Below are 67,188 nucleotides of genomic sequence, written 5' to 3'. Positions count from 1 at the left end.
TTGGTCACATCTATAGTTGTTAGATCTATGTTGGTCACATCTGTATTTGTTAGATCTATGTTGGTCACATCTGTATTTGTTAGATCTATGTTGGTCACATCTATAGTTGTTAGATCTATGTCGGTCACATCTATAGTTGTTAGATCTATGTTGGTCACATCTGTAGTTGTTAGATCTATGTTGGTCACATCTATAGTTGTTAGATCTATATTGGTCACATCTGTATTTGTTAGATCTATGTTGGTCACATCTATAGTTGTTAGATCTATATTGGTCACATCTGTAGTTGTTAGATCTATGTCGGTCACATCTGTAGTTGTTAGATCTATGTTGGTCACATCTGTAGTTGTTAGATCTATGTCGGTCACATCTATAGTTGTTAGATCTATGTCGGTCACATCTGTAGTTGTTAGATCTATGTTGGTCACATCTGTAGTTTGTTAGATCTATGTTGGTCACATCTATAGTTGTTAGATCTATATTGGTCACATCTGTATTTGTTAGATCTATGTTTGGTCACATCTATAGTTGTTAGATCTATATTGGTCACATCTGTAGTTGTTAGATCTATGTCGGTCACATCTGTAGTTGTTAGATCTATGTTGGTCACATCTGTAGTTGTTAGATCTATGTCGGTCACATCTATAGTTGTTAGATCTATGTCGGTCACATCTATAGTTGTTAGATCTATGTTGGTCACATCTATAGTTGTTAGATCTATGTTGGTCACATCTGTAGTTGTTAGATCTATGTTGGTCACATCTGTAGTTGTTAGATCTATGTGTCTGTCTGCATCAGTCTGAGAAAATGATCCGTTCAACGTTGATCTGCTGGCTCCTCCTGGTGTCCCGGAGCGATGGGAAGCCCACAGAGAGGCGTCCTCGGGTCCATCAGGAAGAGTCTCTCAGCGCGCTGCGGCACGACGACAAGCAGAACTTCGACTACGACCACGAGGCGTTCCTCGGACAAGACGAGGCCAAGGCCTTCGACCACCTGTCACCTGACGAGAGCAAACGCAGACTCAGGTCAGTCTGGAGGTTTTCCTTCCCACTAACTTTCCCGGGCTCAGTGTCATGGAGGTGTCCTGAGGTTGGCTGCAGCTGGGTGTGGGTTCCCCTTCCTCACCTCAGGTCACCATCAAAGTGTCTCTGGATGTTTGCTGTCCTGGTTTCTAAGAACTGAAGCTGAGAGACAAAAACATGGCTGACAAAATGTTTTGAAAAACTGGAATTCATTTGTGTCTTTTTAAAAGGAGTCACATAAATGCAAATTTTACCCCAGTTGGAAAATCAAATGTGTGCCTTTCTGTATTGTGATCAGGGCCGCACAAAATCACTTTGAGGCCCACATATGGTCCCCAAGCCGCACTTTGAACATGCCTGGTTTCAACGATTCAAGCCCAGACCATGATACTACCCCCACCTGTGAGCGGGGCCGGTCCTCCAGGTTCCCTGAGGAAATCTGGGAACTCTTCCCAGTCCTCCTAGGCTTTGCTTCCAGAGCCTCTAATGGAGGCTGAAACCGACCAAACCGCTCAATTCAAAGGAGACTTGTTTGATTTCCTTTGAAACCAAAACAGGAGGTGAAATGAAACCAGTTCAGCCACATGTTTCCTGAAGATTTCCTAGTAGATAAACTGGAATTGTACTGGATAGTACTTAGTGTTGTATGCCAGAAGATGGCGGCATTGAGCTCTGCTTCCTGTTTGTCTTGCAGCATCATCGTGGATCGGATTGACAGTAACAAGGACGACTTTGTCTCAGAGGACGAGCTGCGGCTCTGGATCGAAGCCGTCCAGAGCCGCCACATGTTTGAGGACGTTGAGCGCCAGTGGAACGAATTTGACCTGAACCGGGACGGCCTGATCAGCTGGGACGAGTACAGGAACGTCACGTACGGCAGCTACATTGGTAAGCAACCTCAAAGTCCATGAAGCACGTTGGGACCGACTGCTCTGACCTTGACCAACCTCTTCCAGACGGCCCTGCGACAGAGACAGAGTACAACTACACCCATATGATGGCAAGGGATGAGAGGCGCTTCAAGGTGGCCAACAGGGACGGAGACCTGAGTGCAGACCGGCAGGAGTTCATGGCCTTCCTCCACCCAGAGAACCATGAGTACATGAAGCATGTGGTGGTGCAGGTAGGGGCAGCATCAGGACAAGATGCAGTGCTCAGGTGACTATCCTCAGCATAACCTGTCTCTGCTGCTACAGGAAACCATGGAGGACATTGACAAGAACGGAGACGGCTTCATCGACCTCAAGGAGTACATCGGTAAAGAACCTGCAGACATGCTCAAGGCTGACATTTGTACTGACCTTTTCCAGCCGGTCAGACTACTGGAGCGATAACCCATCCTGGTCCACTGATCTGAGGAGAAACATCAGATCAGCGGTTCTGGGTCCACCTGGAGGTCTAATAGCAAATCCAGAACCATCAGAACTCTCAGTGTGGAGCACCTTCTCCAAACAGGTCCTGATTCCCTCCATCAATATGATCCACTGGTCCCCTGGTCCACTGATCTACTGGTCCTCTGGCCTATTGGTCCACTGGTCTTCTGGTCTACTGGTACTCTGGCCTATTGGTCCACTGGTCTTCTGGTCTACTGGTCCTCTGGCCTATTGGTCCACTGGTCTTCTGGTCTACTGGTCCTCTGATCCACTGGTCCCCTGGTCTACTGGTCCCCTGGTCTATTGGTCCACTGGTCTTCTGGTCTACTGGTCCACTGATCTACTGGTCCTCTGATCCACTGATCTACTGGTCTACTGGTCCACTGATCTACTGGTCTACTGGTCCACTGGTCCACTGATCTACTGGTCTACTGGTCCACTGGTCCTCTGATCTACTGGTCTACTGGATACTGTATTCATATTCCTGCTTTGCTTCTTGTGTGTTTCTGTGGTTCCTTGTTCTGGACTCTCCTTGCAGTAGATCCAAACATCCGTTGCTGTTGTTTCGTCTTTGATCCTCCTGTGTTAACTTTTGTGTTGCCAGGTGACATGTTCACTGCAGAGAACAGATTGGAGGAACCGGAGTGGGTCGCCTCGGAGCGTCAACAGTTCTCAGAGCTCAGAGACAAGAACCAGGACGGGAAGATGGACCGAGAGGAAACTCTGGATTGGATCCTCCCGGCAGACTACAATCATGCCGTTGCCGAGGCCAAGCACCTGCTGTACGAATCCGACTCCAACAAGGTGGGTGCGAGTCCATCTGGTGCCGGCATCCGACCCAGTTCTGTTTGACTGTGGTCTGTCTGTGTACAGGACAGGAGACTGACCAAGGAGGAAATCCTCAACAAGTTCGACCTGTTTGTGGGAAGCCAGGTGACCAACTACGGCGAGGCGTTGCTGCGACATGATGAGTTCTAGAAACGCCCCGAGTCCATCGCTAATTTATTACTGACCTGTAGAGGAAAGAAGTTCTGCTCCTGGTTTTGATCCTGGTTCTGATCTGGACTGCTTGGCAGATGTTTGTCTGAGGAAGACTTACAGGATTAATGCACTCTAAGTCTGGTTCTGCTCCTCGCAGAAAAACAAACCAAAACAACGTACAGCCTCCCTCAGTTCAACGGTACCGCTCCATGGTCCTCTCAAAGACCAGCCCACATCATCAGCCCTCCACCATCATGCCTTACAGTTGGACTGAAAACCTCTGTCCAAACAACCAGCTAGGCATCATGGGATTACCTGAGATGGAACTTTTTAGGTTCTGACCTCTGACCTAGGTCTGTCGCGATAAACGATAACTCAATTAATCGCACGATAAATTAAAACTATCAATCTCATTTCAATTATCGTCTATATCGTTTCTTCCTGCCTTTTTCTCTTACTGTTGATGACACTGAATGAAAAAAGGCTCAACTCCATTGACCCTCCCTTCCTTATTTCTTATCGTAATGCCCAGCGCGCTGCACCATCTGATGTCGACTCAATATCAAAACACATTAGCTGACAGCAAGCCTCGCTATAACGGTTCGATCGAACCGTGTTGTGTCCAACAATGGACACAAAATTATAAGTCCAGTTCACTAATATTGAAACCAGGCATTAATCTATTCCTTACTACAATCTACCTACAATGCATGCGGCGAGTGTCAGTCTGACTGAATGAAAATCATTATAAACTATTTATGTCACGTTAACGAAGAACAGCTGAAAAGTTTTTTCTGGTAGAAATTTCGCTCCAACTCCTCCCCTAGTTATTTATATTTTCTTTGCATGAAATGTTGAATAAACATTCATGTTGTTTCCGATGTCTGCTGGACTTCGGGTTGCATCGTGTCAGCTGTTCGGGATTCCCTCCGTGTTTCCCCTCAGAAAGCAGGAGGAATCTGCGCTTTCTGATTGGCTACCGGTCACATTCAACAGGCTGCGTCACTCTCCCAGTCTGGATAAATCCTTGATCGGAGCAACGATCTACCGTAACACACAAGGGACAATCTCAGAACGAAGAACGTTCTCAGATTGTCGTTCTGGGTAGAAATCCTGTAGTTTGAACTATTGCATCATTCAGTCGGATTCTTCTCTATTTAAATCTAATTATTACTGAAGGGCAATAAACTATACAGACTTCATAATCTGCACTCTTTTGGTTGAATGCAGTATTTATTTCCACTTTGGCTTCATGTTGTTTAGTTTTTATTCAAGTACATTTATTGTTAATGGAGACTGAGAATCTATTTTAGTTTTGGTTGTTTTATTTATTTTGTGTATCAGTGCCAGTGTTAAGTCTTTTGAAAGTAAAAGTGTATCTATCTTTGGCAGGAAATCGCCTAATTTATTTAATGATTTTAATTTCCATTAAATCAGTGTAAAAAGATCTTCAAACAATATTATTGTTTATTGCAATAATTTTTTCAGACAATTAATCGCCCAGCAAAATCTGTTATCGTGACCGGCCTACTCTGACCCCATTAATTAATTAATTAACTAACATTAATTAGCATTAATTAGCAGTTATTTTCCCTCCTGTCCTCCATGTGTCATCACTCACAGTCTGACTTTTAACCTTTGAACTGAAGGAGAGTGTCAACGTTCAGATGTTGGATCTGGATGGAAGCGGTCAGGTTCATGCAAAGCTGCCACACCTCAAACGGCCACCAGAGGGCAGCAGAAGATAGCAGCGCCATACCAGCCAGTCTGGGTTGGACCCCTGCCCTGGTACCGCCAGGTCCTCGGTGCTCTGCCCCCTACTGCTCTTCCTGGTTTCACATCAACCCGGTTCAGTTGGTGAGCGTGTTTAACTCTCAGCTGTTCTCCAGAACTGTTCCTCTGGTTGGACCTGCCTCCATCTGTTCCTACCTCGCCTACTGTTCCTGACTGTTTGGTGGTTTGAAGCCACAACTTGTGTTTTTGCAGAATACAGGACAAGCAGACAATAAATTGAATAGATTTTTATTTTTATTTTTGTTGCTTTTATCTAAACAAATGGATTCTACAATAAAATATCATCTGGTGTCTTTTATATAAACTGTATTTACATGTTGGTTGTTCCTGTGGATCCTCTGAACTCAGAACTTTAAAAGTCCTTTGGGGAAGTCAAATGTCCTTCTGAGTTTTGCTCCAAACATTATGAAGCTGTGGACACCTCAGTCTTTGAAGACACTTCAGACGCTTCCTCCATTTTCTTCCCAAACACCATTTCCATGATGCAGGCATTGAACTGGAAGACAGGGAGCAGGAAGTTATCCTGATGCTTTAGGAGCAGGAAGGAAGGGAATGTCTGGAGGGACCAGGCTGTCCTCCTCACCTGTTTGTTCATGAAGGCGTAGATGAGCGGGTTGTAGACGCAGGAGCTCTTGGAGAAGAACGCCGGGATGGTGACGAGCCGGTAGTCTTTGTTGGCTTCCTCTGAATTGGCGTACCAGAGGCCCGTCAGGGCGTAGGGGCCGTAGCAGGTGACGAAGGAGCCCACCATCACGATGATCATCCTGGACACCTCCTTCTCAGCCTTCTGGGTGGAGGCGGACTCCGCCTGCTGCGCCGCAACCTACAGGAAGTTAGGAGAAGCTGCATCAGAACCAGAACCAGCTCTGGTCTCCATTCAGCTCCACTGCCTCATCCTCCCTGAACCGCTGAGCAGAACTTCCTGGCCTGAGCCCTGATGTACTCACGGCTCTCAGCGCGCCCAGCAGCTGTGAGTAGGAGAAGATGATGATGGACAGAGGCATGCAGAAGCAGGTGATCAGCAGGAAGTACATGTAGCTGGTGCAGCCGTACTCCTCGTTGTGGGTGTACCAGTCGGGTCCGCAGGAGCAGCCTAGGCCTTCTGGGATGTACCTGCACACAGCGGCTTCCCGTCAGCCAGAGGAAGCACCAGAAGCTGCTCTGTCAGTGGCGGCACACCTACCTGCTCCAGCCAAAGAAAGGCGGCGAGGCGCAGCCCACCCCCATGCACCAGGTGAAGACCACGGCGGCGGCAGCGTGGGAGCTGCCGAACTTGAAGGCTCCGAACGGCTTACAGATCACCAGGTACCTCTCGAAGGATAGCACGGCGAGCGACCAGGACGTCACCAGACCTGCAGGAAGAACGTCATCATCCTCATCAGCCAGCTTCACCCACCAGCCCGGACCTCTCACCTGTCGGCCATACCTGCCACGGCGCCCATGGCCGCTTCCAATGCACACAAGGTGTAGCCCAGGAAGTAGTAGCCCCTCAGACTGGCCACGAACACCTGGCTGACGGAGAAGGTGACGAAGATGAAGCCAGCGAAGGAAATGTTGACCAGGATGTAGTTGAGAGGAGCTCGGAGCTTCTTGTACTTGGCTGTGGCCAAGAGGACCAGCAGGTTCAGCGGCGTTCCCGCAAAGAAGACGAAGCCCATGAAGAGCGCCTGAAGGTGAAAGGCCCACGCCGGAGCCAGGTAGTGTTGGGACCCCTCGAAGGGGTCCACCTTGGAGATGTTCTCGTACAGGTGAAAATGTTTCCCCATCTTTACCCTGAGTTCCTCTGACCTCAGCGAGCGTCTTCAGCCTCTTTATATTCACCCATAAACCACTTAGAGCAAAGATAATCCGGCCAGCTTTTCCCAAACTTTACGGATTAAATCCTTCTGACGCTTTAATCTTCTTACGGAGAAAAAACAATGAAAACACAACAGGAAGTTTGTTTTCAGACACAGTTTGGTTTTAGAGGTTGAATCTGAGATTCTCCTCATGAAAACTTCAGCCAGTGGGTTAGACTTCTGGATCAGGTTAACCCTGTTCAACAAGCACACTGACCTCCAGATTAACACGTCATGGCGGTTTTCTCCAGGGTCCACGCTAGTCACTCACTTTTCACCAACACGTCCTTTATGTAACTGGATAGTTACTGAAATGATCTGAATTATTTTGAACAGTTTTACTTAAATCGCCTCCAATTAAAAATGACTTTCTTGTTGAGGGCAAACCACTGGATGAACCTTGTTTATATGTGAGAGTTATTAAAGAAGTATTTTGTGCTGCTGGTAAAATGCTGCGCATCAACTGATGAAGAGGATCAGTGATGAAGAGCAGCTGGCCTGCCGGTAAAACCCAGTAAGAACCTTTACTTTTCCGTGACTTCAGGTCTAATCCGGATGTTAAGACGTACCTGAGCGGGTCATCCACCTTAATCCGGCCCAATCCCGCAAACAAAGAGCTTAGACTCTAATGACTCTACAGCTCCTGCTCCTCCTGGTTCTCCTGCTGCGGCTCCACTCTGAGCAGGAGGTCAGTAGGATGCGGAGCAGCTCCCGCTCTGCCTCTTCATCACTTCATCTTCCTCTGCTGCTGGTTCTGCTCCCGGTTCTCCTCCGTAGCCGAGGCTGTATCGTAACCAGGCTGTGAAGGCTCGAGCATGGGTATGATACGACCTCAGTTCGCTGGAGCCTCTCTGCGTGTTTCAGCTCTCGGGTTCAGGTATGATCAGGAGTTTCGCGGTTTGTTTCTCTGCAGCTGATTGATGTTGAAGTGCGGTAATAAAGTGTGAATAAAGCCTCTCTGTGTGATTCTGGAGAATTTTTGTCGTCAGTGTTTGCAGTTAGGATGAATGTTGAATGATGAAGCTGCGCTGCTTTAAGGGACTCTGTCCCTCCGCAGCATCAGGGACCTTCTGCCTCTCAGGTCATGACCTGCAGGAACGAGTCTCTGTGGGGTTCGGGTTCCCACAGACGCCGCAAAAACCCAGAGATCCTGGCAGGAGCCTGAGTGGAACCTGAACCTGAACTTCTAGAACCTGCAGAGAAAACAGGAGATTAAACAATCAGAGCTTTCAGTTTGTGGGTGACAAACCGGATCTGGATCTGGATCTGGATCAGGATCAGGCACTGGATTTGGATCTGGATCAGGATCAGGATCAGGATCTGGATCTGGATCAGGATCAGGATCAGGATCTGGATCAGGATCTGGATCAGGATCAGGATCTGGATCTGGATCAGGATCTGGATCTGGATCTGGATGAGGATCTGGATCTGGATCAGGATCAGGATCAGGATCTGGATCTGGATCAGGCACTGGATCAGGATCAGGATCTGGATCAGGATCTGGATCTGGATCTGGATCAGGATCTGGATCTGGATCTGGATCAGGCACTGGATCTGGATCAGGATCTGGATCAGGATCAGGATCAGGATCTGGATCAGGATCTGGATCAGGATCAGGATCTGGATCAGGATCTGGATCAGGCACTGGATCTGGATCAAGATCTGGATCTGGATCAGGGTCTGGATCAGGATCTGGATCTGGATCAGGGTCTGGATCAGGATCTGGATCAGGATCAGGGTCTGGATCAGGATCTGGATCAGGTAGGTTATCACCCTGGACGCTGCAGAGACCAGAACCGATGTGAACCTGAGAGGTTTGAGTTGCTGCTCGTATATTGGTGGATAAATATTATTACAAATAAGGAATTCATGGCACTACTAGTCCCATGAATTAATTATTATTATTATTATTATTAATAATAATAGTTAATAATAATGATAATTAAAAATAATTAAAATAATTAATAGTAATAATAATAATTCTTGTTATTATTATTATTGATATTTCATCCTTTGTATGAGGGACTGCTGTAAAGCAGAGGTGGGCAACTCCAGGCCTCGAGAACTCCTGCAACTTTTAGACTCGTGTGTTTTTCTACTTCAACACATTTGAGTCAAGTAATGACGTCATTAGCAGAACTCTGGAGAACCGGACTGGACTTAGGAGGTGATTCAGTTGTTGGATTCAAGTGTGTTGGACCAGAGAGACGTCTAAGAGTTGCAGGAACCGCCCTGCTGTAAAGACACAACGCCAGTGACTGTCGCCCCCTGCTGTTCAGGAGGAGTGATGCTGCGGGTTAATTGGATGCTCAGGTCCAGTGGTCCAGAGTCCAGAGACAGACAGACAGACAGACAGACAGACAGACAGACAGAGACAAACAGGATGAACTGCTGCTCTGTTCTCTGGTTTCCTTTCTGAGTCTGGAGGAAGAGTGGTGCAGCAGAATCCATGTTGCTTGAGGTCTGCTCAAAGTTTCCACAATCAGTGTTGGTTTGGTGCCATGTCATCTGCTGGTGTTGGTCCACCGTATTTTGTGAGATCAAAGGTCAATGCACCTACCAGCACTTCCTGCTGACCAACTTTATAGAGATGCAGATTTAATTCTCCAGGAGGACTTTGAAAATCCTGAACCCAGAACCAGAACCTGGTTTGAGGTCCCTGGTGCAAACGAGTTATGCAACAGACCCGATGTTTCATTAGGGCTGAAGGCCACAATCAGAAAAACCTGATGACACCTGAGCAGAGCCGCAGGCTGACAGACGCCACGCCAACCCACGCCGTGCCACACCACGCTGCATGGCTGCAGTGAACCAGGCAGAAGGAAAAACTCAACACTGCGAGCTGAAATGTTGTCTATTGGACAACATTTCTAAAAATCCATCCATCCATTTTCTGATCACCCTTCTTCCCAACAGGGTCTGGTGCCTCACCAGCTGTGTTCCAGGTGAGAGGTGGGGGTCACCTGGACAGGTCGCCAGTCTGTCGCAGGGCAACACAGAAACAAACAACCATGCACACACACACACACACACACACACACACACACACACACACACACACACACACACACACACACACACACACACACACACACACACACACACACACACACCTAAGGAGAATTTGGAAAGACCAATTAACTTGAAGGTCATGTTTTTGGAGAGAACCCAGCATGCACTCCGTGCAGAAAGACCCCGGGCCGGGAATCAAACCCAGGACCTTCTTACTGCAAGGCAACAATGCTACCAACTGCGCCAGTGTGCAGCCCACTTCTAAAAATATATATTTTTAAATTGGTCATAAATAACATCCTGATTTTCTGACATACTGAATTCTGGGTTTTTTGGATTTCACTCGGACCGTTTCTTCAAATGTTTATTTCTTTTAAAAAAATAAACATTTGACAAATATCAGTCTGTGTGAATTTATGGTATTAATATGATATGATATATGATATTGAATGGATTTACTAACATAAATGATTCATGATGTTCTAATTTTATGACTAGCAACTGTACATGTGTTTGAGTTGAAATATTTTTTGTGAAATGCTTTAAAATGACATTTGTGAATTGGTACAATAGAAATAAACTCAGTTCAAAACAGAGTAGAATTATTTATGAACAACAACAACAATAATAATAATAGTAATAATAATAATATTGGGCTTCCAGCACCTCCTGTCTTAGTCCTTCTGAATTCCAGTTGGGGCCTCTGAGTGGGATTTTCTCCTCTTCCTTTTCCCTGTACTTGGAATATGGTGATGATGCTGGGTAGACTTAATCTCTCATTAAAATGACTTAATAATTATGTTTATGTAAGAACTAAAAACCACTTCAACCGCTGATCATGCTGAGGAATAATTAAACACACACAAATATGTGTTTATAGAAAAAAAATTATATATATATATATATATATATATATATATATATATATATATATATATATATATATATATATATATATATATATATATATATAATTTTCTCTTCATATAGAAAATAAAAACACAGGTTTTTTTCTGTGCTTCTAATTTAAATCCCTTCATTCTGATTAAAACAGTACCGAAGTCAGATTGCCTGTTTGCGCACAAATTTGGCGAATGAAACTGATTCTGGTTCCGATTCTGGTCTTCAATAAACTCGTCTCTTGTCTCGCAGAGAGGAACAAATACTTTGCTCGTGTTTCCAGTCGGAACAGGATTCAGGCTGTCCCCGGAAGAGCCCGTGTGAGATGGCGGTCGGTACTCGGACCGTTTGGTAGTTTTTGGGTTTTTTAGCTCCTCAGACGAACCGAACAATCTGCCTTACGGGAGCCTGAGTCCAGGGCGCTATGGAGGGGGGTAAACCGAGCCTGACGCTGGTCTACCAGGCGGTCCAGGCCCTGTACCACGACCCGGATCCGTCCGGGAAGGAACGAGCCTCGCTGTGGCTCGGAGAGTTGCAAAGATCGGTGAGAGCCCTGGGGATTGGTTCCGTTTGGGTCTGGCGAGGGTTCGGTTTGGGTTGAATGAGTTACCTGAGGGGGAAGCGGACAGGTGTGGCAAGCTGCGCAGTCTCAGAGGAGCTCCTGTTCCTGTTAGCATGGTGGCTAAGCTAACGGAATGAATGGATCAAAACAGAAACGGAACCGGTCATTTTTTTAACTTTATCCGGCATTTAAAGGACGAAATTTAAATCAGATCAGTTCAATTAATCACTAATAATTAGATTTATGATTAAAATGTTTGATTCTATGCGGAAGCAGCAGATTAATTCCCAGCAGGCCTGGTGCTGCTGTGACTGACAGCTCAGCAAGACTCAAGCCAGACTCCAGCCAGAATCGGCAGGATTTACCTGAAAGTACTCCCGGATCACCCGAGAAGGTCTGAGACCAGATCCAGAGATTCGGGGGAGAAAGTGGGCCAGGGTGCTTGAACTCGGCTCGGCATTCAGAACGGTTTCCTTAGAGATAGTGTCTGTAGTTGAAGGTGAAGCCTGCTGTCATGGTTCCCCTGTAGACCCGGTCTAGGAGGAAACGTCCTGCTGATCATGAAGGTGTTCATGAAAACTCCAGAAGTTAAAAGTCTTTCGCTCCATGTCTGCTGCTCTCTCACATCCTGGAGAACAGCTCCAGATCCTCCTCTGCATTTAAAATGTGACCTCCTGACCTGGGGATGCGCCAGGGTCACTGAGGACTTCTGTAGCAGATCAGCCCCGACCCGGTTCTGGTGGACCATCTGGCCCTGTTCTGTTCTGCAAAACCGGTCCATGCTTAAGCCCCGCACCCTGCGGCTCAGTGATGTAACTTCCTGTCCTGTGCAGATGTTTGCCTGGGAGATCTCGGACCAGCTGCTGCAGCTGAAGCAGGACGTGGAGTCGTGTTACTTTGCCGCGCAGACCATGAAGATGAAGATCCAGACTTCCTTCTATGAGCTTCCTCCAGAGACCCACAATGCACTGCGGGACTCCCTGCTGACCCACATCCAGAACCTCAAAGACCTGTCGCCCATCATCGTCACTCAGGTAAGCCCCACCCCAAGAGGGCGGAGCCGCTGAGGCGGAGAGTAGTAGGAGAAAGCAGCAGTTTGGTTATTAAGGCTTTCGATGTGACAATCTGAGATTTTAATCTGGATTATCATACTGTAAATCTGATCTGGTTCTGGTTGGCATCAGAACTCTGCAGCATTTTGGATCAGCTGAAGGATTTTAACTAAAGAGTTTAGCCTGAGGCAACAGATCAACGGATAAGGTTATAGATTATCAGGAGGTTTATCATTTATGCAATATTCAGGACATTAAAGGAGGAAACAAACTTGTTTCCTGTGGGATTAAATTACATCCTGGTTAAAAGTTTCATCACTGGAGGATCGTTTAATCCTGATCAATAATCTACTGATCAGGTTCTGTTCAGAGGTTCTGGTACAATAACAAAAACTTGTGTCATCCAGGATTTAATGTCCTGTAATCTACTGCAATAATGTGGATTGCAGATGAATCTGAGCATCATCAGTTTGTGAGGGGGTTTCCTGTAGCAGTCTGATCCGGTTACAGCGCCTCTGACTGAAGCATGATGGGAGAGCGGCACCATTTCAGGATTTGATGCAAAATCGATTCTCTGTAACATTATTTCGAATGTTTAGCTTCATCAGTGGTTCTGGCCTGACCCGGTTTTGACTCAGTCCGGGCCCAGGTCTGACCCGGTCCTGTCTTGCAGCTGGCCCTTGCCATCGCTGACCTCGCCCTGCAGATGGCGTCCTGGAAGGGCTGCGTTCACACGCTCATAGAGAAGTAGGAACACTCGCCGTCTCGCCACTCTGTGTTTGTGCCGCCCGGCCGACCTTTGACCCCACTCTGTGGCTCCGCCCCCTCAGGTACAACGAGGACGTGGGCTCCATGCCGTTCCTCATCGAGATCCTGACGGTCCTTCCGGAGGAAGTCCACAGCCGGTCGCTGCGGATCGGCGCCAACCGCCGCAGCGAGATCATCGAAGACCTGGCCTTCTACTCCAACACGGTGGTCGCCCTGCTGGTAGGGACACACGGGACCACTAGGGGCCGCCCGATCCGTACATCTGTCCGCCACGTATCTCTCTAACGTCCCTGTCCCCCCGGCACACCCCGTCCCCAGACGTCCTGCGTGGAGAAGGCGGGCGGAGATGAGAAGATGCTCATCAAGGTGTTCCGTTGCCTGGGCAGTTGGTTCAACCTGGGCGTCCTGGACAGCAACTTCATGGCCAGCAGCCAGCTGCTGATGGTCCTGTTCCAGATCCTGGTGAGTTCCGGTTCTGGCCCCGGTCTCGGTCCAGGTCCCCAGACTCTGACGGTTCCGCTCCGTGTCCCAGCAGAGGGACGAGACGTCCACCAACCTGCACGAGGCGGCGTCGGACTGCGTGTGCTCGGCGCTGTACGCCATCGAGAGCGTGGACACCAACGTGGCTCTGGCGCTGCAGCTGTTCCAGGGCGTGCTGACGCTGGAGACGGCCTACCACATGGCCGTGGCCCGCGAGGACCTGGACAAGTAAGGATCCGGCCGGCTGGGCGGCGGCCCGGACTGGTCGCCACGGTAACGGCCGCTCTGTGTCCACAGGGTGCTGAACTACTGCCGGATCTTCACGGAGCTCTGCGAGACGTTCCTGGAGACGACGGTCCGGACGCCGGGTCAGGGCATGGGCGACCTGAGGACGCTGGAGCTGCTGCTGATCTGCGCCGGACACCCGCAGTACGAGGTACCGGAACCGGACCGGGCCGGGCCTGGTTAGCGTTACCGGCTAATCCTGATCTGATTCAGGCAGTAGACTCATCAGGGGTCATAGGTCGCCTTCAATTGGCTGGCAGGAAGGCAGACAGTGGGTCAGCAGAGGTCAGCAGGTCGACATGGCGCTCTGTCTATAGACTTTAGTATCACTGATTATAAATCACTCAATACATTAAAGATCAGCTGCTGTTGGATCAACATACCAGACGACTCAGGTCTGCTGGTTCTGGTTCCGGTTCATAGAAACAGCATCCAGCTTCTGTGCACTGCAGATCTGGAACTTCCAGAAAACTGCAAAGCTGCTGAAACCCTGAGCTCCTTTAAGTCAGCGGCTCTGAAGGCTATTCATCACTTCATCTCTTCGACGTTCTGAGAAACTGCACTGGGTCAGGTTCTGGTTCTAGCTGGGCTCTGCAGCCTGAACTAATCCAGGGCAGAACCTGTTGGGGTCTGAAAACACACAACCGGTCCTGTTGGCGTGGTTCTGACCCGGTTCTGTCTGCAGGTCGTGGAGATCTCCTTTAACTTCTGGTACCGGCTGGGCGAGCATCTCTACAAGATCAACGACGCCAACCTGCACGGCGTTTTCCGACCGTACATCCAGCGGCTGCTGCACTGCCTGGCCCGCCACTGCCAGCTCGACCCGGACCACGTAAGGCTCCGAAACGGCTTGTTCCGACTCGGTTCTGGCCCGGTTCTGACTCAGTTCTGCTTCGCTCCACAGGAGGGAATCCCGGAGGAAACGGACGACTTTGGGGAGTTCAGGATGAGAGTGTCGGACCTGGTGAAGGACGTGATCTTCCTGGTCGGCTCCATGGAGTGCTTCTCTCAGGTACCGCAGGAACCTCAGCCCGGTTCTGGCCCGGTTTGGCCTCCTGCTGATGCCGCGCTCTGTCTTCCAGCTGTACTCCACCCTGAAGGAGGGGAACCCGCCCTGGGAGGTGACGGAGGCCGTCCTCTTCATCATGGCTTCCATCGCCAAGAGCGTCGACCCGTGAGTACCGCTGCCGAGCAGAACCGGGTCGGCACCAGGCCCAGAGCGCTGACGGCGCCTGTTTGCAGGGAGAACAACCCGACGGTGGCCGAGGTGCTGCAGCAGGTGGTGCTGCTGCCGGAGAGCGTGCACGTGGCCGTGCGCTACACCAGCATCGAGCTGGTGGGGGAGATGAGCGAGGTGGTGGACCGGAACCCGCGCTTCCTGGGTAGGTGGACCGGACCGGTCCGGGTGGGTCGGGGCCCGACGGATCCGACCGGCCGACGGTTCTGATCCGGCTCTGCGTTCTGCAGACCCTGTTCTGAACTACCTGATGAAGGGCCTGAGGGAGAAGCCGCTGGCGTCGGCGGCGGCCAAGGCCATCCACAACATCTGCTCGGTGTGCCGCGACCACATGGCCCAGCACTTCCAGGGGCTGCTGGACATCGCCCGCTCCCTCGACTCCTTCGCCCTGTCCACAGAGGCCGCCGTGGGCCTCCTCAAAGGTACCGGGTCAGAACCGGGTCAGAAGGTTTGGTTCTGATCCGGCTGTAGAAAGAATCTCAACTGTGGCTAAAACCATTAGTGGATTATTGAACAATTCATTTAGTCATTGATTAATCGTTAACTGGCTGCGGTGTGATGTCACATGTTAAGCCCCGCCCCCGTCTCTCTGCTGGAGGACACAAAGCTGCTAGCTGGCGCTTGTTGGCTTTCGCTAACCAGAACTAACTGGGTAACAAGAACAGCCAGGGAAGCTAGTGCAGATATGCTAGCTTGACTTTGACAACCATAACATGTAGATGTGCTGCTGGACTCACTGATTCGTTTCAAGTTGAGGAGAAAAAGGAAACCACATCCCAAATGTGACAGATCAGGAGTTTAAATGAGCCAATGAGCTGATGGCTACCATTAATAACCCCAGAATAAACCTCAAGCCTAAAAACAGGAACATGTAAATGACTGAATATGTTCATCTCTGTGTATGAAATATTTGCGTGTTTTTGGAGTTGGTATTATTGGTGTTGTTGTAAATTGCTATGGCAACGAGTCTGTTTGTAGCGCAGCTGACAGAACAAGAAACAAGAAGATATTTAGTTCTTCTTCACCGGTTATTTTTCTCTTTGCTGCGGCGCTGAATTACTAACAGCTACATCTGCAGGTTTGGCTAACGGCGGCGCGGCTACGGACGGAGAGCGTTGTGCATTCGCCTGACTGAACAACAACACATGAAAACTGAACAATCAATATCAATATTTTGTTCACATCCATCTTTGATCAGAAATAATCAAACATTCACTGAACCATCTGATTTTTAGCCAATTTGTTTTTATATTTCAAAGTTTCAATCAGCAGAATGGGACATTTCTTCAGAATAATAAAACAGAATGGTCCTTTAATGTCCCAAAGCTTCCTGGGCGGGTCCAATAGAACTTTTATTTTAAGCAGCAGAAGCTCATGAGTCAGGACTCTGGGTCTCCTCCAGGACTCAGGCCCAGTTCTGGTTAGGGAACCAGTTGGGTGTGGACCCGGAACCCCCTGCAGCTCTGCTTTAGGGACCGTTTGGACTTGCCGGTTCTGACCGGTCCGGCTGTGACTCTGTGCAGGTACGGCGCTGGTTCTGGCCCGGCTGCCCCTGGAGAAAATCGCAGAGTGCCTCAGCGATCTGTGCGCCGTTCAGGTTCTGGCTTTGAAGAAGGTGAGTGCGCTCCAGGTCGGACCGGTGCCGCCGAGCCGGAACCGGTCCAACTGGGTTCTGTCCCCGCAGCTGCTGGCGGAGCGGTCCAGGAACGGGAAGTCGGCCGACCCGACGGTGTGGCTGGACCGACTGGCCGTCATCTTCAGGTGAGTGGAGCCGCAGGAAGATTTCCGCCGCCGCCGCAGACAGTGAACGCATCGTCTCGTCCTCAGACACACGAACCCCATCGTGGAGAAACGGCCAGACGCACCCGTGCCAGAAGGTGATCCAGGAGGTGAGGCGCCGCACACCTGGACTTTACCTGTCCAAACCTGTCCCAGACTGATCCCTGACCCCCCAGATCTGGCCCGTCCTGTCGGAGACGCTCAACGCCCACCAGGCCGACAATCGCATCGTGGAGCGCTGCTGCCGCTGCCTGCGCTTCGCCGTGCGCTGCGTCGGAAAGGCTCCGCTCCCTGCTGCAGCCGCTCGTCACTCAGGTGAGTCGCCTTCGGCACGGGGTCTGCGGGTGGTTGTTGCCGTGGTGACGCTAACGGGGGGCTCCTGTCCTCCAGATGGTGAGCGTCTACCAGGTGTACCCGCACTCCTGCTTCCTGTACCTGGGCAGCATCCTGGTGGACGAGTACGGCATGGAGGAGGGCTGCAGGCAGGGGCTGCTGGACATGCTGCAGGTAAGCCGTCGTCACCTGATCTAGGCCACGCCCCCTGCTGGGCCCATGACCAGGAGCTGCCGTGTGTCCTACGGCGCTATGCATGCCCACCTTCCAGCTGCTGGAGCAGCCCAACAGCCTGAGGAACCACCCGGACACCGTGGACGACCTTTCAGACTGGCCACCAGGTGAGCTCACCCGGCTTCCTATTGGCACATGTTCACCGTAAACTGCTAAAACTTCACAGGCCAAAACTAGCAACAGGTTGAAACACCAAGCAGCAGAACCAGAGCAGCGTCTCAGCGGGTCGGTGACGGTTCTGAAGCGTCTCGGAGCTTCTCAATGAACTTTGGGCGTATCATCGCATGATGATCATTGAGACACGAGGACAGACATCAGAGCGCCGTCCACCGTCCCTTTATGTCCCCTCCGTCCCTTTATGTCCCCTCCGTCCCCAGGTTCGTCCAGAGGAGTCCTGTCACATTGCTAGGCAGCAGCATCGTGGTCCACATCATCCAGTGCGCCATCGCCGCCACGTCGCTCGACCATCGGGACGCCAACTGCAGCGTCATGAAGTTCATCCGAGACCTGATCCACACTGGAGTCGGCAACGACGTGAGTCGGAACCAGAACCGGGCCGGAGGCTCCAGGAGGAGCAGGTGGTGCCGTTCACTGGGTTTATATCTCTCTCTCTCTCTTCTCGCTCGCCCTCAGCATGAGGAGGACTTTGCGCTGCGGAAGCGTCTGATTGGTCAGGCCATGGAGCAGAACGGCCAGCAGCTCATCAACCAGCTGCTGCACTCCTGCTGCTTCTGCCTGCCGCCGTACACGCTGCCCGACGTGGCCGAGGTCCTCTGGGAGGTCATGCTGTTCGACCGACCCGTGAGTCCTGCCGGCTCTGGTCCCGGTCCGGCTCCGGAGCCGCGGTTCACTCCGCTCCTCTGTTCCAGATGTTCTGCCGCTGGCTGGAGAACGCGCTGAAGGGGTTACCGAAGCAGACGGCGGGCGGCGCCGTGACCGTCACCCACAAGCAGCTGACCGAGTTCCACAAGCAGGTGACCAGGTGAGTCCAGCGGGTCAGAACCGGGCCGCACCGACACTGGGTGATTGATTTCATTTTTTGGAAATCGGATGGTTTTCCACCAATCGCCTTCTTGGGTTTCAGTGATGTCATGGCACCCAAGGCGGCCATCTTGCTTGACTTTACGACGGAGTTTTAGGTCCAGGTTAAGATTTATATTTTTATTGAAGAGGATAAAGTAGGACTATTACAGATTAAAAGGAGGAATGTTCATGAGTTTATTTAGAAGGAACTCACATCAGATGCTTATTTTACACTTTTATTCATAAATTAAAATGATCATTCAGTTTGACTGACATAAAATCCCCTTGAAAATATTTTCTGTCAGTTGTAATTTCTTTTTTTAAATCAATATAAAAAATCTGATTTTATTTTCATTCGCGTCGCCCGGTCTCTGTTCCTGTTCTGACCCGATCAGCCTCCGGCGAAGGCGTCGGGATGACTCATCGTGAGGCGTTGTGTCGGGACGGGCCCAAAGGCGGGCGGGGCGCTGCTGGATCAGAACTGGATCAGAACCGGCGGGAGCGGGTCCAGACTCGCCCTGCCCTGAAACCAGACGGGCTTCATGTGTGTGTTTCTCTTTCAGTGCTGAGGAGTGCAAGCAGGTGTGCTGGGCCATCAGAGAGTTTACCAGGCTGTACCGGTAGCTGCAGCTTCTCATGACACCAGGTAGGCACTGGGAATACTGGGAATACTGGGAGTCCTTCACCACACATCAGCCGGTTAGCTTCCTGCTACCTTCCGTAGAACCGACCCAGTACATAACGTGACTCCCTCAGCCAGGGGTCTCAAACTCCAGTCCTGGGGGGCTGCTGGGCCCCTGCAACCTTTAGATGAGCCTCTGCTGCACCACCTGAGTAGAATAATGAGTCATTAAGGCTCTGGAGATCAGATCTACACCAGGAGGAGGAAACGAAGCCGTTTCATTCCAGCGTTTTGTACCTGTGGCTCATCTAAACCTGCAGGACTGGAGTTTGACTCCTGTGCCCTCGACCCACGTTAGCGCTAGGCAGCAGTTAGCGTTAGCCTCAGGTGTTTCCAGGTGAGTTATAGAAAGTGTCCTGATATCTTTGGTGCTATTTATCAACAATAAGTTACTGAATTAAACTGAATCTCTTTATTGTTTGCAGAACAAAATTTAATTTCAGGCAAACACAAACAAGGGAGACGTTACCTGCTGAAACGTTTTTTTATCTCAAGATATTTGCTGTAGAAACAAGAAAAAAATACCTTGTGTTTTTACAGTGTGGTTTCATAGAAAGTGTCCTGAGATGAGTGAAGAGCTGAAAGCGCGCCTCTTCCTCCTCCTCTTCCTCAGGTTAAATCTTTAGTTGACCAACATTCAGAGGTGACGACAAAAAGCTGCGACTGCAGACGAGGAAGACGGAGGGACTTTGAATGTGAAACGGGACTCTGTGACCCGACGGAGGAGAGACGGACGGAGCCCACCCCCCAGCTCACCTGCAGCAGGTGGTTGTGGGTGGGCGGGGTCAGGACCGGTTCCTGCTGGACCCTCGGAGGCGATTAATCAGGACGTGCCTGCTCAACTGTTTTTAAGAGATTTATTTTTGGGACTTTGGTCAAGATGTTTCTGTCCGTGCCAAAAAACAGAGCCAAAAAATTTCCCATGATGCTGTGGGCCGCATGGCGGAACGCTGGAGGATTTGGCGTCACCTTTGACCTTTTATCTTTGGTTTATTTTAGTTGTTTTTCCATGAATGGAAACAGAGAGGACTGTGGGTAATGAGGCGGACTGACACCATGACATCAGTGGTGATGTAGCCTTGCTGTAAACAATAAAACAGCTGAAAACACTCTGCTTCTTCTTCTGTGGTTTTAGAAAGGGAGACACACTGGGACCAGTCTAACCAGTAACTGGGGGGCATTAACGCCTGAGCTCAGGTGTTTCTGTAATCTGACCCCACCTGATGAAGGGTCAGTCATCCTCACCTGAGACTGGGAGTTCTGGTTAGACTAGTTCCTGCTGCAGGGCCCGGTCTGTCCTCCGGGCGGCGCCAGAGAGCAAACAGAATCACTGATGAAATGGTTCTGATGGACCAGCAGCAGAATACTGCAGTGGTTCCGACCCGGACACATGGTGGTACCGGACTTGCCAGACGGAAATTGTTTAATCAGGTCCAACTGATTAGGTTCCAGAAGAGCTCCTGAACCACTAAAGAATTCCCCACAGATCAGAACCAGAACCATGTTTCTGTCTGGTTTGGGTCCCCCTGACCAACCAGCTACCAGTACCAAACTACCTGGAACTGTGATGAATGGGTTCTGTTCAGAAGCCAGGTCTGGATTCGGTCAGAACCAGAGCCTGAAGCAGCCAAAGTCCAAATAAAACCTTCAGGAAGGAATCAGAATTTTCTGGTCTACAAACGACCCAACCCTTTGTGATGTAACAGAGGTTGAACCCCAGGTTCTGGTCTCAGCTGGTCCCCATGGAGAACCCGGTAGAGGCCTCTAGAGAGCCGACGGGGGCCCAGGGCCCGGTTGGACCCAGTTGGTTCTGGAGCAGGCGCTGCAGCTCCTTGAACTGCTCCACCGTCTGATCCTTCACGTCCGGGTTGGAGATCTGCAGCCGGATGCTGTCGGTGGACCAGGCCAGCTCTCCGGAGAACATCTCCGTCAGGATCCGGGCCACCACCGGAACCACCTGCACATCAACAGAACCTTTATAACCCGCACCAGCAGAACCCGGGTCGACGTGACCATCGGCCACCCACTTGGACCATGATGAGCTTCTTCTCTCTAGGCTTCCTGTCCGGCCAGTCCTCTCCGAAGCAGAAGAAGACGTCAAATGGCGGCGGATTGGCAGCTTCGCCCTTCTGGAACGAGATCAGCCCTGTGGACCAGAACCGCTGTTAGAAGCAAACTGTCGCAAGAGCTGAACCCCAGAATAAGTTGTCTAGACAGAAACGCCAACAGCAGGAGTGCTCAAGTCCAGTCCTCAAGATTCTTTTAGAAGAACCCTTTCCCCAACAGACCGGGATCAGCTCTGAACACACCTGCTAATGAGCGGCTCGTTAGCAGGTGTGTTCAGATGCATTGAAAAGTTGCAGGATGGTCGCTCTGGAGGACTGGACTAGAGCTCCCCTGGCCTACAGGAACCCGAAGAACTGGGTCAGAAGACGAACCTTGCAGGAAGTCGTTCAGGCTGAACACCCGTATCCTCCTCTCTCGCTCCATGGAGTTGGGTGGACCCAGTTCTGGCATTCCCGGGCCAGACCAGAATACCTTGCACTGACAGAGGCGGATGGCATAGATGTCCTGCTGCTGGATCTCCAGGATCAGACCGCGGTCCATCACATCCAGCAGAGCGTCCGTGTAGAAACGCTGCTTCTGGTTCTGGATCTCCACCGTTCCCGGGAACAGAACCTGCTGCAGACTGACTGGACCGAACAGGTCCACCTGCTCCGGCGTCGGTTCCAGGTGGCCGTAGTAGAGCCGGCAGCCCTGGGGGTTGCTGACCGTCAGGGAGCCCATGGCCCGGCCCCGGTACCAGAACTTCAGGTCCAGATCTGTTACTGCAGAACCAAGACAGGAGAGGCCCTGGGGTCATGACCCCTGAAGGGACTAACGGCGTCTCTTTGTTCAGTAACTAAACCTTACTTCTTCATTGCGACAGCGTTTCTGGTACTGACAATAAAATGCGGAGCATGACTTTAGTTCAGCGGGCAGAAAGCTAAAGCTGAGGGAGGACAGCAGCACCTGTTCAATTAGTGGCAGTGGCAACTGTATGTGTTATGAAAATGTATTATTGCTGTCTTTCGTTTTGAAATAATTGATTCACTTGAAAAAATATCATGTTCAATCAGCGAAAGCTCTCAGTGTCTGGAACTGCCACGTCCTTTTCAGTAAATGTCAAAATGTCGGTCGGAATTCTGCAAAACAGCGTTAACTGCCTTAGCAGCTCTGGCGCGCTGATACTAGGTGATACTGCATCTCTGCTGCTGATTGGCTGAGGAAAACTAAAAGAGTCGCTGTACACCAATGAAAGGCAGAGTTGGGCGGGCCTTCGCAAACGAGCGGAAAGGAAATAAACACAAGCGGTAGAACCGCTGCGGATAGCTAAGCTAAGCTAAACAAAGCACAGCACAAATCAATCTACATGTGAAAGAAACGCTGTTATATATATCACAAGAAACTTTGAGCTCATTGACCAACTAAGCTAGTAACCAGGATGGCTGATGACGCCAGCAGGTGAGGCTAATATCATTAGCTCGGTGTATAAAGATGGCGGCGCTGCCCAGCAGGCTAAGCTTGGTTTTACTGATCGTTTCGTTTCCTTTCAGGCTCCATTTGATTCAGTTTCAGTTCAGCATAAATGATAAAGAGGGTATCCAAAATGTTTTACATATTTAAAGACATTTTGTTTCTGTAGCTTCTTTCCCTGGTAATAGTTATTTTTACAGTATAGTAATCGGTCCTTTTTATTTTAAAGTAGCTAATATAGTTTCTTTAAAAGTAACTTGTTGCACTGGACCCATTTCAGAGTTCTGGAGGAACACGGGTCTGATCAGAACCCAGCTGGGATCACATGACCTGGTAGAACCTCCACCCTGGTCCAGATGGTGGTTCTGTTCAGGTTCTGGACCTATCGAACCTTGCAGGTCTAGCTTGACAAATCACAATTTGAGGAGATGATGACGTCATCACCCTAAGCCTATGAGGGTCAGTAGAACCGGTTCTGGGTCTCTAGTCAAGTCCAGAATCACCGATCCTCTTCAATAAACAGGGTTTTTGTACCGGTTTTGGGCCGAGCCACTGCAGAGCCTTTTGGTTCTGGACCAGTAGTCCTCTCGGAACCAGGAGGTCTGATTAGTTTGAGTACTGGCAGACTGACTGAGCAGAGGAACCAGAACTGGACCGGACTCACATGGGACACTGCTCAGCAGGTCGTACTTGCAGGGCTGCTGGTTCTGATGATCCGACTGGCTCTGGACGGACTCCATGCTGCTGGCCTCCATGGATTCTGGCTGAGTGGAGGACAGAGGGTTCAGGTTCTGGAGTCCGGCCGGGTCGAAGCTCCCCGGGTCCGCCGGTGAACCCCGAGGCTGGACGTCAGAGGTCAGGGGCAGCAGCGGCATCGGGATCACCTGGGCCGACCCGAAGGGCGGAAAAGAGGCGAGCTCGGTCCGAGGGTCTACAGAGACGGAACCGGGTCAGACCGGGTCAGGCGGTCAGTGGTCACCATAGAAACGCTGGAGAGGGACTTACTGATGGAGAGCTCGGTGAGGTCCGGCATCTGGAAAGGTCAGGAGGAAAAGGTCAGCTGGTTCTGATCTACTTTATCCGATTAGGTCCTGTTCACCTGGTTCTGATCCTCACCTCCTCATCGTCCTCGGCTCCATCTGAAACACAGAACCACATCAGAACATCGTCAGAACCATCCCGTAGATTGGACCGGGACGGTCCGGTCGGCTCACCTGCGGCGCCGGTTCCGTCGCAGACCTCGTAGATCTTGTAGGGGCGGAGCGGCGTCTCCTTGGTTCCGTCGAACCAGAGCCGGAACTCACGGCTCTTGTTGAGCGCGCAGCGCAGGTTCGCCTTCCACTTGGCCGGGTCCGGTTCGTCCACACCCTCCTGGTACTTCCCGGTCTCCACGGCCCACGCCTGCGAAACAAGCAGGGGTCAGGGGTCAGAGAGATGCTGCGGGTGCTGCTTCCGGCCTGGATGGAGAGGTTCTGGGTCCAGCCTCCAGGTTCTGGTTCTGGTTGGCGGTGCAGCGACCAGAAAGAGGAAGCAGAGAAAGCGGAACAACGCTGAGCAGAACCGAAACCTGCAGAGGGAGGAAGTCCAACAGGAAGACTGAAGCACATGTTCTGGCCCGGTCCCGAACCGGCCCGGCCCAGTTCCCCTTTCATCCCGGGCCCAGCGGAACCGAACCTTAAAGATGGTGTTCTCCTCCTCCGACATCGGCGTGTTGCGGGTCGCGTGTTTCCACGGGACCTGAAAGAGCCGCTGCTCCGAACCGAGCCACTGCAGACCCGGATACCTGCCGCTGTTCACCTGGGCCAGCAGCCAGGGCTTCAGGCGGATCCTGCGGGGCTGGATGCTCATGGCGGAGCGCTGGGAGCACTGGGACCTGTGGGCAGAAGGACGAGTGGGCTTATGGTTCTGGACGGATCCGCAGTCTTGAGTCCAACTGCACTAGCATGGCTTCCTGGGGTCCGAACCGGTTCCTGAACTGGTCTGGGTTCAAGTTTTTCTGCAGATGATCCAACTCAGAAACCAGTTCGGCTGATGAGCCAATCGGTTCGGAACCAGTCGGTCTGTCGCGGATGATGAACTCACCTTGGCTCGGTACCTGGTTCCGGTTCTGCGCTTTTGGTGTGAAACAGTTTTGTGCACCGAACCACCAACATACAAACGAATAGTTCGGCACCGGACCGGAGCGGTACCGCGCGACACAAAGTTTCTGGGTGTCTTTGCTGAAGTAAAGTGAGTCTGCGTGAAAACTGCTTCCGCCAAAGATGGCATTACTTTCAAAATAAAAGCGTTTTGTGTTTTGGTCACAGATTAAGTTGCAGCTCGGATCGCTTGAAGCAGAAAAGCCCTGAAGTTCATCTGAAGCTGGTTTTGTTGAAGGAATCATTTTTGTTGTATGATCCGAACCGGCAGAACATTTTCACCAGAGCAGGAATCCGTCAGCATGAGGTTCTGAGCCTTTTATTTTGAAATCGGGGTTGTAGTTTCCGGGCTGTGACGTGTGCCTGCAGGTTAATAACGTGTGGGTGTTTTTCAGTAAACTTTTAGGTTCCTCCTTCAGAGCAGAACCAACCAGGACCCCGCGCAGGATTCTGGAGCGTTCTGCAGGGTCCGACTGGACTCGCGCGGTTTCCTGGAGGTCAACACTTCCGGTGATCCAAGATGGGTCAGACCCAGAACCGGGCAGAAGAAAGGTGGCCATTACGGCGGACCTCCGCTGACCCAGTTCTGTAGAACCCGAGGCCAGAGGTTGCAGTTCATCGCCATGGTGATGAAAAGGACAGGAAATTATTCTTCATCTGGTTTAGGGGTCCACTGAGACATTTCCATGGCCAGAGTTTCTGGATGACCCGGAAATGTAAGTGGTCATCCAGGGACAGAACCAGTCCCAGTGGGTCAGCAGTGATTCACGGGCTGTGGGAGCAGACAGATTCTGTCCTGCTGGTTGGACATTACTGGATCTTCAAACAACAACCCAACAGTACCTCCTGTTTACTAAACCTGGTTCTGGTGAAGTCATCCTGTCTGGAACTGGCCTGGTTTTCATCAAGCTGCTAATGTTTTTCTCCTGAATCAGTTTCTGATGTTAGAACTCCTGGCCCAGAACGTTTACTGGAGGGAAAAACTGGAGACGGTTGGAAATGCGCCTGAGACGGCTGCAGGTCCTGAGTTGGCCTCTAGGAGGCAGTAGTTTATCTGGACTGGAGGACAAACCACTTGAAGCCATTAGGTGGCAGTATATGACCAATAAACACATAAACATTTCTTGTAAAGTTGATGGGGGCTGTAGCCGGTTCTGGGTCCGGTTCCGGTCTCAGTAGCTCTTATATGCTTGGATAACTGGTATAAATGACATAACTATATTACAGATTTGTTTCCTATATTGGTTTTACATGTTGCTTCTTAAATTGTGTTTTGAAGATCTACTTAACTAATTTAAAAAAATGAAATATGAAAACTTCGCTTTTATATTTTCTAAACGTTTTACATTTTGGGTCAATAAAACACTTCATCTTTTGTCACTTTTAAAATATTTATGTTTTTCTGGCTACTGATCAGATTCCTGAAGATCCATTAGAAACATGAACAAAGTTCTCTTTGAGTTCAACTGCTGTTTTTATTCCCACCTGAAACGAGGGCCAGACCTTCGGTTCCTAGTGTCACCAGGCAGATTGAATCAGCAGAACTTCTCAGACGATCCGATCAGAACCATAGGGACGGAAAGAGGAAACAGGATTTCATTCTGTTATTTGTGTTTGTCTCCATCTCAGGATGCAGGGCACGGAGTCGGCTCGTGTGGGCCCCCTGGTGGTCGCTATGCTCACTACTGCAGGTATAGTTAAAGTCTCGGGGGAAAATCTTCCTGTTTTTGTCCACATTGTTTTTTGAAACAGAAGTTAAACATGGTTTTATTCATAAGTAATTTCTGAAGGCATTTTTCATTTAAACCACTAAAAACAAAGAGAGTATGAGTTTAAATCTGCCAATCAATCACACATTGCGTGTCCCAGACAGTCTTGATCTGTGATTGGCTGGAAGAATCTTTCAAGTGTCCCCTGATTGGTCAGTGTTAATGTCCTTGTCACTCTGGGGCATCCCACCATGGACCTGCAGGCCTGCGGCGACGTCAGATGACCTCTTCCAGCCGGACGCCACACCTGCAGGTTTCTCTACCATGACGAACAGATCCGTCTGAAAGCGGCAGCGGCCTGTTGGATCGCTGAGAGAGACCTCCGAGGATGGAGACTGAGGTCTGGACCTGCTGTCAGCTGCTGAGAAGGAGGAAGTTGGAGGAGGAAGAGACTGCCTCCGGATGTAGAGACCCTGTCTGCCGTGGAAGCTGCCTGACCGCAAGGACGCCTGACGACGGAGAGCCTCATCCATGAAGCCTGGAGACCTGGAACTCACCTGAAGGTTAGAGAAGAACCAGAGAGGATCAATACCATCATGTCCTCAAATGAAGGAAGATGTCTCCCTACAGCTGGGACACTCTGCAGATGAAGTCATCAGTGGTGTGAAATGAACTGCAGCTTCCTCCTGTTTGGAGGATGGATGGAAGCTGAAGAGGAAACAGAGAACCCAAAGCTGACCTTTGACCTCCCCAACACCCTAACTCTGGTGTTGGTGTTCAGCAGTTAGCAGGTTTGTGGTACCAGAATCAGTCTGGGTCAATTTTCACCGTTAACACTAGGTTGATCAGAACCGGATCTTCTAAAGGTTCTGAATCTTTTTCATAGTTAATGTTTGTTACCAATCAGCTGCTGGAGATTGTTCATTTTAAGTGGTGCTGTTAGATTATTTAATATGGTCCAACAGAACTCTGAACCCTAATCCGGCGGACCAGGATTCTGAGGTTCCTCATCTAAACATCTGGTATGAAGGTTGGTCTGTCAGCTTCATCTGGTTTCACTTCCTCTTCAGGAGATGTGTCGTCTTCTGCCCCCTGGGGTTCCGGCTGCCCCTCTACAGCTCTTTGCTTCCAAGACAACCAGGTTTGTTCCCAAAAGCTCTTCAAAACAAAAATATTTTGTATGAATTCAGTAGAACTCATTTATTTGATCTTCACCTTCTGATGCTTTGAGGTTGTGGTGACGGGCAGGACATCAGCTTCCTGCGGCCGGCGCCTTCGCACGAATCGAAGCAGCAGAAACAAGAAGGCTGACAGAAACGTCAGCAGGATCAGTGCTGCGATTCCTCCTGCCAACCTGCTGTCCACATCCCCAAACAGCTGTTGCTCTGTGAACGCACCATGAGGCACTGGAAAAGAGGGAAGGGGTCAGTGAACGCACCATGAGACACCAACAGAACACGTTGCACCAGAACGCCAGTGAGTAGGTGCACTAGTCGGCTCCCAGACTGTTCTCACCTGCTTGTCCTCGCTGCAGGACTTCAACGTCCACTGAGGCTGAAACTTCCTCTCCTGATTCTTCATCCCTGGCAATAACCTGGAAGTCAACATTCAGAGCATTAGCCGTGTCAGACTGACCACGTCTGAGCTCCAGAACACAGAAACTAAAAGCTCAGCGGGCCGAGGCGAGGAGCGTGGTTCCATTCAGCGCCGTTTAGTAGAGGAGCTCAAAGGAAAGAGACGAGAACTCGACAGTTTTGTATCGGAAGAAAGCGAAATTTTTATCAGATTCCTCTATCAATAGCTGCTGGAAAAAGTTACCAGTCCGACAACCCGGTTCTGAATATTTATCTGAATATATCTCTGCAGAGCTGAGCAGCAGACAGATCAGCTGCTGCCTCGCCTCCGTCAGGAGCAACTCTGATAAAAACTGATTTATAAACCTGGAGGCAAAAGGTTCTGGGTTTTGGTTCTGACAAAGATCCATAATTTAGCTCGTTAACCTGTTTAGATGCTGTGCTGGTTCTGATCAGATGGAACCAGATCCTGGTTTTGTTGGACCAGTGGAGCGTTCATCCACCTGTCAACTGTAATTAATGAAGTTATCAGAGTTTCAATCCATGTCAGACAAATGTACCGGCCCGGTTTTGGTTCTGATCAGATCCAGGATCTGGTTTGGGCTCTGAGTCTCTCCATGGAGGTTCCCTTAATTTTTTGAGCTCTAACTGCAGGACTCCTGGGGTTCTCAGTTTGAGGTCAGAGAACTTTGGTTCCGACGGCAGAACCCCAGGACGGACTGGGAGGCAGTGTGGAGTTCTGTGATGTTATCAACCTGCAGCCCATGTGACCGACCTGCAGGACAATCAAGCGTGCTGATTGTCCTGCAGGTGGAGCTGGAGTGGATTCACGCTGGGAAGCTTTTAGTCTCCTGCTGCTTCTGCTGTTTGACTTTCTGCCTCCACCTGAGAACCAGGAGATGGACCAAACATCACACCTCACTGGGTTTTCTAACATCAATTCAGGTGTGATCGAACTCGCCTGCAGAATGTGTCTGTCAAAGGCCCTCAGCTGGTCCGTCCGGGCGATCAGAACCCCCTCCTGGGTCACTCGGTACAGTCGGGACGGTGGATGGAGGAAGAACTGGATGTTTGGGTTCACTCCCTGCTTTTGGACAGCAGTGGTGAGTGGACAGGTGGGACTCAGGTGACAGAGTACAGGAGGGCCTATCTGCTTTCTTACATCAGAGAAATCCTGGTCAGATACCTGGACCTGCAACACCTGGTTCCCATAGGTGGAAACGATGGCGGCGGGGCTTGAGCTCTGGATGATGAAGCCTTTGAAGGTGGTTGTGTTAAAGACTGGGGGGAAGGAGTTCTCACTGAGAACCCTGACCACAACCGTGGCCACGCTGTACTTTAACCGGTCCTCTACCTGACACACCTGGACAGCAGCGGGAACGGGCTGATCAGAAACACGATACGGAGACTGGAAAAGAAAGTGAAGGAAGTGCTGCTGTTACCATGACGGTGAGCGTGAAGTTTGCTCCTGGCTGACGCTCATCTACAGCTCTGGTAAGCCTGATCTCACCTGTCCTATTGTCCATCACAAACCTGCCATGATTGTCACCTGTGGGCTCCAAAACACACCTGGTCACTCCTGGTCAGCTGTTCAGAGCTGTCATGTTGAGATAATAATGCAGATTTCTGCTCACCTGACAGGATCGTATACATGAGAGGAGCGTTGATGCCTCGATCGCCATCCCGGGCTCTGATTGGACCAGGAGAAAACTCCAGAGCCAAGTCCTCAAAAGGGAAAATTGGCACACCTGGAAGCTCAGTCTGTGTTGGCAGCTTAACCAAAACAACATTTCTGCCTGTGGTCTTTCCGTCACACAGGTTGAGGCTCCAAATGTGGTGTCTAGTGTAAAATGAACCCACCCTTCTGTCTTCCTGACAGTATCTTTGGTTTGTCCAATCATGTTGCGAGGCTAAAACTGAGGCCTTCCTCTCCAGCACCTCTTAGGGTTCCCTAATCTGCAGGGAGTTCTGGTTCTCCTGTCAAGATCACTGGATCTGTTTCTCCTCTGTCGGCGCTTTGGTTTAAACGTCACATCCCAATCAATAAAACGGCCAGGTTCTGTTCTGGTCGTCATAGACCAACAGTCACTCCTTCACTAGAACCGGCGTTTTGGGTGCAGGTGTTGCTGCTGTTTACCTGGTGTTGTCGTGTGATGTTGGCTGTGTAGGTTGGGCTCATGCAGATCGGGACACCTGGAGACACAGGTGTGCAGGGCAGGAAGTGAGGATACTGGTCGTCAACATCCTCGATGTCGATGGTGAGGACAGTGGAGATGTTGAACTTCTCCTCAGTGTTTGATTCCTTCAAACAGAACCGCCCACAGACTCTCATCATCACATTGACTACACAATGTAGTAGTCTTCTTCATGTAGTGAAATTTGTAACGTTGGACTCTTGCTGGACCTGTTTACAACCAAACTTTCACCTGGGCCCACATGATGATCTGTAAGCGAGTTCTGCTTTCGTAGTCCAGAGGTTTGCTCAGCACCACTTTCCCACTGTTGGGCAAGTCGATCCTGAAGAACCATGCATCTTCCTGCAGGTAACAGACAGCAGGTGATGCAACTTACCTGACAGAGGTTTGCTTTGCAGAACGAATCCTGAAACTTTGATGCTGAATGGGCCACAAGTAGACGGGGATTTTACCGAGGATTGGTCGATGGTGTAGCTGATCGTATCTCCATCTGAGTCGACAGCCTTCACAGTGAAAACCACAGAGTTTACTGCTGCAACCTGCAGAAGAATGAAAGACTGACATATAAGTGGTTCCTGTACTATCTGTGAGATCATACAGGTTCTCCTGAAATCCATTTGTTGAGAAGTTTCACCTCGCTGATGCTGAACGGTTGGATGGACTCCTCCAGGAACTTTGGTTTGTTGTCATTTTCATTCAGAATCTCCACCAGAATCCTGTAGTGGCTCTGAAACCAGTTTACATTGCCTTGCTGGACTGACTGGTGTGTATGTTCTGGTCGTGTTCTCTGAACTTACTTGTTTGACGTCGTCCTCATAACAGGTGAGCTCAGCGATCAGAAACGGTCCCAGAACCTGAGAAACAAAGATGCTTTGGTTAATCAGACATGCCGCACTGAGTTTTAGGGCGGTCTGAGCCGTACCTCTCGGTCCAGGACTCTGGATGCAGACGAGTTGAGTCTGATGGTTCGACCTTCTAAGTAGAACCAGTTGGCATTTGGTCCGGTCAGGCACAGACGCACGGTGTTGGCACCTGGGTCAGATCTGATGCTGATGTGTGAGATGAACTGACCTGCTGGGCTGTTCTCCCTGACAGACGCAAAGATGTTGGAGCCGGCCGTACATAGACTGGCTGAGGACCAAACAGACGCAGTTAATGTACTGAAGCAGCACCAATAACTAATAATATAGTAAATGGATTACCTGTTGCAACATGGCAAAAAACTCTGAGAACTAGCTGCCACAGCAGCAGACAGAACATCCTTGACATTTTCTTCCTTCACCTGTTTACAACAGAAGCCATTGGATCAGAATATCTGGGGTCAGCAGATGAAGCTCGACTCTGAAACGCAGATTTTCTTTTCCTCTCTTGCTCTCAGTGAAGGCGGATGCTTTTTTCCCCTCTGCTCCCTCCCTGTCTTTTTCTATATTTTTGGAGTCTTTCTTTGCACATCCTCCAAATCTACAAATTATGGATCTGGTCAACCGGTCTCTCAATGCAACTGATCAAATTCTCTCGATGAGCAGACTGAGCCCTTTTGTCCTGTCGGGACACACCCAGCGGGATTCACCCTGGATTTACTCATGATGACAGGATTTCTGCTGTTTGTAGCTTGTGTATACCTGGCTTATCAACAAACATCTCAGACTGTTGGTGTGGACAGAGACCCACGTCTTTCCTTTGGTTTGTTATTTTGTTTGTATTTCCTTTTAAATCCTGTAAATCACTTTGTATTGCCTTGTTGCTGAAAATCTGCTCTATAAATAAAGTCGCCTTTACATCAACAGATCATCGTCTTTATTAGCAGCTCTAGAAAAGGAGCAAGTTATGCTCTGGAACATAAAACACCTTATTCTGGATTAAGGTTCATTCCTGATTTTATTGATGGTGCTAAAATGATGATCTGAGATATGGAAGCCTTGACACTTCTTATTTACCCAGGAAGGGTCAAAGGTAATCTCCTAACTATTTGTCTGTCCAAGATTATTCCCAAAAGGAAAACATTTCAGGTCCAGCAGATTCATCCCAAGGTCAGAGGTCAGAGAAATGACAGGAACCCCAAGAGCTCCATCTCTACAGGTCTCATTCTGTAGGACCACTACGAGTCATGACCCTGAACAAGCCTCATCTCTCTAGAAACAAGATGGCTGCCGGACTGAGGTTAGCCAACCTGCATCTGGAGGAAGGACAAAACTTCTAGGACAATGTCCTCTGGACAGAGGGGACCAGAACAGAGATGATGGACAGTCTGTGTTGGCAGACTGTCCATCATCCATAATGATGTGGGACTCCTGGGCTCCTTGCAGTCACCTCTCCGTCCGGCTGGCCTGCGGTCGGCCGCTGTCTCGCCCTCGTTGGACTCCTCTGTAGACCAGAGTCCTCGAGGCGATGTGAGTCCATCTGTCCAACTTCTGAAGTTTGGTCCAAACCGAATCATCAATACAAGAGTGGTCTACAGCAGAAAGGCCTAGTCAAAGTCCAAATCTCAGCCTGACTGAGATGTTTTTCTTTTCCAGGATTATCCTGCACGTTCAGATGTGCTGTGTTTCAGCGGGTCAGCGGTGTCCTGCGGCGGGGACGGCAGGAGGTCAAAGCTGCCTGAGTTAATGAGAACGTGAGTAAATTGGAGACGAGTCGGGACGCTCTGCTCGTCTTCATCACAGCCGTGAGCTTCAGCATGCGCTGCAGAACCTCTGCTGCTCGATTCTGTCTGCTGCAGCAGCGAGGCGTTCGCTGACCACAAAGGAGAGTTCTGTCACGGCTTTCAGCTAACTCCGTTCCTTAGAAAGGATTTCTCTCCACTAAGTCCTTCATTGCAGGAGCTGCTTCACATTCCAGAAGTGAAAGTCCCTTCAGGACCAGCAGGAACCAGTAGAACCAGCAAAGTGTCTCCTGCTTTTACTGTGCAGGGTGAGGCAGAGTGATTGTCCCTGTTTTCACTGGACTGATGCAAACAGCTGTTTAACCCTTTAACTCCCGTCCATCATGAAGGACGGACCTGATGACATCAGCAGCCGCTGAAGACGTTCTCCTCCCAGTCCATACTGGGAAACATAGCAGCTCCTGGTCCTGTCTGACCACCTCTTCAGGGCACATCTGGTCATCAGCAACCTGTGCTTGCTCTCCAGGTGAGTCCATATCTGCCAGAACCAGCAGCTGCTGCTGCTGCCTGGCTCCAGGGCCTTGGCAGCTGCTGCTGGTTCATGTTGGGAATTCTCCATGGAACTTCAGATCTATTCAGCAGCCTGAAATTAAACGGATGTCTTGTTGCAGCTGAATGGACGGACTCCGGTTCAGGTCCCTTCAGTGTCTGCTGAACCACTTCTCTGTTCATGACCTTTGACCTATGTATTGTCCACCTTTTCATTTTCTGGCTGAAGAACCAGATTTTTATTTTAAATGTGCTCCAAGCAATTGATGCTGCCATGCTCTCAGAGCAACAGGCCCACAGCATCACACGTCCTCCACCAAACCTACCAGAGGACTTGAGGGGACCTGCTGTCCCGCCTGGAGGGACAGGTACTGATCTGAGGACATCAGTTCCTGTCCCAGGGAGGTTATGTTTGTGATGGTGGGACAGGAAACAGATGCAGGTCGTCATGGTGATGCCACCCTTTGACTGTTGTCACCCAGGGAATCGACTTCAGTCCAGCCTGGACATAGGCCTCTGTGTCACTGGCCTACTTAAAGCCCAGCAGGAGCAGAAATCACCGATTCATAATTTAAGATTACTGATGGATCGTTGAAATCAGAATGAAATCCTCAGCTGATTTATTTTGAACAATTAAATATGAAGCTGTTCACTAAACTAATGTAACTCATTTCATGTTTGGTTCTTGAGAAGCAAGAGATGAACTTCAATAATGATAAAACAATAAGAGCCACATGATAATGCAATATTGGATGTCTTTAGAGACGGACGAAAATAAAACAAACTTCTCTCATTATTTTGACATTTAGCATAAATAATTGAGTTCCTCCAAACAGTGGATTTAGAGTCGAATGGACAGAAAATAGGATCCAAATGGGTGCAGTAGAACATGAACCCAGTAGGTTCCTGCTGAATGAGCTGGTTCTACTGGTTCCTGCTGGTCCAGCAAAGCCTCACATGGCCATAAAGTAAAATTCTCACCTCTCCGTCCGGCTGGCCTGCGGTTGGCCGCAGTCTTGCCCTCGCTGGCTGCAGATCTGATTTGTCACAGATTCATGTCTTCATGCTTCGGCTCCAGAGCTGGAAGGAGCTAGCTGTGTCAGAAGTGTGTGTGTGTGTGTATCACAGAGTGTGTGAGGCAGCATTAGAGAGCTTATGCAGCATTAGTGAGCAGGATAAGTAGGCCAGCAGGAGCCTGTTAGTTCCACCTGCTGCTGTCAGCTGATTATCAGCTCGGCTCGACTCATTCACTGCGTAATTAAACTCATTCTGGAGGTAAAATCCCAAAAACTATGTGGGTTTGATTATTGGACGTTGGTGGAAGGAAAAACTCCATCAAATTCGGCTGCTCCATGAAGGCGGCCTGCTCTGATTGAACCACAGCGGCCCAACAGGTCTATGGGGTTCTCCTGCCTCTGCTGATTAGCCTGACTTTACAGTATATGAAAAAGTTATACTGTAAAGTCTTAAATATTTTCATTTCCCAAATTTGGGTCAGCTGTTTGTTATATTTTAGCAGGACAATGAGGTTTATTGGATTCAATAGAAAATGTGTAACATGCATGAAGAAAAGACTTGAGGGGTGCAGAAATTTGGGCACCTCAGCAGAAAAATCACATTCATATTTAGTAGACTCTCCTCTGCAAAAATAACAGCCTCTGGAATTCCTGCGACACGCAACTTTAACAAGATTTTCAATTCTGGCATTGGCCACGCAGCCCCAAAGCATGACGGTACCTCCACCTAATTTTACAGTGGGCAGCAAGTGTTTTTGGAATGCTGTGTTTCTGACACCATGCGTGACCCCAAACATCAGTCTGCAGCACCTTATCCCAAACTGTAGCTGGCTTGGTTCTGGCAAGCTTGCAGAAAAGGCTTCTGCTGCATCACTTCCTCTTCTTGGTCAAAATGCACTGAATTATTGAACGATACACAGTGACACCATCTGCAGCAAGATGAGGTCGTATGTCTGGCCTGTTCTTATCATCCTTTTTCTCTGCCTGTGATATTTGTCTTGACCTGCCACATGTGAGCTTAACTAGAACTGAGCTGTGCTCTTAATCCTTACTGTGTTCCTCTCAGTGGAAACTGACGGCAATTACTTTTTACATCCTTTCCCTAAATCGTAGTGTTGGTCTTTGTTTTCTGATAATGTGACAGTTGTTTTGAGGAGAACAACTGGCCACCTTAAATACTTTTTCTAATGATTGGATGCACCTGTCTATCAAGTTCACATCTTCATCAGCTTACCAAATCAATTTTTGTTCCAATAAATGAGTGATAAGTAGATAAAACATTATAATCAACAACATAACAAAGGTGCCTACATTTCTGCATCTATCAAATTTTGTTGAAATTATATGGCATATTTTCTTTTAGTCCACTAAACCTCATTTGAAATATCACTGAGCCCATCAGTTATTTGATATATCAAATTGAAGAAACTGATCAAACACCCAAAGCTTTGGAAATTAAAATATTTCAGATTATCAGGGTTTCCCCAAAGATTTTCTGTAAATATTCCTGGTTATACTTCCTTGTTTTTATTTTGCTTGGCCCAGACTCTGCTTCCCCACTCACTGTAGCTTTAGATACCAAAACCTGCACTGTAGTGGCGATTCAACCAAACATCCAAATAAAAAGTTCCACCAGCCACTATGAGGCACTGGGGTCCAGATTCTTGACACAGGCAAAAGAAGTTTAAGGTCCAAACTTGTTGATTGTCTTGGTTGCTTTTATTTTCCTTTTATACAAGCAATTACAATGATCAAACGTTTCTTTGCTCTCCTGCTGACCTCTCTTGCACTGGTAAAAACCATAGGCCCCAAACCCAAATGCCTGTTGGTCCTTTACCAGGCCCCTACACTTATAGAATGTGGGCTGACCCGCCTCACTTCCTGTCTGGCTTACAAATAAAAAATAGGAAAAAATAAGAAAACAAAACAAAAAATAAAATCAGTTATTAACCTGCAAATAAACTCTGTAAATAATGCAAAAAACTAGAAGTTTAAGAATAAACTAACAAAATTTAAATAGATAAAAAAATAAAGAATAAATAGCTCCAACACTGCACATTTAGTGTCAAGACATCCAGTCTTGGTGAAAATGGGTAAACGCTCATAGTTTTTGTTCCCTACAAAGAGGCCTGGTGCCCCCATCCACACGTCGAAAAGCTCTGCTGTAAGACATTTCAGCCATCTGGATAGTTCCTAGGAACCAGGAGACCTCTGGACCTTCATAGCCAGTTGGTTTCCAGAACCAGAGATGGACCCACTGAACCAGGAGCCAGTCAGATCCCAGATGCTGACTGAAACCTTGTGACTTTGAAGCAGAAATAGGTTATGGTTGTGGTTCTGCCTCCTCATACAGTTAAAGGTTCATTTGCCCAGATGACTTTTGCTGTCTCAGCTGCTCTGATCTTTAAGTCTCAGGTTCTGCTGACCTCAGATCTGTTCCAGGTGCTTTGCAGCTTGTGACTCAGGACAAAGAAATGGGTTTGGGATGTTCTGCCCCCAAGATGTGTTATTCCATGGTGGAACATGGAGGGACTGAAACGGATCCCAGGCCTGGGAATGTGATTCATCTCAACAGAAAGCCTTGTGCTCCAGAGCAGCACAGAGGAAACAGGCTGATCCAGAACCAGCAACAGAACTTCTCTCTGCAAAACATGATGTTCACACTTGCTGTTGTGTTTGACTCTGCGCAAACACAACAGAGTCTCCTTTATGTCAAGATGAGAACAGGCAAAGAGGTCTCCAACTAAACTCAAAGCGAGGCCTTCTTCATTTCCTCTGTTGGTTTGCTTTAGGATGGAGTCAACTGGCCTCCAAACCCACAAACCAACCCTTAGCTGTAGTTGGTTTTGTTCTTCACTGCTTTATTGTTTTTGTTGTCCAGAAGGAGAACATCAATTTCAGTTACATCCCATCATGCCCATTGCACACATTCAACAGCTACAAGTTACAAAACCTTCATCAAACATTCAGATTTCTGTTTGTCTCTGCAGCAACACAGATGTCCACCCTCATCTAGAACAGCGTTAAAACATGGAACCTCTCGGATACCGAGGAACATCTGTCCAACATCTGATCCTCTGGGCTGCTCTAAGAAACACAAGATTGTTCTAAAAGAAGAGACTGTTTGACTTCAGAGGGTTCAGACTCCAAGCAGACGACTTTCTGGATGTTCTGGAGGACGTTTGAGTTCATAGTCGATGATAAAAGCGTCAAGTCCGGCAGAAGAGCAGCCTGTGAAAGACGTTCCTGAACTCTGCGTTGAAGATCGTGTAGATTATTGGGTTAACAGCACTGTTGACATAACCTAGCCATGTGACCACAGAAATAAGGGTGGGACCAATGTCACAGGAACGACATAACACCTTGGTGACATGGACGGTGAAGAAGGGCGTCCAGCCAGGAACACGCCTGAAACACAAAAACAGTCTGGCATCAGTCACAGAGGAGCAAAACTGCAGACATTTGATGCAGCTTTAGAGGAAGATGTGAATTTTATGCTCCTTGGTGTGAAGCTGGTTCCACGCCAAGGAGCTCCCACAGTTTCTAATTTTACAGAAGCTACAGCTCAAGTGAAGATCAGTTTGCGTCCAGTTCTCAACTGTACTGTCCCATTCTGGGAGGCATTGTGGTCAACTAACACAGAGAGAAACCAAGTTTCACCAGTGGCTTTAAATCCACTTCAACCAGTCCTGGTCCACTGACTCCAGTCTGCTCCTTTCACCAAACAAGCTGATGCTGACATCCAAGGTTCATCCCGATGGTTGACTCAACAAAGTCCAGGTCTCAAAGACCATCTGTCCAATACTTTGACTGGACCATTGTTATGGATTCTGACTTTTCTTCTGTCACTTTTAGCCTCTCTTATCTGCTTACACACACATACTGCAGCTCACATAACCATGTTTGTATGTGACTGGTGGCGGTCATATATAATATACTGAAACTGATTAACTGACCGTTATGGAGGGAACAGACTGCAGAGAAGAATAAAAAGCTCAACTACAATCTTTTCCTCACATGGTTCTGTCCATGAGCTCAGTGGCCCGGTAACACTTGTTCTGATCCATTTGGATGAGGCTTGTAGCTTGTAAAACTTGATCATTTTTCAGCATTAAAGCCTGTTTTTATATAACCAAATCTCATTATTTCTGAAGGTAATTTACACTGAGAGGTTCCGGTCGGATCCTGAAACTGGTAAACGGACCTCGTGGAGCACAGAGCCAGAAATGAATGAAGTCCAACACCCTCATAACCCCTTGCTCTGTTGTAGATGTGCTGCTGGGACCCTTGTCCCAGTGTGGACCGAGTTTCAGGAGGCTGTCTGTGGGAGTCTACGTTAAGTCTTAGTTAACGTAGACTGATGTTGATCGTCCTGAAACTGAACTCAGAATCTTTTCAGATGAACGAGGCGGACCCGGCTCGTTAGCTGGAGCTCTGCTGCTGCTTCACATGTGATCGTTGTCAGTCTGGAGAAGATATCAAGCATCACAATGAGGGCAAACCTCCTGTGGTCCTGCAGCTGCTGCCTGGTCGTCTTCAGCCCTGTAGGCTCCGAGGTCAGAGACCTTCTCCTCATTTCTTGCAGAAGACATGTTTGGTAGTAGAGATGAACTCATCATAACATGTGGACCAGAACAGTCTGGCCATAGAGTGATCAGAACAATTTTCTAATGAATCTAAGTAGATTATTTTTAAAAAACTGGATGATGAAAATTATTAAGTTATTTTTTTTAAATCTACTTTTTCAAACATATTTGGTTCATCCTTTCAGGAAATGTGGCCTAGAATTTTATGATTCGGTTTGAAGCTGTTCTGGTTCTGGTTCTGGTTCTGGCTCCAGTACTCACCAACAACGACTGGTAGAACCTTCATGGCCTTGCGCTCCCTCCCACTGACCCGGCTGGTCTTGCTGGTCCTTCGTCCTCTCTTAGTGGCCTTTTCTCTGCGACTGCTTCCCTCCCACCTCCCGGTGGGCTCGCCGTCCGACACACTGTCCATCTGAGGGGTCATCGGGTCCATATCGGCTGCCATCACCGCCCCGTGCTGGTTTTCCTCCGTCAGCAGAGTCGCACGTGGCATTGCCATGGCGAATATGGATGGAGAGGCGGGCCTTATAGGAGGTACCGTGTAAACAACCTTCTCCTGGCTGCCAGTTGTGTCTTTAGCTCTACGAAGAGCCAAGGCCAGATGAGAAGAGAGACCTCTCCGGCCGACCCGATGGGCCTGGGAACGGCTCCGACTGCTCCAGCGTCGCAGGCCACGGAACATCCAGTAATAGAGGAAGAGCATGACTGGACAAGGCACGAAGAAGGAGCAGACTGATGAGTACACCACAAAATGATCATCCTCCAGCTTGCAGACCGTAGGATCCCGACCCGGCACCTGGTTCAGACCAAAGATGACTGGGCTGGCCACGCCTAGAGATAGGACCCAAGTTGCGGTGATGAGTGTCAGTTGGCGAACACTGAACTGATTTCTGTTGTATTTTAGGGGCACTGCGACGGCAATGTACCTGCAATATAAGCAGACATACTGAAGTCAGACTAAAGTTTAGAAGATCCCAGGAAAGGAAACATCAGAGTTTACTGGATGTGCTGAACTTTTCATCACTGATAAGATGTTCTGAACTCTGACAGAATGGGTTCACATGTTCTCTCTCTGCTTTTAAGAGCTGCAGAAACATCTAGTCATGTGCCAAGCGACATCCTCTGCTCAGCTGGTAGGCTTCAGATATAGCTTCTCACCCTCAGTCCTAAAAATATATATGTGTTGTCTCAACCTTGCTTCATTCACTGAGGTGTTTTATTGCATTTTTTAACACTTTGAAAGTTGTTAATTGGACCCATTTTCACTCATCAAATTGGAAGACCAGAAAAGAATCTGTTATCTCCATAACGAGCTGCAGTTTCATTTATTACCATGGAAAAAAAGTACATTTTTCTGTTCCATGACCATCAACGTGACCTCTGTAGTAACATGTTTAATGGCTGAAGCTTTTAATTGAATTGTTGTGGATAATAAAGTTCTAGTAAAGATCTGTAGCGGGTGACAATCATTTAAATGGAAATGTTTCCATTAAACCTGAAGGCTTCTGTCTGAAAATGTTAATGATGATTGGTGCCAGGCAGCTGCTAATGAGGTCTGTAAAGAAGGAAGCCTTTAGAAGCAGACAGTGTCTGGATAGAAGCAACATCAGGACCAAAAAGATGCAAGTTGAGCTGTTTGATGCAGGAATCATATCCAGAGTCCAGCCGTCCATCTGTCTGTCCGTCTTCCACTTGTACGAGGTCAGGGGAATCCAGACGACAGCTTTAGACTCTAACTTCTGCTTGAGGGTTCCCAAAATGTTCCAAGTCCAGAAAGGATATTTAGTCCACCCAATGAGGCCTGGGTTCTGGCCTCTTCCATGTCCCATAAGGATGAGTCAGGGAAGGAACTAGATAGACGAGATATCAGAGCATCACCTTTCAGTTTACGTTTCCACCACTACATCCTTGAACAACACCTTCATTACTGTGGAAGAAAATCTGAGAGTCCTGCCACTCAGAATCAAGACAGCAAAACACCTGAACTCCTTCACTTAAAGTAGGCAGAGACTAACCTTGGGCCAGAATCATCAGAGTTACTCGAGAGTTTTAGGTCCTCAGGTTCCAAAAACAGACTCTCCTTTCCACCACACCTTGAGAACTGGGCCATGGACACCTCAACCAGAACCCATGACAGAGATCAGACTTGAATGAGTTTGACCTGGAGAGCAAATGAACTCAAACTTGTCCTGAAAATGTGGGAGCAGTTTTTCATTTGGTTACTTGTAGGAGGTATTGAGGTGAGCTTGGACACCCTCTGTAGTCTGCAGGTACACAATCCAAAACACAGCAGGTGTTACCTGACAACCTCTCTACTGGAAGAGACAAACTTTGAGCTAAAGGATCTCTTCTTGAACCTTCACTCCCATGGCCTTCCTTGCTCCTCCCTCTTCTTATCTGCTTCAGATAAGAGAATATGTTGCGTAACATGAAGGACGATGGTTTGGAGGGTTCCAGGAGCAACTTACCGGTCTACGCTGATGGCACACAAGTTCAAGATGGAGGCAGTGCAGAGCATCACATCCATGGTCATCAAAGCATCACAGATGGAGGTGCTCAGAGTCCAGGTTCCTCCCAGGAACTACAAACAGTCACAGTCACAGTCCGTTCCTCATGAACATCATCACCTCTCCACCTGCAGAACACCTGACTGACCTCAGAGTAGACGTAGAGCGGCAGCACGAGCACGGCCAGCAGCAGATCGGCCACCGCCAGGCTGATGATGAAGTAGTTGGTGGCGGTCTTCAGAGAGCGCTCTGTGAGCACGCTCAGACACACCAGGACGTTTCCCAGGATGATGACGAGGATCAACAGGACTCCAAGAACCAGGGCCAGGTAGTTGTAGTTCCTCATGCGAGCCTCTCCTGCACGGCTGCCAGGTGTCAGATTTTCCATGATGGAGAGCTGGGTTAGTGTTGGCCTGTAGCTCTCATCTAGATAACATTGAGTCAGAGGGTTAACAAGAGAATGATAGAGGAAGGGAGCTCACCTCACTGATGCCCAACTAAAGTAATGGCTCACAGTAATGACCAGAAACCCCAAAGCTTCACCCAAAAGGTTAACAGGTCAGAAGTCATGACCCTGAACCAGTCTGGCTGCTGGGAGTAGCTGAAGAAGTCAATGTGAGTCCATCAGCTGAGGCTCGGTCCAAACTGGGCCAACAACAAACACAGCAGCAAACCAACATGAGAATGGCCTAGTCAAAGTCCAAAGAACAATAGTCATTTGGGAACCAGCATGAGGGAACTGGATACCTCGAGACGTGTTTGGAGGAAGAACCAGCCGAGCCGGACCGCCTCCTGGTCCAGGTCAGAACCTCTGACCCGGACCAGTCGATCCACTGAGGGTCATCTCATGAAACCCGGTAACTAGGAGGTGCTGCAGCACCTCCATTGAATGGAGGTGCTGCAGCCTACCTGGCGGCTCTGATGGGCTTCAGCCCCTCCTCTGGCATGTTGAGTCAGTAACCATAGCAACAGGCGTGAAGGCAGCTTCCTCCATGTGAAGTGATCATGCTAATCAGAGCGTGGAAGACAGCGGGGGCGGAGCCTCAGCAGGTGTTTCAGCAGGATCATATTTGCAGCAACAGGAAATGACATAACGAAGCAATGAGGTCATCAGATTATGATGAGGTCACATGACACTGAGGTATGTTGATAATCCATAATCGTTTCATTTATATAAATTAGGAGCACATCTGTCACATCTGCTGTAATCTGATGAAGAGGAGCTGAACTGGGGGAGGTCATCCTTTCACAATAAAAGCCTCCAGCATGACATGAATTTACATCAAAAATCAGGCAGAGAAAAAGTCTGTGATTCATCAACGGGTCAGTACACGAACCAGCAGAACCCAAAGCTTCGGCCAATCAGAGACCAACCCCCCGACCCGCTGCTCTGGAACCGGGTCGATTCCAGAGGTTTCTGAATGTCCCATCATTTCAACCAGGCTGATATCTGGACTTTGACTAGGCCTCTGCAGCAGTTTAGTCCTTCAGCACCTTCTAAAGGTTCTATTGTGTTCCGTTGTTCTGGTGACGACCCAGTTTGGAGCAGCTAACAGAACCCGGGCCGGCCATGTCAAAGTCAGAGTCTGTCATCAGATGTTCGAGGAATCAGAGTTACATTTCCTGCTGTTTGCCAGTAAAACTAAAAACTTTAAGATAATAAGAACAAATAATAAAAACATTTTAAAGACAAACATAATCCTGGAGGCAGAGACAGTGCTCTGTCTGTCTGGACCTCCTGATTCTCCGGGTCAGAACTTGATAAAGTTCTGCTGCAGTACCAGCCGGTTCTGGCTTTGATTGAATGAAAGTCGACATTTTAGCATTTCAGTAGAACCAAAACCAACAAAACGTAGAGAAAGAAGAAAAGTCAAACTCACAGGTTCAGAGCTTCCTCCTCTTCTGTCTCTCATGTCTTTGGGTCCGTCCGTCCCGTCCGTCCCCCACCTGTAGCTGCTCCTGGCTCCGCTGAAGAACTTTCTGCTTCTATAAAAAGATTCAGCACCCGAAGCCTTCCTCCTCTTCCTCACTCCCTCTCTCTCTGCTGCTGCGCTGTGATTGGCTGGCAGTCAGCAGCGATGAAGACTGCCTCCTCTTCATCAATCCAGCTGGATCTTCTTCCTCTGCTGCTGGAACCAGAACTACCAGAACCATCACTTCATCACAGGTGAGTGAGTTAATTGTTGCTGCCCAGCAGCAACAATTAACTTTGCATCAATATATGCACACTTTTTTCCTCACGTGAAAATGTGCTGCAGATGCGCAATTTTTGTCTGTGAATATCAAACGACAAAGCATCAAAATTCACCCAAATCCACTGAAGTCTGTTATTCAATTCAAGAGGCATCAAACCCCATATTTTTTATGATTTTCATATTTTATTGTTTAAACGATGAAACTGAACAGCATTTGTTTTCAGACAATAAGCTAACGCACAGAAAATAAGGAAAATCAAAGTATGTGAAAACCTCACTAGAATGTAAAAAATACATTTCCACGGTTTTTGTCTCAGACAGATGTGAAGCATTGGATGCAGCTGTGGAGTCTTTTCATTCTGAGTGAAAGAAGAAACCGGCTCGATCAGCAGATTGATCAGCAGATTGATCAGCAGATTGATCAGCAGATTGATCAGCAGATTGATCAGCAGATTGATCTGCAGATTGATCAGCAGATTGACTCCAAACTGGGCAGATTTTTGAAGGTCTTTCTTTTCTTGTTTAATTTGGATTTTTATTCTTTCTTGAGAATGTAGTTTTATTTTTGCGAGGTTACTTTATGTTCCCTGAAACATCTTTTAAATAAAATATCTCATTATTATCATTATTATTATTACTTCTGCTGCTATAAACAGTGACGTTGTCATGGTTATTGCCCCATGTGGTGGGGCAATAACCCACCACATGACTTCCAGGTACTTAAACTAATTTACATTACGGTGTATTTATGGAGGCGACAGGTGGAGCAGCAGCTGCGATCTGTGCGCGACGTGCACGGCCATGGATTTATACATCCGATTTTTTTGTGCGCTGCACTTTTCTAAATTTTTCCATATGCCAAGTTTCAGTGTGAAAACTGTGCTCTCTTTTATGCGTGCGGCCCGGGGCAGTAAGGAGCCGAGTGTGAGCAGCATAGAACTGACATCAATTGGTCCTAAGCTTGAGCCCTGAGGGACACCGTAGTGCAGACCAGAGGTGCCCAAGTTAGCTGTGAATCCTCCGTCGTGCTTTAGATGTTCTCCACTCCAAACACCTGCAGTACCTCCTTTATCCTCCAGGGGCTGCAGCAGCAGGGAGACACCTGAAACATGGAGGCCGGGTTGGGGACCTGTGGTTCTGACCTAAGGTCAGGCACTCAGATGTTCCTGAAGTCCAGGCTGACTGAAGCCAGGAGTGCTCAACAAAACCAGACTAAGGTCCAGTAGAACTTTATAGGCTCTGCTGATTCCTGATGGGTTGGTTCTGAGACATGGCTCTGGTAGGGTCAGGATCCAAGTCCAAAGGTCTCTGTGGGTCATTGTGGCTCTTCCGGACCGGTGCCGCCTCCGCCTGGTTGAAGGACCTGAGGTTCGTCTTGGTTCCTTAAAACTTCCAATATTCTTCAGGAGTGTTTCTCACATGGAGGGAAACTTCATCCACAAGCTGGAGCATCTTTAGGTCAAGACCAAGTCCAGTGTGTGAACTGGCTGAACTGGGCCGGGACCAGACATGGAATCTCCCTCGCTGGCGGAGATCTGGAGAGGTTTTTAGGACAATAACATGGTCAGAGATCAACTGGAGCGACCTCTGTGACCTCTGCTCCAGCGGCTGGAGGACCAGACCTGATTGTTCTGACTCATAATGGGCTGAGAGGAGCGGAGGATGCTGCTCATGCTAATCAGCCTGTGATATTAGCATTTGTGAGAGGAAGCTGCAGAAATGCTCTTTTATTCTCATTCATCCTGCTGGATGCATGTTTCATAAATAATTCATGAGCAAATTGAGTCTGGAGAAGAAAAATCTCCCCAGTTTAACTAAACCTGCCAAAGACACTGCAACACTTTTATTAAACTGCTGCTTCGCTGGAAAAACCTGCTGCTTCATGTAAATAACGGATTACAGAGCGAAGCTGGACTGATGAGGTTCAAGACGAGCTGCTCACACATTTCATTTGGTTGCTAATGGAGGCCATATTTATCCGTCCTCTGCAGGGCTGACGCTGGTCTGGAAGAGGTCACTGTGCAGGTTGAGTCTGTTTCCTCTGGGTTCACTGCCTGCAGGGCCCTTCAAGACCTAAAGGTTTGATGAGGATCGATCCAGAGTCGGGTTTATGGAGGGAGACGGCCTCCTGAGCCACTGGACCACGAATTGATGCTATCAAATAATGAAACAGGGTTTTATTTAAAAAAAAACTATTGTCAGGTTTATTAACATTTTCACACAGTGGAAAAAAAGGAGAAGGATAATTTGAGATTTTTAGACTCTAGAAGAGCAGAGGGCAGAGCCAGGAAGACTTCTCCATCTCAGCCTTCCAGAACCCAAACTCTCAAGTTTCTTTTTCCTGCTCTGCCTTTGATTGACATTTCAGAACCCTGGTTACATGGATTACTAGAGGAAAACAGAGAACACAGAGTCACCAGCCTATTCTAATACAAGATAAGTCTTTCGAGCAGATCCCGTGTTTCTGGGTCTCTGGGTCACAACCTTTGACCCCATCACCACGCTGCAGGCCATTTGCTTCCAATTTGTCACCATCATCACCTCCTGAAAACTACTAAAAGAAACACATATTCCAGGAGCAAACTGACAAAAAATCTTAAATATAATGATTAGTATTTATATAAGTCATGAATTTAATCCTATCAACAATATATAAAACAACAAGGATGATTGCAGTTATAATAATATACATGATTTCCAAACTCCCTTGTTTATCTAAAATCCTTGAAAAATTAGTTTTCATTCAGCTTAAAATGTTTTCAAAAGATAATAATATATAAGTGAGAATTTTTTCAGTCTGGGTTTAAAGCAGCTCATAGCACTGAAACCGCTTAGCTTCAAGAGAACCTGATCATTAAACAGAACCTGTTTAATGATCTTATTTTAACGGTTGATTCAGGCAACGTTGCAGTTTTATTACTTCTAGATCTGCGCGCTGCATTTGACACTAGATCATCAGATTCTCTTCTACAGATGAACACATTGTGTTGGCCTGAGAATCCTGATTTAGAAAACAGAACCTTCTCAGTGCATCTTGACCACTGCTGTTCTGGGGCCAAACCTTTAAAGTACGGCGTCCCCCAAGGCTCAATTTTAGGTCCTATTTTGTTTATTTTATATTTATTGCCTCTTGGTCAGATTTTCCATAAATTTAACGTTTTTGTTCATTGCTTTGTGAAAGACGTCCAGATTTATTTGCCCCTTAAATTACAAAATGGCAAAAATGAATCTCTTCAGCTATTGATAGATTGTTTAGCTGAAGTCAAATCTTGGATGGAACAAAACTTTTTTCACCTCAATTAAAGTAAAACTCAATTTACATTATTTGGTCAAAGTCTTCACACTACAAATCCAGATCTGATCCTCGGTTCTTTAACTCAGTTTTGTCAGAGCTCTGCTAGGAATCTTGCCTTTACTTTTGATAGCTGTTTAAAGCAAGATGAACAAGTTAGCTCTGTCGTTAAATCAAGTTTTTATCACCTACGGATTTCAGCTAAAGTTAAAATCTTATTTTTGTTTTGAAGGACTTATCCATGCCTTCATTCCAACTCGTTTGGATTATTATAATTCATTATATGGTGGCCTGGATAAATCACAGACGTAGCGACTTCAAATGATCCGGAACGCAGCAGCACAGCTTCTTACAGGTACCAGGAAGCGTGACCATATAAGGCCTATGCTGGCCTCCTTACACTGGCTCCCCGTCTTTTATCGAATACATTTTCAGACTCTTTTATTAACTTATACATTTTAAATGTTATCTTTGGGACCTTTTAAAGTTACTGACAGTTCCACAGACTCCACTTGAGAGGAAAGGAGATCAGGCTTTCTCTGTTGTTGCCCCTGTTCTTTGGAACAATCTAACTTTCAGGGTTGATCTGCCCACAGCCTTTATCATTTCACATTGCTTCTCAAAACTCATTTTTATTCTTTGGTTTTTATTTGATACTGTGTTTTTATCAATTTGTTATTGATAAAAACTGTTTTACACTTGTTTTTAAAATGCGAAATAAATAAATTTGACATTGACGATGATCCACTCAGGGAAAGAGATGGAACCAGGTGAGGAAGACCCACTCCCATTGTCCACAAATAAAGTTTAGAAATATGAAATTTGTGGATTTAAATTCAGTAAACAGGAAGTGGATCATCTAACAGACAGGAAGCCTCTTGAAGCTGCTGCTTCTCGCTCGTCGTCCAGGAGCCTGAGGACCTGGTCACATGACTTTCCATCAAGTACAGCAGAGAGCAGCCATTGTTGTTCTTCATCTCTGTGCTTTAGAAATGAAACCACTTCCTGTACATCAGGCGTTGTTGATCCGCTGTCTGTTGAGAGACGGAACGGCTCCAGATGTTTCCTGATTGTCTCCAGATGTGAAGATGTTGGACTCCAACCTGATCAGAGGAGGAAAAACTGAGATGAGCTTCATCTTCTGCAGAGAAGATGAAGCTCATCTTCTGTAAACTGACCTGGTGGTCAATGACAGCCTGAAACCTGCCAGACATACTTCCATTCACTTACTGGTTACTAAATAATAACTTGGACTAAACAACCCTGTTTAGATCAACGCATTCAATCAGAATCCACATCTGTAAATAAATTATGTTGAATTTTAATGAATAAGCAGATGAAAAGTTTCTGCTCCTCTGCTGCCACCTGCTGGCCAGGAGCTGCAGCATCGTTTAGAACCAACAGGCTGTGGAGAAAAAGAGGTTCACTTTACCTCCGCTCTGCTCTCTGAAGGTCCTCCCACTGAAATCAGTCTGAGTCTGGACTTTGACTAGGCCAGTGCATGAAGACGTCTCCAAACAGGACATAGAATCGGACAGGAACACAAGAGAAACATGGCTGTTTGAAGTTATGTAAAATATGATAGAAATGGAAAAATGCCAGAAACTTTTCAGCTTCCCATCAATGTAAAAGTTTTACAATCCTAGATGAGGTCAAAGTTTCCTCCAATAACTCCATAAACAGTTTGACTTATTCAACCAAACATTAAACAAGCATCAGACTATTATCTGCACCTGTTTACCTGGAATCATCAATTATAACTTTTATTCATGTATTCAACCTGAAGTCTTCTAATTTGAAGCATTTTTTCAAAAGTTTCTGACTACAGCAGTCAACCCTGCAGCTGCTCTGCCCCCTGAGGAAGCACGGGGCGACAGTGGACAACGTAGACTACGTTAGTGACTGCAGCAGCGTTTCTTGCTTAGACATTACAAAGAAGGTTGACCTTGTGTTATGATTTTTAGTAATAATAAGTGCAGGACCCAAAAAACCTCAAGAAAAAGCAAGTCGTTATTATTATTGTTACCATAGGAGCTTCAGTTCTGGTAATAATAAACTCCCGGACCGGATCACGGCGTTTCTGATTGCTGGTACTCGCACCGCGCTTTATCAGGTTCAGAGGACGCAAAGCGCTTCACAGTCACAGACTGATAATTATAGAAACTGAAGCGCTTCGAAGATTTAAACTGAGAAAAACTGAAAACTCAGTAAATAGAATCATTTCAGATTAAAAATGTAATAAAACTGGTGAAGCTGCAAGTCAAGAGACTAAATCAGATCCATCAAACGTCCAGGAGAGACGAAGGCTTCGTCACGATCCGTTGGATTGGGAATGGAAAACAGAAACAAGTCAGAAGAACTGGGAAGTTCCCAGCAGGAGGTTCCCAGCAGGAAGTTCCCAGCAGGAGGTTGCCAGCAGGAAGTTCCCAGCAGGAAGTTTCCAGCAGGAGGTTCCCAGCAGGAAGTTCCCAGCAGGAAGTTCCCAGCAGGAGGTGCCCAGCAGGAAGTTCCCAGCAGTAGGTTCCCAGCAGGAGGTTCCCAGCAGGAAGTTCCCAGCAGGAAGTTAACAGCAGGAGGTTCCCAGCAGGAAGTTCCCAGCAGTAGGTTCCCAGCAGGAAGTTCCCAGCAGGAAGTTAACAGCAGGAGGTTCCCAGCAGGAAGTTCCCAGCAGGAGGTTCCCAGCAGGAAGTTCCCAGCAGGAGGTTCCCAGCAGGAGGTTGCCAGCAGGAAGTTCCCAGCAGGAAGTTCCCAGCAGAAAGTTCCCAGCAGGTTCCCAGCAGGAGGTTCCCAGCAGGAGGTTCCCAGCAGGAGGTTCCCAGCAGGAGGTTCCCAGCAGGAAGTTCCCAGCAGGAGGTTCCCAGCAGGAGGTTCCCAGTAGGAAGTTCCCAGCAGGAGGTTCCCAGCAGGAGGTTCCCAGCAGGAGGTTCCCAGCAGGAAGTTCCCAGCAGGAGGTTCCCAGCAGGAGGTTCCCAGTAGGAAGTTCCCAGCAGGAGGTTCCCAGCAGGAAGTTTCCAGCAGGAGGTTCCCAGCAGGAAGTTCCCAGCAGGAAGTTCCCAGCAGGAGGTGCCCAGCAGGAAGTTCCCAGCAGTAGGTTCCCAGCAGGAGGTTCCCAGCAGGAAGTTCCCAGCAGGAAGTTAACAGCAGGAGGTTCCCAGCAGGAAGTTCCCAGCAGGAGGTTCCCAGCAGGAAGTTCCCAGCAGTAGGTTCCCAGCAGAAAGTTCCCAGCAGGAAGTTAACAGCAGGAGGTTCCCAGCAGGAAGTTCCCAGCAGGAAGTTCCCAGCAGGAGGTTCCCAGCAGGAGGTTCCCAGCAGGAAGTTCCCAGCAGGAGGTTCCCAGCAGGAGGTTCCCAGTAGGAAGTTCCCAGCAGGAGGTTCCCAGCAGGAGGTTCCCAGCAGGAAGTTCCCAGCAGGAGGTTCCCAGCAGGAGGTTCCCAGTAGGAAGTTCCCAGCAGGAGGTTCCCAGCAGGAAGTTTCCAGCAGGAGGTTCCCAGCAGGAAGTTCCCAGCAGGAAGTTCCCAGCAGGAGGTGCCCAGCAGGAAGTTCCCAGCAGTAGGTTCCCAGCAGGAGGTTCCCAGCAGGAAGTTCCCAGCAGGAAGTTAACAGCAGGAGGTTCCCAGCAGGAAGTTCCCAGCAGGAGGTTCCCAGCAGGAGGTTGCCAGCAGGAAGTTCCCAGCAGGAAGTTCCCAGCAGAAAGTTCCCAGCAGGTTCCCAGCAGGAGGTTCCCAGCAGGAGGTTCCCAGCAGGAGGTTCCCAGCAGGAGGTTCCCAGCAGGAAGTTCCCAGCAGGAGGTTCCCAGCAGGAGGTTCCCAGTAGGAAGTTCCCAGCAGGAGGTTCCCAGCAGGAGGTTCCCAGCAGGAGGTTCCCAGCAGGAAGTTCCCAGCAGGAGGTTCCCAGCAGGAGGTTCCCAGTAGGAAGTTCCTAGCAGGAGTTCCCAGCAGGAAGTTTCCAGCAGGAGGTTCCCAGCAGGAAGTTCCCAGCAGGAAGTTCCCAGCAGGAGGTGCCCAGCAGGAAGTTCCCAGCAGTAGGTTCCCAGCAGGAGGTTCCCAGCAGGAAGTTCCCAGCAGGAAGTTAACAGCAGGAGGTTCCCAGCAGGAAGTTCCCAGCAGGAGGTTCCCAGCAGGAAGTTCCCAGCAGTAGGTTCCCAGCAGAAAGTTCCCAGCAGGAAGTTAACAGCAGGAGGTTCCCAGCAGGAAGTTCCCAGCAGGAAGTTCCCAGCAGGAGGTTCCCAGCAGGAGGTTCCCAGCAGGAAGTTCCCAGCAGGAGGTTCCCAGCAGGAGGTTCCCAGTAGGAAGTTCCCAGCAGGAGGTTCCCAGCAGGAGGTTCCCAGCAGGAGGTTCCCAGCAGGAAGTTCCCAGCAGGAGGTTCCCAGCAGGAGGTTCCCAGTAGGAAGTTCCCAGCAGGAGGTTCCCAGCAGGAAGTTTCCAGCAGGAGGTTCCCAGCAGGAAGTTCCCAGCAGGAAGTTCCCAGCAGGAGGTGCCCAGCAGGAAGTTCCCAGCAGTAGGTTCCCAGCAGGAGGTTCCCAGCAGGAAGTTCCCAGCAGGAAGTTAACAGCAGGAGGTTCCCAGCAGGAAGTTCCCAGCAGGAGGTTCCCAGCAGGAAGTTCCCAGCAGTAGGTTCCCAGCAGAAAGTTCCCAGCAGGAAGTTAACAGCAGGAGGTTCCCAGTAGGAAGTTCCCAGTAGGAAGTTCCCAGCAGGAAGTTCCCAGCAGGAAGTTCCCAGCAGGAAGTTCCCAGCAGGAGGTTCCCAGCAGGATGATGTGATTCTCTAGATCAGCATCTTCCTGGAAGCAGCAAACATGTCGCCATTTTTCACTAATCCTGCCTGATTTTAGTCTGGAATTTGGACTCGACTTCCTGCATTAGAGGCTGCAGAGAAGAACTGGACCAGATCACAGGAGGTTCTGGAGAGTCTTGATGGACCTGAAGAACCCAGACCGATCCGACTCTTCCTCTGTTTCTCAGCCTGGAAGTCTGTTGCTTAGCAACCGTTGCCTAGACGGATGGAGGCAGCGATGGACACCGAGCATCTCTGAACCGGGTCTCGGGTCTCGTTCTCTTGTCTGGCTCTCCTGCAGCAATTCTTCACCTCGGCTGATCGGGACGCTTGGAGGAAGAGGAGGGAGAAGAGGAAGAGGAGTTCCTGGCAGGAAATGGTTAAATGTCGCGTCTTGCTCTGTATTCCCGTCATGAGCGGCGGAAGCATCGAGTGACGTCAGTCGGCATCGCAGGCGGAGCGGACACTGAGGGGGAAATATAGGACACCGAGGAAGAGGAGGAGGAGGAAGAGGACTGCAGTAATCCAGAGAGAAGCAGAAAGCAGCAGATCTTCATCAGGTACGTCTTCATCGCCTGATGCAGCTGCTGCACTTTAAAGGAACAGTTCAACATTTATGATGATGAAAGTGAAACAATGAAAACAGAAAAACAAGATAAACGGGATGTTCTGGTTCTAGACTGGTTCTGGTTCCGGATGTTCTGGTTCTGGTTCTAGACTGGTTCTGGTTCTAGACTGGTTCTGGTTCTAGACTGGTTCTGGTTCCGGATGTTCTGGTTCTGGTTCTAGACTGGTTCTGGTTCTAGACTGGTTCTGGTTCTAGACTGGTTCTGGTTCCGGATGTTCTGGTTCTGGTTCTAGACTGGTTCTGGTTCTAGACTGGTTCTGGTTCTAGACTGGTTCTGGTTCTGGATGTTCTGGTTCTGGTTCTAGACTGGTTCTGGTTCTGAGACTGGTTCTGGTTCTAGACTGGTTCTGGTTCCGGATGTTCTGGTTCTGGTTCTAGACTGGTTCTGGTTCTAGACTGGTTCTGGTTCTAGACTGGTTCTGGTTCTAGACTGGTTCTGGTTCCGGATGTTCTGGTTCTGGTTCTAGACTGGTTCTGGTTCTAGACTGGTTCTGGTTCTAGACTGGTTCTGGTTCTGGATGTTCTGGTTCTGGTTCTAGACTGGTTCTGGTTCCAGATGTTCTGGTTCTGGTTCTAGACTGGTTCTGGTTCTAGACTGGTTCTGGTTCCGGATGTTCTGGTTCTGGTTCTAGACTGGTTCTGGTTCTAGACTGGTTCTGGTTCCGGATGTTCTGGTTCTGGTTCTAGACTGGTTCTGGTTCCGGATGTTCTGGTTCTGGTTCTAGACTGGTTCTGGTTCTGGATGTTCTGGTTCTGGTTCTAGACTGGTTCTGGTTCCGGATGTTCTGGTTCTGGTTCTAGACTGGTTCTGGTTCCGGATGTTCTGGTTCTGGATGTTCTGGTTCTGGTTCTAGACTGGTTCTGGTTCTGGATGTTCTGGTTCTAGACTGGTTCTGGTTCCGGATGTTCTGGTTCTGGTTCTAGACTGGTTCTGCTTCTAGACTGGTTCCGGTTCTAGACTGGTTCTGGTTCTAGACTGGTTCTGGTTCCGGATGTTCTGGTTCTGGTTCTAGACTGGTTCTGGTTCCGGATGTTCTGGTTCTGGTTCTAGACTGGTTCTGGTTCTAGACTGGTTCTGGTTCTAGACTGGTTCTGGTTCGGATGTTCTGGTTCTGGTTCTAGACTGGTTCTGGTTCTAGACTGGTTCAGGTTCTAGACTGGTTCTGGTTCTAGACTGTTCTGGTTCTGGATGTTCTGGTTCTGGTTCTAGACTGGTTCTGGTTCTAGACTGGTTCTGGTTCTAGACTGGTTCTGGTTCTGGATGTTCTGGTTCTGGTTCTAGACTGGTTCTGGTTCTAGACTGGTTCTGGTTCTGGATGTTCTGGTTCTGGTTCTAGACTGGTTCTGGTTCTAGACTGGTTCTGGTTCCGGATGTTCTGGTTCTGGTTCTAGACTGGTTCTGGTTCCGGATGTTCTGGTTCTGGTTCTAGACTGGTTCTGGTTCTAGACTGGTTCTGGTTCCGGATGTTCTGGTTCTGGTTCTAGACTGGTTCTGGTTCTAGACTGGTTCTGGTTCTAGACTGGTTCTGATGTTCTTCTGGTTCTAGACTGGTTCTGGTTCTAGACTGGTTCTGGTTCTAGACTGGTTCTGGTTCTAGACTGGTTCTGGTTCTGGATGTTCTGGTTCTGGATGTTCTGGTTCTGGTTCTAGACTGGTTCTGGTTCTAGACTGGTTCTGGTTCCGGATGTTCTGGTTCTGGTTCTAGACTGGTTCTGGTTCTAGACTGGTTCTGGTTCTGGTTCTAGACTGGTTCTGGTTCTGGATGTTCTGGTTCTGGTTCTAGACTGGTTCTGGTTCTGGATGTTCTGGTTCTGGTTCTAGACTGGTTCTGGTTCTAGACTGGTTCTGGTTCCGGATGTTCTGGTTCTGTTCTAGACTGGTTCTGGTTCTAGACTGGTTCTGGTTCCGGATGTTCTGGTTCTGGTTCTAGACTGGTTCTGGTTCGGATGTTCTGGTTCGGATGTTCTGGTTCTGGTTCTAGACTGGTTCTGGTTCTGGATGTTCTGGTTCTCTGGTTCTGGTTGATGTTCTGGTTCTGGTTCTAGACTGGTTCTGGTTCCGGATGTTCTGGTTCTGGATGTTCTGGTTCTGGATGTTCTGGTTCTGGATGTTCTGGTTCTGGTTCTAGACTGGTTCTGGTTCTGGATGTTCTGGTTCTAGACTGGTTCTGGTTCCGGATGTTCTGGTTCTGGTTCTAGACTGGTTCTGGTTCTGGATGTTCTGGTTCTGGATGTTCTTCTGGTTCTAGACTGGTTCTGGTTCCGGATGTTCTGGTTCTGGTTCTAGACTGGTTCTGGTTCTGGATGTTCTGGTTCTGGATGTTCTGGTTCTGGTTCTAGACTGGTTCTGGTTCCGGATGTTCTGGTTCTGGTTCTAGACTGGTTCTGGTTCTTGTTCTTTTTTTTGGTTCTGGTTCTAGACTGGTTCTGTTCTGGTTCTAGACTTCTGGTTGGTTCCGGATGTTCTGGTTCTGGATGTTCTGGTTCTGGTTCTAGACTGGTTCTGGTTCTGGATGTTCTGGTTCTGGTTCTAGACTGGTTCTGGTTCCGGATGTTCTGGTTCTGGTTCTAGACTGGTTCTGGTTCCGGATGTTCTGGTTCTGGTGTTAACCAGTCCTCCTGTTGACCCACCGGACCTGGTTCTGGTCAAAGAGATGATGACAGTAATGATGTTGTCTCCTCTGGACCAGAGGGTTAGTGTTGAACGCCCGGAGGTCAGAGGTCAGGATCCAGATCTGATTTTATGAAAAATGTTCATCTGTTTCTGTGTTTTTGCTCTGGATGTTCAGATTGAGACTTGATCAGGAAACCCATTAAAATATGCATAAAATAATCAAATCTTTAATGATCTCCATGCTGCACATCAGACCGTCCTCCTGTCTCTGATCTCCTGTCTCTGCCTCCCTCCTCAGTTTTCTCAAGGCCCCTGCAGGATGAAGAAGGTACTGCGTCTCTCTCAGTCCAGAGCGTGACCTGACCCCCGACCTTCCCTCCAACACTCTGTCAGAAGCATCTCCTCCTCATCGGTCCCATCATGGACGGCTTCCGGCTGCCGCCCGTCATCGAGGAGGTGTTGGACCCCTCTGGTCAGTGATGAAGATGTTCTGGTGGTTCTGTCGGTCAGTGTTTATGTGGCTGCAAGTCTGGACGAGTTCTCTATGCGGTTCTGCAGGTGAATTCTCCAGAATTCACCTGCAGAACCGCAATTCCAGCAGTGATGGACACTGCCTCCCAAACCTCCATCTAACATCCAGACACTGTACAGCCTTCCTCCTCAACATGATGATGAAGGTGATAATAACGAAGGTGATGATGATGAAGGTGATGATGATGGTAATGAAGGTGATGATGATGATGATGATGATAATGAAGTTGATGATGATGATGATAATGAAGTTGATGATGATGATGATAATGAAGTTGATGATGATTATAATGAAGGTGATGATGATAATGATGATGACGGTGGTGATGATGATGATGAAGAAGGTGATGACGATGATGATGATGATGAAGGTGATGATGATAATGAAGGTGATGATGATGATAATGATGTTGATGATGAAGGTGATGATAATGATGTTGATGATGATGATGATGAAGGTGATGATGATGATAATGATGATGAAGGTGATGATAATGAAGGTGATGATGATGATAATGATGTTGATGATGAAGGTGATGATGATGATAATGATGTTGATGATAATGAAGATGATGATGAAGGTGATGATAATGAAGATGATGATGAAGGTGATGACAATGAACATGATGATGAAGGTGATGATGATGATGAAGGTGATGATGATGATGATGAAGGTGATGATGATGAAGATGATGATGATGAAGGTGATGATGATGATGAAGGTGATGATGATGATGAAGGTGATGATAATGAAGATGATGATGATGAAAGGTGATGATGATGAAGGTGATGATGATGAAGGTGATGATGATGATAATGATGTTGATGATGAAGGTGATGATAATGAAGATGATGATGATGATGATGATGATGATGGTGATGATGAAGGTGAAGGTGATTATGATGATGATGAAGGTGATGATGATGATGATGATGATGATGATGAAGGTGATGATGATGAAGATGATGATGAAGGTGATGATGATGATGATGAAGGTGATGATGATGATAATGATGTTGATGATGAAGGTGATGATAATGAAGATGATGATGATGATGATGATGATGGTGATGATGAAGGTGAAGGTGATTATGATGATGATGAAGGTGATGATGATGATGATGATGATGATGAAGATGATGATGAAGGTGATGATAATGAACATGATGATGAAGGTGATGATGATGATGATGATGAAGATGATGATGAAGGTGATGATGATGAAGGTGATGATGATGATGATGATGATGATGATGAAGGTGATGATGATGATGATGATGATGATGATGATTATAATGAAGGTGATGATGATGATATAATGATGATGATGGTGATGATAATGAAGATGATGATGATGGTGATGATGAAGGTGAAGGTCATTATGATGATGATGAAGGTGATGATGATGATGATAATGATGTTGATGATGAAGGTGATGATAATGAAGATGATGATGATGATGATGATGATAATGATGTTGATGATGAAGGTGATGATAATGAAGATGATGATGATGATGAAGGTGATGATGATGATGATGATGATGATGATGAATGATGATGATGAAGGTGATGATGATGAAGGTGATGATGATGGTGATGATAATGATGTTGATGATGAAGGTGATGATAATGAAGATGATGATGATGATGATGATGAAGGTGAAGGTGATTATGATGATGATGAAGGTGATGATGATGGTACTGAGTTTTCACCACCAGAGGGAGCCAGAGGACGCACTCCTTAGGAAGCTGCTGCAGCAGCTCAGGAACTCTGTGTGTGACTGTCTGCAGACGAGCTGTGTGAGCTGAAGGAGGACAAACCCGGCATGCTGGCCGATTCCTTGACTGCCAAGGAGAGGGAGTCCATGGAGGAGAAGGAGGAGCCTGAGGGAGACGGAGAGAAGGGGCAGCAGGAGGAAGAGATGGAAGTGAAGGAGAGGGAGTCTGAAGATGAAGATCAGGAGAGGAGGAGGAGCTGGAGGAGCTTAGAGCTCAGGTGCTGCAACTTCTCCTGGAGCTGGATGAGACTCGAGAAGTTTCTCAGCGACACGAGGAGAGCTTCACGGAGCTGCAAGGTGAGAAGCTGCGGGATTGGTCACTTGTTGTCACAGCAACACCACTGACCCATATTTAACGTGTGCTTTTTTAAAACCTCGTCAACCTCTAGTTGCCCTCTGCTTGTCCTCCAAAGGTCTGCTGGATGAGGAGCGGCTGGCGAGCGCCCATCAGGCGGAGAGCTTCACCCGGCAGATCCAGAGGCTGCAAGGTGGAGGACTCTGCTGGACTGAAACCGGGTTCCGACCGGGTTTGGTTCTGACCCGGTTCTGACCGGTCCTCTCACCATGTGGGCGCTGCCTGGCCGGTTTTTGGCTCTGACTGACCCGAGTCGTGTCTCTGTCTGTTTGGTTGTTGCAGCTCAGCTTCGGTCGGCGCAGGAGGAGATGAGCAGCCTGGAGGAGGAGAAGGAGAGCGAGGTGGCCGAGGTCCAGCAGGAGCTGCGCTCGGCTCAGGAGGAGGTGCTGGTGCTGCAGCAGGCGGCCGAGGAGGCGGCGGCAGAGAGGGAGAACGACATCGCCTCCCTGCAGGAGGAGCTGTGCCGCCTGCGGGTGGAGCTGCAGCGCCTGCACGCCACGGCGGCCGAGTACGAGCTGGAGGTCACCTCGCTGAGAGCCGAGCTGAGCATGAAGAGCCGCCGCACGGCCCGCTCAGGTAACCGAGCAACGCAGCCTCATGTCTGGACTGGTCAGGAATCTGCCGATTGATGGCTGTGGTGTGTTCAGGTGACGTGACTCAGCTGCAGCAAGAGTTCATTTCTCTGACTGATGAGCGTCAGACTCTGAGCAGCGACAACAGGGAATTGAGCAACAAGTTGGAGCAACTGCTGCAGCAACGAGACATGTGAGTGGTTCCGGACCAATGTGCAGCACTAAGACTCAAACATTGCTGCTGGTTCTGGTAGGCGGTGAAGGACTGGATCCGGCTGAATGTTCTCACACTTCTTCCCTGGTTGTCTCAGGTGTGATGACTCGCACCTGGAAGTCAGAGCTGAGGGCCAAACTGAGGATGAGGATCAGCTGAAGGTGGTTTCCTTCATCACTCTGTCCCAGTCCAGACCCGAACTGCAGAGTCTGGACTCGTCAGCGGTCCAGGATGAAATCAGGACCCTGAAGGTCCAGCTGAGAATGGCAGAGGAGTTGGCACTCAAGGTCCAGCTGGAGGTATCGGGTTTAGCTCCCGTTGCTTCCTGCTCTCTGGCTTTCAGTATATTTTTATAAATGTTTGCTATTTTCGGGATCAGCTGGTTGCTTTTTATCCGGTGGTTAAACTCAGTTGTAAGTTATGGTGTCATTAATACCAGCCTGCCACTGCTGTCTGATCAACACCAGGTGTGGATGTTCCCTGTGTCAGTGTGAAGGTCTGAAGAAGGAGCTGGAGGAGCTGCAGCAGCTGCATGAAGGCAGCCAGCGGGAGCGAGCGGCTCTGCATCTGCAGCTGCAGAGCTGCAAGGCGGAGCTGCAGGAGCTGCTGGGACGAAAGTTGCAGGTAAGAGGTCAGAAGGTCAGTGGAAGCTGCGTGGTCCTGCTTTCAAAGTCAGACAGCTCAGGGTGTCTGAAGCAGTCAGTGAGGAACACCAGGTTCCCTCCAAGGTAAGAACAAAGATCTGTCAGGTGAAAGCTCAGATGACTACTGTCCATGTGTGTGCATGCTGGCTGATAACTCTGCAGCAGACCTTTGAACCTTTAGTTGCAAGCTTCTTAACATTTTTGAGAACATTTGTTTTCTCCATGTGTCCGTCTACATGTTGGTGAGGAACCCCAGGCGCTTCCTCATCCTTGTAGCTGAACCTCAAATGAACAGCAGTCTGAGCTGAAGCTGGGACGAACTTTGACCTGGAAACATGTGACTCTCACCAGGACTTCAGCTGTCTCAAGAGGTTGAAGTATTAAAACTGAAGTTGGTGTGAGCTTGAACCGAAACGGTTTTATGGTGACAGAGAGGGTGTCACATGACCCAGAAGTTTGCTCAAGGGCTCATGAGCATGGGGATTGTGGTAGGCAAAAGATCAAACCAGCAGCCTTCCAGCTGAAAGGCGACCCCGGTGCTGCTGCAGCCTGTTTCACCACATCTGATAGAAACTCCCTTTATTTTCTTTATGTGAGACAGATGTTCCTGCTGCTCCATCAGTGCTTCAGTCTAGTGAGGAGAACCATCGATTCAGACTCGATCTGGCTGAAGCAGACGAGTCACTTTAGTCAATTTAGAAAAAAAACTGAATTCTGACCCATCGTAGGGTCCAAACCTAACCCTGGACACCAGCTGGTCTGGCTGATCACAGTGAGATGTTCATGGTTTCAGGAACTTGACCAGCTGACACTAAAGCTGTTTTTAAGAGTCCCACTACCAATCATTGCCTGAGAGATTTGAATGTTCACGAGAGTTCAGTCACACTGCTTTTCTGTTATGGTGGATCAGGACCCTGAGTGGAACCATCCAGTCCATCGTTTTAATCTGAAAGCTGATGCCTAGCCAGTCATGGCTCATAGGATCTGTCTCAGAAAGACAATCAACAGTGAACAGATCGGGGGTGTCTACATCTGTGATGAATATTTCAATGTTTCATGACTGACAGTTGGACCTTCACTCATCTTTGGTTCACATCTTGGTGTGTAGGTTGATGTTTTTGCCTCTGGTAGATCTTTCCTTTTCTTATCTTGTTGACCTCAGTGCAGAGATTGATCAAAGCTATTGGACAGGACTTCATCAGCTCTAATGCTGACCCCTGGTAGCTAGGTACCTGCCCAAGGTTGTTCATCATGACAGACGGTTCTAAATCAAACACGAAGGGATTCTATCGCTACAGCCTGCTAGTTATAGCATTGAACATGTAGCTGTAATTGAATGTCTTTGGCTCCCCCTGCAGGTAAAACATGAAGCACCTTTTGAACTAAAGCAAAGGTCAGGTTCTTGGTCTTGGACCTGTTCTTGGTTTGGTTTGGGAGTTTCACATAGCAACTTCTTTCCACCTTCATCCTTCTTTATTGAAATGTTCCCTCATTTTGCTCTAACTCTGGGGCTCATGGTGGGTAAACCCGTCCCTCCAACCCTTCATAACCCCACTCTGACCCTACAGAGAGGTCATCACAGTGACATAGCGTTTGCATGTTGGCTGAGCATTTTGCTTTGAGCATGCTTCAGTTGTGTCTTGTCCATCCGTTTGTCTGCATGTGTTCGACTTAGCATCGTCAGATCAGTTTAATATGAATTTTATACTGTTAACTATAAAATTCTGTTATGCTCGACCTACCAGTCTTTAAATCTCTCTTTCTGTTCATCCAGTCACATTTTATTTATTCTCCCTGTCACACCTTCTCACATTAGTACTTAGATTATTTTCTGCTTTTATTTTCTCCTCTCCCCTCCTCCCTCTACACCCCACCCTGTCTTCTTCCCAGAACTGCACCCGTCCTTCAGAGCCCCCCGTCCTCTCCATCCCCTTCATAGGGTTGATTGTTATAGTGGCGTTGATTTGGTGCTGGTGGGAGGAGCTGGCGTCCTAAGGGACCAGGTATGGCCATGGCTTTGCTTCTTTCTGCAACCAAGAATGGCTGATAAACGAGAACCTTCTCAGAGCACCTTAGTGCAGCTAGTGGAGATAAAACCTGATGCTCCTGATCTCTGTGTGTCATTCAGACATGCTCAGCAAAGGCTGCACTGATACCATGAGAAATGAGTCTGAATAAAGAAGAACACAGTGTCTCGTTTCCAGTGGAAAGCCTTGTTCCCCAGTCAGTTAAAGGACAGAAGGAGCTTTTCAAGAGCAAAGATAACATCCATTAAACTGAAGTATGCACTCTGATGCTACCTTTTCGTAAAATGGGGTTGCAGGCAGATTACAGTTTCACCATCAGTGTCTTTTGTCAGTAGCTTCAGTTGGGGATGGCTGACTTCACTCTGGATAGAGACCCAACAGACACATGAGGAAGGTGCAGAGTCTTCATGGGGCATCAAGAACAGAGTGAGCTCCTCACTATGGCTGAGAGATTAGAATGGTTTCATATCATCATGTCATTTCTGGATGGAGCTCAGAGGTGTGACATGATCAGTGGTGGTCTTTAGTTGGTGGAATCAGCCCTTCAAGCACATCCTCCTCTGCAGAGGAGAATGGTTCACATCAACTGGATGTTCGGTTCTTCTGACTACGACGGCAGGTAGATCCAGAACCTTCTGGAGGAGCTTCTGACCTGGGAAGATAAAGCTGTGGTGAACTGGCATCACTGATTTTATGTTTAGGTTACAACACCATTGTAACTGTGGCTCCATGTTGGTGAAGCTGTCAGGACTTTGCATTGGTTGTGGTCATGACCTCCAGGTGTGTGATTGGTTGTTGGGATGGAGAACTCAGTGCAGGAATCGTCTCCTTGCTAAATTTGAGCATGGTTTCATAGAAACTGGTTCATCTCAGTCTGATTTCTGCAGGATCATCTATTTTCACCAACAGCGACTCAGCAGAAGAGCTGCTGTCAGGAGCGTGAAGTGATGGGTAACATGACTCTCTTCTTTTGTTTCCAGAAAAGCCACTCTGAAGGCTGGAACACGGCGGTGGCGGCGATCGCTGTGGCGGCCATTTTGGTTCTGGTTGTCCCCAGATTTACCAGGGCCTGAGGACTAACAGGAAGTGACCTCACAGCATGCTGTGGGAACCTGCTGGCTTGCTTTCATCTATCCATGATGTCTCCATGAGGCAACGCTGCACAGACGTCAGAGTGGAGGAAAGACTGATTGTTCCTGGAGGTCAGCAGGTCACTCAGCTCTGGGCTTTGCAGATCTACAACTATGATCCATTTTTATTCCACAGTTAGCATTAGAGCAACGTGTTGGATGTGTGACTGACTGAGAATTCCTACAGAAAACTATCATGATATTAAAATGGTGAAAATGTCACTAATTAGAGACTTTTTATATTAATCACAATTTTATCAAAAACTTAATCTGACATGAGAAGCAGAGTTTCAAAGTTTCTCCAGTTAACATGAAGCTTGTCTGATGACCAACTCAAACAACAGATATGAGCAACTTTCACCGAGACTGGAGAGTTGAGGTAAATATCAGTTCATGATTGGAGAACGTTCCCGTCCTCAAGCACAAATTGTTACAGTTCTGGGGATTCTGGATCATAAATCTGCATTTTTAGATTTGCATATAATTTTTAAACAGTCATTTAATAATTGTAACTTGATCGATAATGACATGCAGATTTTTCACAGAAAACTTGCTTAAGTTGGTTGTTTAAATGACAAGTTTCAGGTCAAAGTTTTTGGACTTTTCCTCTTGAAGCAGATTGAATTCCTCCAGAAAGCATCAAGCCCAAATGTTGTAAAATGTTCTCCAGTTAGTTCATCCCATAAAAGAGCAACCTGGTCCACACGTTGGAAACGTTCTGGAAACTCACATTTCAATCTGCAAATTGCAAATCAAGCCAGCAGTTCTCTCTAGCATCCACCAGGGGGCGTTGCAGCTTCCTCTGCAGCCCTTATTGCTGGAGAGAAGAAACGTCTGTTTGGTTCTGTTTGGTTCTGTTTGGTTCTGTTTGGTTTTGAAGGGAAGCGTTTCGGCGCTGAATCCATGAGTGATGGGCGGGAAAGTCTTTCCACTGTTCAGCTGATAAATGGAGGATTTATTCCTGACATTCCAGACACGTCACTTGTATTTAGGTCTTTATCGTCTCTTCCTGAACTAAAGTAACTCTTTGCTCATACTGAGTTGCTCCGACTAGCAGAAACTGTAGCGAGGGGAACTTTAAGGTTTTCTTCATCCATTGACTTCAGTCTGCTTGATGCTTCTTGTGTTTTTATCTAATGATTGATGTTATTGACCAGCAAGAAAAAGTCTGATGCATTCAGCTTTATTTTCTCTAATAACTCCTTTATAACGTGACAAAAGTTCCATTCTGTGTTTGTAGCCAATGTAGCAGTGAAGCTTATTGAACTGATTACACTGTGGTAATGATACCAAAGTTGCTTTAAAAGTTGTCATATTTTAGCACAGATTTGTGTAAGAGACTGTTCACGGGATTGAGTTCAATAAAGCTTTGTTTACTTTGATAGTGGGGGGAAAACTGACTGGAAAAGTAGCTCTGATTTAATTCAGCTCCAAAATATTCCTTTAATTCCAAAGAGAAATGAAATGAAACAGAACCAGAACAGAACCAGAGTTCTTAATCAGGTTGCTGAGCCTCATCTGGTCCTGGTTCTGGTTCTGGTCCTCCTATAGACCCTTCTCTGTCTCCAGTCCAGCCTGTGTAGGTGATCACTGGGGGTTCTATAATCCTCTGCTGTGATGGAAACAGGGTTTGACCTTTGACCTTTCTCTTGAACACTTGTTGGCAGTAAGGGTGATGTAATCAGAGTATTTCTGGAGACGACAGAACTCAGACTGCGGGACGTCTTCCACAGCACTGGAACAATCCGTCCATCTGGTCCTCCTCCTGCTCGCAGCTTGAGATCCTCTGATTTGGTTCCTCTGCAGTTTGTCCTCCAGATTCTTCTCGGTAGGATGAGGCTAATCTGGACTGCAGCTGCTTCTGTTCCCCAATCTCGTTCCCTAAAGGCTCTTTGGTTCCTTCAGGTCCCTGCTGATCCAGGGTTTGTTCTCGCTGCTGTAGTGGCGATGCAGAGGTTCATATATCAGACATGGATCTGATGTCATCTCCATGAGGCTGGCAGAGAGCAATCCGATCAGTGGCCTCAAAAGGAGCCAGTAGGGTTCCTTCTGCTTCCTGTGATTGTCTTCTCGCAGTATTCTTCTTCAGAGATTGCCTCTGGATAGCGTCTCTGTATTCCCAGCAGAGAATAGAAAGAAAATATCTGATTTTGTTAGGGGAGGTCTTGCAGTGGAGATGTTTGCAGATGTTTGGTTTCATCTGGCAGTAGAGCTGATTGAGTGTTAACATGTTGGAAGTGTAGCAGAGAGTGAGACATAATTCAGATCACCAGACATTGTCAGAAACACGTTGTGTCTGTAGTTTAGCAACAACTGACTGATGATTCATGTGCAGCTGATGGTGGGATGGAAACAGCTGCCAAAATAACTCTGGTGAATAAGATGCATAAAAACTTGATGCTAATATATGATGAGAGAATATTTTCCATGTCCTGTACCGTATGTGAAACTCAACTAGTGGAACTCTTTAACATCCCAGTTCAGACAGGATGAATAAAGAAAACTTTGTCTCCTCAATGTAAAAATGTGATGTTGATTCTCTTTCAGCAGCAGCTGCACAATGATGTCAGTAGAAATGCTGAGTAAAAGGAAGAAGACCAAAGACGTTGCCTTGTGGAACAACCAGATGTTTCTTTGTTCAGTTATTTGTGTTTTTAAAACATTAAGTCACATCTCAGTGTTCACCACATTCAGAAATCTTTTCAAATAAATTCCAGTATGATTTAATGTAGACCATAAAAAAAGTTTAGGGTTCTTTAGCTATTGGCAGAATCCACATTTACTGAATGAACCCAAAATGAAGCTTGGCTGATTTTCCAAACACAAACATCCAGATTTGATTTTTAACATTTTGTCAGGTAACAAAATGTTAATGTTCTGATTTTAGGTGAGTTTATGCTCATATTTGACTGGAGACCAAAATATAAAGTGAAATGAAACTGGTTCTGATCAGTGGAGACACAGTGCCTTGGAGCAAGAAGGTTCTTGGCTCAAATTCCTGCACACAGTCTGAACTCGATGTGTCCGGTTATTGGACCAAACCTTTCATGAACCTTTCAGCGGTAAAAATGTCTGCAACAATCTAGAAAACCGAACGTCTGAACAGTGAGGATCTGGATGTGAACCAGCAGCTTCCTGCAGCTTTTCTACACTTTCTGTAAATTCCAAGCAGAGATCAACACAAACATTTCAGCAAACAATCTGATTTCTTCAGTTTTTGATAGAAGAGTCCAGCGGTGAACTCTGGGCTCTTTGCCGTTTTTAGTTTTAATCAAGTTCAAGTACAAACTGTCTCTAAATCAACTCTGCACTCAGACCTGCACACCAACAGCAACTTTGAATTTTTACTTTTAGTTGTTTGAGGTTTTCTATTTGTTGGGATTATCTTGCGTTGCCTCTGGAGGTCAAAGGTCAATAACCTAGAAGGATTGAGTCGTAGTTGTTTATCAGAAAACGATGTTGAACTGTCATTCTGCATGCGACGTTATGAACATGAATAACCTGCATGGTTCTGATCCAGAAGTTCAGCTCAGATGCTTGTTCTGTAATTTTCTGCACTAATAAAAATGTTTTATGTCTCAAAGCAGAATTTTTCCAAGGCTGAAAGTTTTCATCATTTTAATGGATAAATTATACAACAATAAGGAGTATTTCTGTTTTATTTTATTCTAAATATGCTAATAGAAAAATATTAGAAATTATGATGTATAATGAATTATTCAAACTTTTAAAAAAAGGAGACAAAAACTAGGTGGGAATTTTTGTCTAAATCCTTTTTTCAGAACAAAGACTTTATTTTCCATGAGTTTCTTTCTGTTGAATATCTTGAATCAGGAAACGTGAATTATTAGTGATTGTTGGAGGCAGAAGCTGGAGCAGCGTCTCCACAGGAAGTCCAGAAATCCACTTCCTCTTCTCCTCCATTACGGCAACAATTTCCTGGATCGAAATCTTTCATTCCTGTTAGGATGAAACTCATGAAACCTTTGATAAAAACAGAAACAATCATCAAACTGTCAGGATCTTTCATTCTTTTGGGGATTTTATTTTTGATCATTTGTTTTGCAGTTTGCTTTAGTTATTCTTTTTGATGATATCAGTCAGTTGTTACTTATTTTAGTTAAGTATTTATTTATTTTTGTGGTTTGTTGGGTTGGATTTTATTGTTTTCTTTGTCGCTAATCGATCCGTTTGTTCCAGAATCTCTGATTGAGCGACTCTGGTTTCTATTAAGTTTTTCATATTTTTTTCATGAAACATTCATCAGGAGAGAAACGTCGCATCACTGGCAGGATGAAGAGGAGGAATAAAAGGTGATGAGTAATAATCAATATTCCATCGATTATGTTTTAAAAGCAAATCACCAGCTGGTTTTAGTCAGGTTGTTTTTTTTAGTTTTAGGGAAGTTTGTTCCAGATCTTTGGTGCATAGAAGCTGAATGATGCTTCATGTTTGGTTCACTGTAAAACATTTGAGCCACATTTAGTTGTCGACCATCTTCTACTCTTTAAGTCAAATTGAACAAGTTTTCGATTTGGAGTCTCTGAAAGATAAACTTACTGTAATAAATAAACTTTTATTCATTTTGTCAAACCTCCCAGATTTGAATTAACTATCATTTTAGGTTAGCACTTCAAAAACTCAAAGAAGACAAGAGTAGGAACTATTTCCCAGAATGCTTAGCG

General features: G+C 47.7%; 7 protein-coding genes and 1 long non-coding RNA gene across 11 annotated transcripts in view; 4 read left to right on the top strand and 4 right to left on the bottom strand.

Moving 5' to 3' along the window:
* Positions 1-3,795, top strand: part of calua (calumenin a) — a 9,645-nt gene extending 5,850 nt beyond the window's left edge. For both annotated transcript variants that reach the window (XM_055020809.1, XM_055020808.1), the window contains exons 2-7: positions 799-1,025; positions 1,717-1,910; positions 1,979-2,145; positions 2,219-2,279; positions 3,000-3,199; positions 3,269-3,795. In XM_055020809.1, coding sequence (XP_054876784.1) covers positions 808-1,025; positions 1,717-1,910; positions 1,979-2,145; positions 2,219-2,279; positions 3,000-3,199; positions 3,269-3,373 — 945 coding nt within the window. In that variant the 5' untranslated portion in view covers positions 799-807 and the 3' untranslated portion in view covers positions 3,374-3,795. The remainder of the gene's footprint in view (positions 1-798; positions 1,026-1,716; positions 1,911-1,978; positions 2,146-2,218; positions 2,280-2,999; positions 3,200-3,268) is intronic.
* Positions 3,796-5,382: 1,587 nt separating this feature from the next.
* opn1sw1 (opsin 1 (cone pigments), short-wave-sensitive 1) lies at positions 5,383-6,954 on the bottom strand. The gene is made up of 5 exons (XM_055020807.1): positions 6,597-6,954; positions 6,354-6,522; positions 6,118-6,283; positions 5,754-5,993; positions 5,383-5,666 (listed from the first exon to the last, which is right to left on the bottom strand). The coding sequence occupies exons 1-5, from the start codon at positions 6,934-6,936 to the stop codon at positions 5,574-5,576; spliced, it is 1,008 nt and encodes a 335-aa protein (XP_054876782.1). The 5' UTR covers positions 6,937-6,954; the 3' UTR covers positions 5,383-5,573.
* A 4,264-nt stretch (positions 6,955-11,218) lies between these two features.
* On the top strand, positions 11,219-20,464 carry tnpo3 (transportin 3). Its single transcript, XM_055020799.1, is given in 26 exon segments — positions 11,219-11,464; positions 12,316-12,516; positions 13,208-13,281; positions 13,365-13,521; positions 13,621-13,764; positions 13,838-14,010; positions 14,080-14,218; positions 14,753-14,899; positions 14,972-15,079; positions 15,150-15,241; positions 15,310-15,449; positions 15,535-15,726; positions 16,828-16,919; positions 16,989-17,065; positions 17,132-17,153; positions 17,155-17,193; positions 17,260-17,366; positions 17,368-17,398; positions 17,474-17,591; positions 17,665-17,736; positions 17,739-17,757; positions 18,028-18,184; positions 18,284-18,451; positions 18,520-18,632; positions 19,237-19,319; positions 19,969-20,464. Coding segments are annotated over 25 exon segments (2,763 nt in total). The 5' UTR covers positions 11,219-11,344; the 3' UTR covers positions 19,298-19,319; positions 19,969-20,464.
* On the bottom strand, positions 19,745-25,193 carry irf5 (interferon regulatory factor 5). Of its 2 annotated transcripts, XM_055020805.1 has the most exons (10): positions 24,954-25,193; positions 24,546-24,744; positions 24,086-24,272; positions 23,988-24,010; positions 23,877-23,904; positions 23,756-23,802; positions 23,536-23,635; positions 21,794-22,183; positions 21,383-21,501; positions 19,745-21,312 (listed from the first exon to the last, which is right to left on the bottom strand). In XM_055020805.1, exons 1-10 carry the CDS (start codon positions 25,022-25,024, stop codon positions 21,085-21,087), a joined length of 1,392 nt encoding a protein of 463 aa, XP_054876780.1. In that variant the 5' UTR covers positions 25,025-25,193; the 3' UTR covers positions 19,745-21,084. The 2 variants fall into 2 exon arrangements, with proteins under 2 accessions (XP_054876780.1, XP_054876779.1); XM_055020804.1 differs by having other exon boundaries at positions 23,536-23,802; positions 24,954-25,191.
* A 1,229-nt stretch (positions 25,194-26,422) lies between these two features.
* cdhr5-rs (cadherin-related family member 5, related sequence) lies at positions 26,423-34,752 on the bottom strand. 2 transcript variants are annotated; one of them, XM_055020802.1, is made up of 15 exons: positions 34,620-34,752; positions 31,690-31,769; positions 31,410-31,618; positions 31,285-31,341; positions 31,122-31,214; positions 30,940-31,026; positions 30,719-30,829; positions 30,430-30,594; positions 29,927-30,017; positions 29,735-29,841; positions 29,455-29,655; positions 29,254-29,376; positions 28,234-28,312; positions 27,934-28,124; positions 26,423-27,275 (listed from the first exon to the last, which is right to left on the bottom strand). In XM_055020802.1, exons 2-15 carry the CDS (start codon positions 31,754-31,756, stop codon positions 26,913-26,915), a joined length of 1,944 nt encoding a protein of 647 aa, XP_054876777.1. In that variant the 5' UTR covers positions 31,757-31,769; positions 34,620-34,752; the 3' UTR covers positions 26,423-26,912. The 2 variants fall into 2 exon arrangements, with proteins under 2 accessions (XP_054876777.1, XP_054876778.1); XM_055020803.1 differs by lacking the exon at positions 34,620-34,752 and adding an exon at positions 32,798-32,842.
* LOC129351952 (uncharacterized) lies at positions 27,120-28,021 on the top strand. Its single transcript, XR_008604815.1, has 4 exons — positions 27,120-27,281; positions 27,349-27,509; positions 27,789-27,859; positions 27,950-28,021. It is a non-coding gene; the product is annotated as an uncharacterized LOC129351952 (long non-coding RNA).
* A 1,635-nt stretch (positions 34,753-36,387) lies between the features above and the next one.
* drd4-rs (dopamine receptor D4 related sequence) lies at positions 36,388-42,160 on the bottom strand. Its single transcript, XM_055020810.1, has 4 exons — positions 41,896-42,160; positions 41,709-41,821; positions 39,498-40,166; positions 36,388-38,062 (listed from the first exon to the last, which is right to left on the bottom strand). The coding sequence occupies exons 1-4, from the start codon at positions 42,133-42,135 to the stop codon at positions 37,864-37,866; spliced, it is 1,221 nt and encodes a 406-aa protein (XP_054876785.1). The 5' UTR covers positions 42,136-42,160; the 3' UTR covers positions 36,388-37,863.
* A 13,509-nt stretch (positions 42,161-55,669) lies between these two features.
* Positions 55,670-66,086, top strand: LOC129351886 (coiled-coil domain-containing protein 136-like). The gene is made up of 9 exons (XM_055020717.1): positions 55,670-55,721; positions 57,575-57,711; positions 57,801-57,858; positions 57,975-58,049; positions 58,199-58,492; positions 58,564-58,681; positions 58,800-59,001; positions 59,192-59,326; positions 62,354-66,086. Exons 1-9 carry the CDS (start codon positions 55,670-55,672, stop codon positions 62,444-62,446), a joined length of 1,164 nt encoding a protein of 387 aa, XP_054876692.1. The 3' UTR covers positions 62,447-66,086.
* Positions 66,087-67,188: the final 1,102 nt, after the last annotated feature.

Source organism: Poeciliopsis prolifica, unplaced genomic scaffold (genome assembly GCF_027474105.1).
Source record: "Poeciliopsis prolifica strain line A6 unplaced genomic scaffold, Auburn_PproV2 SCAFFOLD070, whole genome shotgun sequence".
NCBI classification, from domain to species: domain Eukaryota; kingdom Metazoa; phylum Chordata; class Actinopteri; order Cyprinodontiformes; family Poeciliidae; genus Poeciliopsis; species Poeciliopsis prolifica.
The sequence above is the reverse complement of the archived record's forward strand: the minus strand, read 5'-3'. Positions and strand labels throughout refer to the sequence as shown.

Bases quoted from the DNA above. Each gene is read 5' to 3' on its own strand.
- LOC129351886 (XM_055020717.1), top strand. From the start codon at position 55,670: ATGGACGGCTTCCGGCTGCCGCCCGTCATCGAGGAGGTGTTGGACCCC. The intron at 55,722-57,574 runs GTCAGTGATGAA...GACTGTCTGCAG, and splicing joins GGAGGTGTTGGACCCCTCTG to ACGAGCTGTGTGAGCTGAAG. The intron at 57,859-57,974 runs GTGAGAAGCTGC...TGTCCTCCAAAG, and splicing joins GAGCTTCACGGAGCTGCAAG to GTCTGCTGGATGAGGAGCGG.
- opn1sw1 (XM_055020807.1), bottom strand. From the start codon at position 6,936: ATGGGGAAACATTTTCACCTGTACGAGAACATCTCCAAGGTGGACCCC. The intron at 5,994-6,117 runs GTGAGTACATCA...AACTTCCTGTAG, and splicing joins TGCTGGGCGCGCTGAGAGCC to GTTGCGGCGCAGCAGGCGGA. The intron at 5,667-5,753 runs GTGAGGAGGACA...CCTGTCTTCCAG, and splicing joins ACGCCTTCATGAACAAACAG to TTCAATGCCTGCATCATGGA.
- irf5 (XM_055020804.1), bottom strand. From the start codon at position 25,024: ATGTTGGTGGTTCGGTGCACAAAACTGTTTCACACCAAAAGCGCAGAA. The intron at 23,803-23,876 runs GTAAGTCCCTCT...CCGTCTCTGTAG, and splicing joins CCTCACCGAGCTCTCCATCA to ACCCTCGGACCGAGCTCGCC. The intron at 21,502-21,793 runs GTTCGTCTTCTG...TCTGGTCCACAG, and splicing joins CCTGAACGACTTCCTGCAAG to GGCTGATCTCGTTCCAGAAG.
- drd4-rs (XM_055020810.1), bottom strand. From the start codon at position 42,135: ATGGAAAATCTGACACCTGGCAGCCGTGCAGGAGAGGCTCGCATGAGG. The intron at 41,822-41,895 runs GTCAGTCAGGTG...GACTGTTTGTAG, and splicing joins CGCTCTACGTCTACTCTGAG to TTCCTGGGAGGAACCTGGAC. The intron at 40,167-41,708 runs GTAAGTTGCTCC...CTTATATTGCAG, and splicing joins TGTGCCATCAGCGTAGACCG to GTACATTGCCGTCGCAGTGC.
- cdhr5-rs (XM_055020802.1), bottom strand. From the start codon at position 31,756: ATGTCAAGGATGTTCTGTCTGCTGCTGTGGCAGCTAGTTCTCAGAGTT. The intron at 31,342-31,409 runs GTACGGCTCAGA...TTTGTTTCTCAG, and splicing joins CCAGAGTCCTGGACCGAGAG to GTTCTGGGACCGTTTCTGAT. The intron at 30,595-30,718 runs GTGAAAGTTTGG...TTCTGTTTGAAG, and splicing joins AGATCATCATGTGGGCCCAG to GAATCAAACACTGAGGAGAA.